Source organism: Camellia sinensis, chromosome 2 (genome assembly GCF_055761805.1).
Source record: "Camellia sinensis isolate YWXY chromosome 2, ASM5576180v1, whole genome shotgun sequence".
Lineage (NCBI taxonomy): Eukaryota > Viridiplantae > Streptophyta > Magnoliopsida > Ericales > Theaceae > Camellia > Camellia sinensis.
Window position 1 is genome coordinate 52379106 of NC_138962.1, and position 72089 is coordinate 52451194.

At 34.7% G+C, this 72089-nt stretch overlaps 1 protein-coding gene across 1 annotated transcript; it reads left to right on the forward strand.

Annotated features, from left to right (window-relative positions):
- The first annotated feature begins 7645 nt into the window (after nucleotides 1–7645).
- Nucleotides 7646–25332, forward strand: LOC114312013 (uncharacterized). The gene is made up of 7 exons (XM_082914415.1): nucleotides 7646–7777; nucleotides 8597–8682; nucleotides 8769–8878; nucleotides 9814–9876; nucleotides 22456–23344; nucleotides 24557–24594; nucleotides 24955–25332. Exons 1-5 carry the CDS (start codon nucleotides 7752–7754, stop codon nucleotides 22510–22512), a joined length of 342 nt encoding a protein of 113 aa, XP_082770541.1. The 5' UTR covers nucleotides 7646–7751; the 3' UTR covers nucleotides 22513–23344; nucleotides 24557–24594; nucleotides 24955–25332.
- The last annotated feature ends 46757 nt before the right edge of the window (nucleotides 25333–72089 follow it).

The following is a 72089-nucleotide window of genomic DNA, read 5'->3' on the forward strand; positions in this document are numbered from 1 at the left end:
ATAAAGTCGTCTTGGATGGACTTAAGAAAAGACTAGAAAAGGCAAAAGGCAAATGGGCGGACGAACTTCCTCATGTTTTATGGGCTTACCGCACCACACCTCGACGATCAACAGGAGAGACACCATTCTCCTTAGCCTATGGAATGGAAGCAGTAATCCCACTGGAAGTTGGCCTCCCCACAATTCGAAGCAAAAATTTTGATCCAGACTTAAATGGAGAAACCATAACATTGGAACTTGACCTTACGGAAGAAAGAAGAGAAAGAGCACTGGTTCACATCGCCTCATACCAACGAGAGTTAATTAGAAAATACAACAAAAAGGTGCATCCAAGACAATTCAAGATTGGGGATTGGGTACTGCGCAAAGTAATGGGGAACACCTTCACACCAGGAGACGGCAAGTTAGGGCCAAACTGGGAAGGTCCTTACAAGGTGGTTGGGTTAGCAGGCAAAGGGGCATACCACCTAGCGGACAAGGATGGCAAGGCAATCCCTAGGCCATGGAACACGGCCAATCTCAAGATATTTTACTTTTAGCTTTTCTTTTTCAAACATATGTAATTTTTTCTTTCTTCAATAAAACAAGCAATTCTTTTCAGCACAAGTTGTTCTTTGTCAAGATTAGCTTCAGTAAAGATTAGGTACATTGCAAGCATTTTATTCTAAGTTAGCTGGAAAAACTAACTTAGAGGTTGGCTGGAATAAACCAACACCCTTCCTAAGCCTAGGATAAGGATCCAGGCTGCAGGACATTTGGTCGAAATAACCAAATATTATTCTAAGTTAGCCGGAAAAACTAACTTAGAGGTTGGCTGGAATAAACCAACTTTTGTTACTCTTCAGCCGAAGTAAGGGTATGGCTGTAGAATGGTTGGCTGGAAAAAAATCAACTCTCTTCACTCTTCAGCCGAAGTAAGGGAATGGCTGAAGAATGGTTGGCTGGAAAAAACCAACTCTCTTCATTCTTCAGCCGAAGTAAGTGAATGGCTGAAGAATGGTTGGCTGGAAAAAACCTTCTTTACTCTTCAGCCGAAGTAAGGGAATGACTGAAGAATGGTTGGCTGGAAAAAACCAACTCTCTTTACTCTTCAGCCGAAGTAAGGGAATGGCTGAAGAGTGGTTGGCTGGAATGAACCAACTCTTGTTACTCTTCAGCCGAAGTAAGGGCATGGCTGAAGAAACGGTTGGCTGGATAAACCAACTCCGTATACTCCTCAGCCGAAGTGATTATATCGGCTAAGGAGTGGTTGGCTAGTGAGCATAGGTTGACCACCTAAAACCGAAATAGCAGTTGAAATAATAGAGGGCATTACAAATACAAGCATACGAATCAAAACCGGAATAACAGTTCAAGCAAAATTTTTCATTCATTGAAAAGCCATTATAAAGAAGGGGTACAGTTCAGTTACAAGGATAAAAAAGCAACAGAAAAAGAAAAAGTACATAATCAAGAAAAAAGTTCTTCAATATCGGCATCAAAAGTTGCATCAGCATCAACATGAAGACCGGCTTCAGAAGGGAGCTCACTCACGGTTGGAAGAGTGGTTTCGGCTGGAACCACGGTTTCACCTGGAAGATCAATAGTCAGGTCTTCCACCGGGGGCTCCAACCGAACTGTCTGGTCCACACTAACAACCGGAGTATCCTCAGAAGAGGAATCTTCATCAGAATCTGAGCCTTCAAGGAACTGCTGCTGCATAGCATCCGCATACTCCGAAAGGGAATTCGGTATGAAGTAGGCTGGAGGGTTGAAGACCTCGGTCTGTTGATCATGACCGAGTTTCTCAATAGCCGCCCTCCAGCCACACTTGAAGAACAGCTCCTTAGCAGCATTACATTGCTTGGCATAAGCATCTTCTGCCTTCTTGAAGCCTTTTTTGCCGGCTTCCTTTGCGCTCTTCTTTATTTCGGCATCTTTCTTTCTTTCAAGCTTCACCAGCTCGCGCAGGTATTTGTCTTTCAGAGCTATGGCAGTCTTCTACCTTTCTGCCTCTGCCGAACTAACTAGTCCGGTCAGCCTGCTGTTCTCAGCTTGCAGCTCGGCCATTTGCTTCTTGATGTCTTCTACCTCGGCCGACTTCATTTCGGCTTCTACCATAGCGTCCCTTGTAGTTTTTCTGAGTTCCAGCACTTTCTTGTGAGTGTTGTAGTTTTTTTGAATTGCCTGGCAAAACAAGGACTTCAAATGAGCCGAAGTAAAAGTTTAAAAAACTAGACAGAAAAACGGACAGAGCTACTTACCAGGATCATGGACTTCGTTGCAGACCGAATGGACTTTAATTCGATGTTTAGCTGCTTTTGGTGGTGCTCCATATCCTTGGGGAGGCACACACTCTTGGCCAGACTAAAGGCCAACTGGTGATCTTTTTCGGCAACAACCGAATCAGCATCTAGGACATCTCGATTGTTGAATGTAAGTTTTGGTGCCCAACTGGTGGTAGTTCGGTTGTTGGGCTCCGGGTGGGGGCTCGGTGGCAGGATCGGTGGAACAGCAGTCTCATCTTCATCAACCAAACTTGGTTCTGACTCGGTGGTTCGTGCGCGCTTGGTTCGGCGCGATGAAGACGGCTGTTGAGAGGGGAGGGCCACAACGGCAGGCTGTGTTTGGCTGGGTGACGGTACTTCGGGCCTGCTTGTCTCGGTCAGAAGCGCCCTTAGTCTGTTCTTCTTGGCCATTTCCTCTTCAGCAGTTAAAGGAATTAATCTTATTTGCGGCAAGTTTGGATCCGGCTCTGGGGCGTCTTTGAGAAGAAAGTCAGTTACTCTTGCTTTTCGGCAACCGCTGTACCTGTAGGTCGGCTCAAAGTTTAGAAGCTTAGCCCAACTCCTTTCTTTAAACCGAAGTGCGGCTCGCAAAATCGCAAGGTTGGGATAGCTGTATAAGGAATGGAGGTGGGCGAAATCTGTGAAAGAAGAACTGTTAGTTCGGTTGATAGACTAAAAAACCGAAATAAAAATACAAGGAAGAAGACCGAAGTCAAATTACCAGGTTCTCCCTTTTTCCAATTTATAGGTCGGCCAGGAATTTGGGCTTGAAAATCCTTAAAGTTCCCAGAGACCCAGAAAAAATAGTCGTCATTAAGGTCTTTGTCCGGTGTGTATTTAACTATCTTCTCTCGGCGGCGGCGAATCCTAAGGTAATAGACCCACCCATCCTCTTTTGAGCCGATGGAGTATTGATGGAAGATTTCGGCCAGGCCAAGGTTTAGTCCGGTTTGGTGGTTCAGTGCGGCTATCCCCATAATGATGCGGTATGAATTGGTGGACAGTTGGGTAGGGCATAATCTAGTCTGCCTAAGAAATTCACAGATCAATGGTTGGACCGGAAACCGTAGTCTGGTTTCTATAATGGATAAAAGGGTGAAGGGGACAAAGCCTTCATTATCCCATGGGATGACATCTTTTTTGGCTAAAGTCAAGTGGACATCATCAGGTATGCTATAGTCCTTCCTGAATTCGGCCATGCCACCAGGGGTCTCTACTAGGTACCTATACTTACCCATTTGTTGTATAAATTACGAATAAGTTATATCGGTGCAAAAATTGTGCTCAGTAGCTCGGTTGAGCGCGCGCAGGAGTGCCTGGGTAACCTAAGTCTGCAAAGTAGAAAACAAAGGGGTTAAGCACAGATCATTGGACCGTGCTACAAATTAAAAGCAAGGTATATGAGCCCTACTTCGGCTTTGTGGGCAGGTTCTGTCTCGGTTCGGCAAAATATTTGGTAGTTCGGTTTGAACTTAGGGTACGCAAGATCGGATTTTCTTTTAAGGTTTGTTATCTCAGTTTGAACAGTGGATTTTTTACTTCGGTTAAGCTACTAGGGGGAGCTTTCTGAGTTTGGTTTAGAAACTAAGAAAGCTGGCTTAGCCATAAAGGCTTAGCTCGGTTGATGATCGTGGTTCCTTGTCTAAAATGTTCAAACTTCGTTTGGTGATCTTATTTCGGTTAAGGTGAATCAGAAGGTTATTTGTTGAAGCTGCTACCATCCCTACAAGTTCCAGTTCGGTTATTGACTAAAGTGATCTACCTATGTAGGACAAACAGTACCCTAGTTCGGTCGCTACATTATTTTGGATCTAAGACTAGTTTTCTACAGAAGTTCAATACGTACATGAGTTTTGCTATTGTTTTTTCATGAAAGTACAGAAGCAAAGCAGAAAGGGAAGAACATGTTTTGCAAAAATGCAGTAAACCAGATGTATAGAGCAGATACGAAAGCAAAAACAGGGAAGGAAAGTAGATTTGCTTACCAAGATTGAAAGAAAAGAGGACTGAAGATGGAGGCAGTGGCAGTAATGAAGGGCACGAACACAGCGAGCTCAAACTCAGGGCTCAGGAATAAGAGAGAGAAGAAGAAAGGAGTAGAGTAAATGATTGAAAAAATGAAAGGGTGGTTTTGTGTAAAAGGAGAGAGAAAAAGCGGCAAAAAAGGGGCGGGACTGTTCAAAAATTTCGTGGTACGAGGGCGGCGTGATAACAGCTCACAGTCTATCGGGACCTACCACGTGTCATTGGAAAGTGAAGCGTTACAGTCAGTGATTGAAGAGACGTTTTGACCGAACAAAGCAGAGCCGGAGTAAAATAAGCTCGGCTGGAACGACTAAAACGATGTTTTAGTTCGGCTGGAAAAGGCTTGAAAACGTCTAGCTCGGTTGGACACTTGGTAATCCTAATCATACTGTGCAGATGGGATTAAGGGGCAATTGAGAGGGTAATTTTGAGTGAAAATTGGGCCGAGCTATGAGACGGACTTTATGGCCCAAAGTATGACGGACTGAGTAAAAAGGGCCGAAAAGTTAGTCAGGCTCAAGGGAGATAGAGTTATTCCGGTCAAAAGAGATGAAGTTACTTCGGCTCGTGAATTGTTGAGCTACTTCGGTCCGAGAGCAACTTGAAGTTAGATCGGTCTTGAAGGTACATCGTTCTTGAATTTATACCGGCTTTAGAGGTATACCGGTTTGGAGTTATACCGGTCGAAGAGTCGTTGGTTCGGTCCAAGCACACCATGAGTTGAACAAATGAGAACCGAGATAAGGAAATATAAGCGGAAAGGGCCGAACTAAGGATAGTTCGGCTTACTTTGTGGCTCAGCATAGCCAAGTTTATCTCGGTCGGATGATAGTTCGGCCATGGTGAAGACCATCCCACTTGGTTTAAGCAGTGGGGGGGGGTGTAAAAAGATAAGCATTATCTTTTAGGAGCATGAATCCTAGGAGGACTCTGCATGGAGAAATAAAAGTCCTACTAGGATTGGGCCACTCGAAACCTATAAAAGCTCACAAGCATTACCTTGGAAGGGGGTAACATAACACAACATACAATTTTGCTTCCTGAATACATTAAGCTTTGTCTATTTGTCAAGTTTTCTGACTTAGGCATCGGAGAGGTTTCCGGCACACACCCGCCGGCTAGCTCACGTTTGTGTTTTCAAGTGACAAAGCGACGTCGTACGGAGGAGCGTGGACTTGGTCAACAGGATTATACGAGGAGAATTATTTCTTCCTCGTACTAAATTAAATTTTATTATGTGTTTCGATGATGATTATGTAATGGGTAGCTGTTTTTATTTTCATTAAATTAGTTTTTATTTTTTTAAAAATCAAATATGGCAACAACTTTGATATCATTATTAAACTAATCTATTAAATCAAAAAAAAAACAAAAATGCTAGAGGTCCCAAAAATTCTACCAAAAGTTTTACCAAATGTCTCACATGGGTGTGGGACCCACACATGTGAGACATTTGGTAAAACTTTTGGTAGAATATTTGGGGTCTCTAGCATTACTCAAAAAAAAAATCCAAAACTAAAAATATCTCATATATTAAATATATCGATTACACATTAAAATTTCAATATCCACCCATTACATGATTATCATCCAAAATACATAATAAAAAAATGTTGGTAATAAATAAATAAATAAATGTCTAGAAGATTGTCTAGAAGATTTATTAATTTTACATATTTTTTTTAGTGGGTAGAAATAATTTTTAAAAATTTAAAAATATTTTTTTGACATTTATTTTTGTCAAATTAATTTATATTTTATCAAATTGACGATTTTATCCTTAAAATTAAACAATGATATCTTCAATTGTCCTTATTTAAAACAAAATTTAAAATTCAGAGTTAAATCTGTCACAATTAAAAAGTTAGGAATCAAAGTGATACGAATTCTAAATTATAGAGACTGTTAGTATAATTCGCTCAATATCAAATCACCATATGAGACCCATCTAGTAGGGGTGGGCAACGGTTTATCCGAACCGCTCAAATCGCCAAATCCGCCCAACCCGCATATAAATGGGTGGTTTCGCAAACATAATGCGGGCGGATGCGGTTTGAAATATGACAAATTTGCGGGTTGCGGGCGGGTCGCGGTTTAAACCCGCAATCCGCAAAAATCGCCCGCACTTTAATTATTATTATTATTATTATTATTTTATATATCAACTTTGTAACTTTTACAAGAGTACCATTATATTCTCTATGACACTAGGATCCTTATTTTTAAGTATTTCTCAACTTTCCTAATGCCGTAGAATTATCAAGTCTTAAACTTGGTTTCTTATATGATTTTCATTGGTGATTCATCCACTTTTTCCTAATAAAATTTTCCTTCTAATGTCGATGGAACTTATATAGTTTGATTATTGATTACTGAACTGGCAATTCTAATTGAGTACAACCTTTAATGCATTGATATACATTTTTTTCATGGCAAAAATGCTAGGTACGTCTCTTTGTTTTGGGTACTTTCATTTAATACATTGATATTCAATTTTTATTTGTAAACTCATCAAAAAATTGTTATCACAAATATATAAAATGAATCTGATGCCTAAATTCGCTGGGAAAAAAAAACTCGAAAATTAATTTTTAAAGAAAAAAGTGTAAACCGCAAACCGCCCGCAACCGCTCGCACATTTGCAAATCCTATCCGCACAAATCGCAAACCGCACTACGAATGGTTGCGGATTGACTTTTTCTCAAACCGCATAGATGCGGACAGATTAAAACCAAACCGCAAACCGCACAAAATCAATCCGCGAACCCCCGACCATCTAGAGATGACAATACACACTCAGCCCGACAAAAGTCCGAACCATTCTACCCCAATAAATAAGATTTTCCTCGAATATTGCTCCCATAAAATCGGGACCGATATTAAAAAACACATCTCAATAATTTTCAGGCAGAGACGAGAATAAATTGTCGGCCCCGGCCCCAAAATTTCCCCGCCAATATGTTTAGATTGGTATTATATAAATAAATATATATCTCTCTCTCACTCAGTAATATATATCTCTCTCTCACTCAGTTTTTTTTTCTTTTTTTGGAACCGCTCTCTCACTCAGTTTAATTGTATTATATAAATAAAATATCTCTCTCTTTTTGACTTTTATCTTCTCTCTCCCAATCAATCTCTCTTTTTGACTCTTATCTTCTCCCTCCCAATCAACTCTCTCGTTCTTTTGAGTTCTTTTTGACTCAAGGGTCTCTCTCTCTCTCTCTCTCTCTCTTTCTTTGCAGGCAACTCTCTCGCACTCACTCTGCAATCGGCGACAGCTCTCTCACTCACTCTTCTCTCCACAGTGGCGACGGCGTCGTCTCCTCCTCCGCGGCAGTACGCACACCCCCGCCTCCTCCTCCTCCTCCTCCGTCACCTCCTCCTCTGCGCCACCGCCGAGCCTTCATACTCCGGCTTCGGTTTCCGCCATGGCAGATCTGGGCAGATCTGTGTTACATGTATGTCTGTGTGTATGTATACATGTATGTCTGTGTTACATGTATGTCTGTATCAGTCTCAATTTCTTTTTTTTTTTTTTTGGGTTGCCGTTGATGATGTTGTTGTTGATGAAAATGATATTGGTGATTTATTATTATTATTGTTGAGAAAGAAAGCTAAATACAGAGAGAGAGAGCTGCGGGGATTTTTCGGGGTCGGGGAAACTCGATCCCCGTTAGGGGCGGGGTGGGGTGATGGGTTCCCCGCCGGGGATCGGGGACGGGGAGGGCGATCCTCGGCCCCGCCCCGCCCGTTGCCATTCCTATTTTAGAGATCTATTAAGACTCAAATATTATTTATTATTTTTTTTCTACCGTCAACTGTATAGAACTCTATACGTACACCTCCCTATTACTGCTGTATGGAAGCGCAAAGTGCATGTGAGTACACCAGCACCATATCAGAGCCTCCTCAGGTCTCTTTAATCAAAATAAATACCAACCTCATTCTCTCTCTCTCTCTGCCTATCTCGCTCAAGGCGTTAAGATCTAGAGTTCCTAGAGTGATCAGCTAGAGTGATCTTGGCTGAGATTAAGTTTTGGTGAGTTAATTTCAAAAGAAAAAAAGAAAAAAAAAGTCAGATTGAAGCTCAGTCAGTCTGATAACACATACATACACACCGAGAGAGAGAGAGAGAGAGAGAGAGAGAGAGAGAGAGTCTCAGATTGAAGCTCTGGCTGAGATTGAGAAACCACATTGCATTATCATCAAGTAGAAGAATCATATACACAGATTCAAATGGATATTCGATTTCGATTCGGAAGCTTTTTGACACCTCACAATTTATGGTCTACTTTTTCAAGGATTCAAAAACCTCTCATCAAACCCTGTTGTTCTTCATGGAGGGACTCCCAACAAAATGACGACGACGACAACAACAACAACAGAGGTGGGTCTTCTTCACCCTCATCAATTTTGTAATCTAGTCATTTTTTATATGTTTTTGGAGTAGTTTTGATTTTTGAATCTGTATAGATTTTGAAGAAAACCCAGATGGGTTGTGGCTGAAATTCCAACAGAACCACAATGTCTTGACAAAGGAAAGCAAACATTGCATTCAAAGTGATAGAGAAAATGTTCCGAGGGTAGAGATTATGAACTCACCAGCTTCACCAAGATTTTCTTGATCGATTCAGACGTCTCTCTCTCTCCTTCTCTCTTGCTTGATCGATTCAGATCTGCTTTTTTTTTTTTTTTTTTTAAATTGTCAAATTACTCACCAAAATGAAGTCTTAGGATTTACACTAACGCTCATTGAAGTATTCCCGACTGACTCTCTCTCTCTCTCTCCCCAACACCACACATATATTCATTGTGGGGTTTTTTTTCTCATTGCCTATCACTTTCTCTTTGGTGCTGCCTTCATTGTGACTCTCGCTCTCCTCCTTGAAAGGTCTTACATCTATATATAAAAGCTTCTGGGTTTTGATCAAAGTTTTTTTTTTTTTATATTTATTTTAATAATGGGTTTTGATCATTTGAGTATATACATATTTGTTTTTCTTTTTATTTTAGAAAATATGAAAACCTCTTTAGCTTTGTTCCTTTACTATTGGGTTGTATTATTTCATGAATCCGCAAGGGAAATGGAAAACAAAAAAACAAAGTGAATTTAACTAAGGGTTGTTTTGGGAAGTTGATAAAAAGTTGATTTTTGACTTTTTATCAAGCTTTTTGACTTTTTTGGAAGTGATTTGGGAAGTTGGTAAAAAGCTAACTTTTTGCTTTTTAGTTTAATATTTATTTATGGTGTCAAATCAAATTAAAATAACCAAAATACCCTTACTCAACATAAGAGATTTATTTTTTTATTTTTTTTTCATAGGCCCTAATTTGTAATTTTACGGCTGCGTTTTTGACACTTGCCAAATGACTTTTCTGGCATTTTTGGCAGCCACATTTTTGGACATTTTGTCCAAAAACGTGACTTTTTACTATGTTCCCAAAATGGCACTTATATGTATTTTTGTGTTTGTTGTAATATTGCCTTGTTGAGATGTGAGTTGATTTGTGATTACAGGAAAAGCAGACTAAAGTTAACATGGAAAGTGACGTGCCAAGCTTTTCTTTGTGGGTTACTTGGGTAAGCTCAATTCAATATATATGTGTTTTATTGTGATATATTGTAAAAAAAAAAAAAAAAAAAAAAAAAAAAAAAAATTAAGAAAAATTGCAAATCAGTAGCGAGACAAAAACATTTTTTTTTTGGTAAAGTTATGAAAAGTTTATCACTTTAATTATTAAAGTTGGTAAACTTTACCACTGAAATGCAATTTATTTTTTATCATACACTGAAATGCAATTTGTCCAAATTTTTATAGTATTACTAAAATATTATGATAGGGATCATATTATTTTTAAAGAGTATTATCTTTTAAAATGAAAAGTTCAAATACAACCATTATTTATTATGTATCTATATATATATTTTATAGCATTACTCATCTATATATATAAAATAATAGTACACTTTACCCCTTTTTTTTTCTTTATCAAATAAATATGTATATTTTAAAACAAAATCCTAAAACTCTTTCTCATCATGTTAAGTTTATAAATTATAGTGAAAATTGATAAGAAATAGAACTTTCTTATTTTATCTATTTCATTTCTACTAAAAATCTAACTAAAAATGATGGGATTTAATAAAAGGAAAAATTAGTAATATGTCCCTAAATACAAATGTATGTAATTATAAATCCTACTTAAAAGTGTTTGATAGTTGAGGTTCCTAAATTTTTAAATGTTAGAAGTTTCAGTTGCTTTCCTTTTATTAGAAGTTTCACAGCGTTTCCCCTCTAACATGAATTATATTCTACTATAAAGTCTCCTCCCTAATGATAATCTTAACTGCTCTGATCTAATGTTTTTCAAAATACTCGGTGATCAACCCTTAAAGATGAAGATCGATGTGGGTAAACTACTAATAAGTCCTAATAGTTAGACTTAATTCTTATCAAGTCCTATTGAAAATAAGTCTTGATAAAATTATTGCTACAAATATTTTTTTTTGTGACAATTTTTTACATGTAGCTAAAAATTGACAATTAGTGACTTTTTTTGTCATGATTTTTATAAATTGTCGCTAAAATTTACAATTAGTGACATTTTTTTATGATAAATTTTTTTCATAGGACCTATTAGACAATAAGTACACTTATTAGGACCTACATGTAAGTACCCCTTCTATAATACAGATTGAAAAAAAAGGGTGTCCATATACCCAATATTCTTTTGTTAACTAATTGTGGTATACTTACCCAAAAAAAAAAAAAAACTAATTGTGGTATTGGTTATAAATTTATTATGATTGATTGTAGTGTTAAATTATGATTTATTTATGACGGTTGTTATTCTGGTCATTATCCAAAAGGTCTTTAGTTATGTCTCAAATGATATTTGGAGTATTTAGTTATGAGTCATTTTCATGTTGGTTATGACTTATTATGGTGTTTGTTATGACTTTGTCATATTGTTATTTTGGTCATGACCGAAGAGGTATTTAGATATATCTCGAGTTCTATTTAGTTATGATCTATTGCGATCCCTTTAATTATGACCAAAAGTAATTTGGTTATGACACTTTGTATTATCAATATCACAATACGTCATGACTTACATATAATATGTACATTTTTAAAAGTGCGTATTGTAAAATGACCTAAATCTTAATTGCTCTTATTTGTTTATTTATTCAGGGTTGGTTTGGGATGTCCTAAAAAAGTGTACTTTTTGACTTATTGGTGGATTTGGGTTGAGTTTGGGTTGGGTTTGATGTGATGTGTTAGAGAGGTGATGTGATTTAAATAAGATAGTGACTTTTTGACTTTTTGGCTTATTTAGTACATGCCAAACTAGCCCTCAGTATGTAATCACACAAGAATATAAATATTTATTATTCCTTTGAAAAACTAGTTGTTTTGTGTAAACATTGTCCAAAATTCAGTTTACTTCTGAACACTCAAAGAAAAATGTTACATATAATCATATATATATATTTAATTTTTCACTTCTATATACAAGTGGGTGGCTCCAACACGTACAATTACAGCAATGATATGACCCTACCTACATGTAGGATGGGTATCCCAGCCTCATCTCTATAGGTCTGATTTACACTTGTATATATAAGACCCATAATACACTATGTAGCTAACTCACTACCACCAACATGAATTAGTCTTCACCACCAAACATCATTAATTTCAACACTGGATGGTGGATATGATTTACATAGGGACACCATTAAACACGATATGACGCACAATCTTTACTACGGCCAGTACCAGCTAGCCGCCGTATGTTGCCCCTACTGAGCACCACCTTTGCGGCCAACATGAATCACCCATGAAACCTAATCCCACCTAGCCTAGCTCGGCTTGCGCCCATCTTCTCTTCTTCCCTCTATTTCGTATTCAAACTCTCTCTGTAAATCGACAACCCACCATCACTACCTCCTTGATCCACTAGTAGCTACTCCATCCTATTGTCTTTGCATCATGAAGACCCAAACACATCACCAATTAACCGACACCCACGTAGAGTGGGTTAGATATGATGGGTACAGGATGGAGAGGCTGAGATTGCGTACATTGACAGACAAGGCGAAAGTCGCTGGGACATTGATGTACATAGGTGGGGCCATGTTGCTCACTTTCTACAAAGGGACATAGCTCAACATGTAAGTTAATCAACGTTGACATTTTGCATCGCAAGGGTGGACATGTGGCAACACCAGACACTCACATGATCGTAATCACTTTTTAGGAGCTTTATTGGTTGTGTCTTGTTGTTTATCTATTGCAATGAGATTGATTGTTCAAGTGCTCTTGCAATAACAACAACCAACAAATTAAATAAAAAAAAATTTAAAATGATAAATAAGAAATTTATTTAAATGACCTTGACTAATGTCATTTATTCCGAATGTGTCCTACTTGTTGGGCCAGGCTAAGATGATCTGGAACTATACCCTTGTGTGTACTCTAGCCCTGTTCTGATGATCATAATGAGAGTAATCCAGGCCATTGGATTTGCACTTTGCACGGCTAGAGACTGGAGTAAGTGGAAGTTAGGATGGAACATCAGACTACTATCTCTTATTTGATATGTATTCTTGTACTAGAATCACACATTTAGTACACATGCATGTTGAGAAATGAAAGACGGTTGTAATCGTTATTTAGCAAAAAAAAATTAACTATACTTGAAAATAATTATAAAAAAAATGATTATACTATAAGATTAATATAAGTTGGCTTAAGTTAACTTAAGCCAACTTATATTAATCTTATAGTATCAAAATTTATTTGTGAAGTAATCATTTTTTTTCTTTCCAAGTATAGTCAAATTTTTTGTTGCTAAATGACAATTATAATTGTCTTTTATTTCTGCACATGCATGTGTACTAAATGTGTGCTTCTAGTACAAGGATACATACGAGTAAGAAATAGCTAGTAGTCTTAGATTCCGTCCCAACTTTCACTCACTTCAGTTTTTATCAATGTAGAGTGCAAATCCAACGGCCTATATTGCTCCCATCGTGATCATCAGAGCAGTGGTAGAGTACACACAATGATAGTCTCGGATCATCTTATTTGGCTCAACAGGCAGGACACATTCGGAATAAATGACATAAGTAAAGGTCATTTAAGTAAATTTTTTTTTTATTTAATTTGTTGGTGCAAGATCATCTAAACAATCAATCTCATTGCACTAAGGAAACAACAGGACACAACCAATAAAACTGCAAACACGTGATTACGATCATGTAGGTGTAGTTTTTCCACGTGTCCACCCCTGTGATGCAAAAGGTCAACGTTGGTTGACCTAGATGTTGAGCTCTGCCTTTTGTAGAAAGTGAGCAACATGGTCCCACCTATGCACATCAATGTCCTAGCCACCTTCGCTTTGCTTGTCATTGTACCCAATCCCAACCTTTTAATCTTGTATCCATCAGACGGCTATCATGCAGTGCTATTTGTGGGCTATTTATCCAAAAAGAATATATATACATATATATTAGCATGATACCCGTGCATGCACGGATTAAAACAAATAATTAAAAATTATTTTTGTAATTAAACTATAACAAAAACTTTGTTTATAATATAAAAGAAAATTGATTTAACATTAATTAGTTCCCATACAATAATTATATTTACAATAAAATATAAATACATTTTGTCTTAATGAATTTCGTAATTTTAGTTTTTTAATTAACTAATTATCTCGTAGCTATTATGTAAAATCAATTACTATGTCCATTTTTTAAAATTCAATCAATCAATTATCTCTAGAATAGTCCCATTAAATATTTGTTAATTATATTGAGTGACTCAAGCCTATGGAAAGCCTATTTTGTCAATTCATATAAAAAAATTTATTCGTATCTTGGCCCTCTGCAAATGAATTTTTGGTTGTCCCTGGAAATAATACAACCCAATAGTAAAGGAATAAAACTAAACAAATTTCCATATTTTCTAAAATAAAAAGAAAAAAAAAACATGTATATATATATAGTCAAATAATCAAAACTCGTTATCAAAAAATAAATAAATAAATAAAACGGATCAAAATCCAGAAGCGCATATATATGTATAGATAGAAGACCTTTCAAGGAGTAAAGCGAGAGGGACAATGAAGGTAGCAACAAAGACAAAGCGATAGGCAATCAAGACCCTCATGCTCATTTCAATACTCGAAGCGAGTTTGTAGAATACATTGTTTCCTGCCAATGCAGCCTGAACCACCACCATCATCATTGTTGGCTTCAACCCATGCTAAGAAGCACGGACACTTCTAGGAAGGTGACGTATCCGTGTCAGGTACGTGTCGGACACCGACACTCTTTGGACACTCTCAGGACACGTGTCCGACACTCTTCAAAACGTGTCCTATTGTTTAAAGATTTGGACACTCTTTGGACACTTGAAGGACACACGTGTCAATCGTTTAAACACACGTGTCTAACGATTAGACATACGTAAAACTAATTATAAGTTTGAACAAAATAACTTAAGATATAATAATAAAATAAAAGCCATATAAATTTATAAGAATTAGTGTCATATTGCATTTTTTATTATTTTTGAATGATATATTCATATATATAACATATAATAAATATATAAAATTATGTATTTCATGCGTGTCCTCCTCGTGTCGTGTCCTGCATTTTTTGAAAATTAACGTGTCGGCGTGTCCGTGTCGTACTCGTGTCGTGTCACGTGTCCGTGTCCATGCTTCTTAGAACCCATGTATAGTGTTCGCTATCTTCCCCATCTCCCTCCACCCACAATGCCAAATATCTCCCTCTCTCTCTATATATATATGTATAGTTCTTGAGAGAGCAAGAACAAGCAAGAAGATCAAGAACCAGCTTCGTCTTCTCGCTTGCTTGTCTAGAATTCTATTGAAAATGAAAAACAACCACACACAATGAATATATATATGTGTGTGTGTGTGTGTGTGTGTATGGGTAAAGAGAGAGAGTGGGAGTGAGTCAAAGCTATTGAATGTTCACTGCAAATCGAGAGAACAAGATCCGGTCACTCCAATTGTTTAATAGTGACTAATCTGCTGCATCTCATAGCTCATCGGAGCGGATTGCGCAATGTACTTGGCGGAGTATGTCAACAGCGACGAGATCTCTTTCGGCCCAAGTACAGATCCCGTCGCTGTTGACATACTCCGCCAAGTACATTGCGCAATCGGCTCTGATGAACTGTGAGATGCAGCAGATTAGTCACTACTGAACAATTGAAGTGATTGGATCTTGTTCTCTTGATTTGCAGTGAACATTCAATAGCTTTGACTCACTCTCACTTGCTCTCTCTTTACCCACATACACACATACACACACACACACATATATATATATATTCATTGTGTGGTTGTTTTTCATTTTCAATAGAATTCTAGACAAGCAAGCGAGAAGACAAAGCTGGTTCTCGATCTTCTTGCTTGTTCTTGCTCTCTCAAGAACTATACATATATATGTAGCGAATACTATACATGGGTTGAAGCCAACAATGATGATGGTGGTGGTTTAGGCTGCATTGGCAGGAAACAGTGTATTCTACAAACTCGCTTCGAGTATTGAAATGAGCATGAGGGTCTTGATTGCCTATCGCTTTGTCTTTGTTGCTACCTTCATTGTCCCTCTCGCTTTACTCCTTGAAAGGTCTTCTATCTATACATATATATGCGCTTCTGGGTTTTGATTCGTTTTATTTATTTATTTATTTTTTGATAACGAGTTTTGATCATTTGAATATATATACATGTTTTTTTTTTCTTTTTATTTTAGAAAATATGGAAATTTGTTTAGTTTTGTTCCTTTACTATTGGGTTGTATTATTTCCAGGGACAAAACTAGAAATTAATTTGCAGGGGCCAAGATACGAATAAATTTTTTTATATGAATTGACAAAATAGGCTTTTCATAGGCTTGAGTCACTCAATATAATTAACAAATATTTAATGGGACTATTCTAGAGGTAATTGATTGATTGAATTTTACAAAATGGACATAGTAATTGATTTTACATAATAGCTACGAGATAATTAGTTAATTAAAAAACTAAAATTACGAAATTCATTAAGACAAAATGTATTTATATTTTATTGTAAATATAATTATTGTATGGGAACTAATTAATGTTAAATCAATTTTCTTTTATATTATAAACAAAGTTTTTGTTATAGTTTAATTACAAAAATAATTTTTAATTATTTGTTTTAATCTGTGCATGCACGGGTATCATGCTAATATATATGTATATATATTCTTTTTGGATAAATAGCCCACAAATAGCACTGCATGATAGCCATCTGATGGATACAAGATTAAAAGGTTGGGATTGGGTACAATGACAAGCGAAGCGAAGGTGGCTAGGACATTGATGTGCATAGGTGGGACCATGTTGCTCACTTTCTACAAAAGGCAGAGCTCAACATCTAGGTCAACCAACGTTGACCTTTTGCATCACAGGGGTGGACACGTGGAAAAACTACACCTACATGATTGTAATCACATGTTTGGAGTTTTATTGGTTGTGTCTTGTTGTTTCCTTAGTGCAATGAGATTGATTGTTTAGATGATCTTGCACCAACAAATTAAATAAAAAAGAAATTTACTTAAATGACCTTTACTAATGTCATTTATTCCGAATGTGTACTGCTTGTTGAGCCAAATAAGATTATCCGAGACTACCATTGTGTGTACTCTACCACTACTCTGATGATCACGATGGGAGCAATATAGGTCGTTGGATTTGCACTCCACATTGATAAAGACTGGAGTGAGTGAAAGTTGGGACGGAATCTTAGACTACTAGCTATTTCTTACTCGTATGTATCCTTGTACTAGAAGTACACATGCATGTGCAGAAATAAAAGACGATTATAATTGTCATTTAGCAACAAAAAATTTGACTATACTTGGAAAGAAAAAAAAATGATTACTTCACAAATAAATTGTGTTACTAACTTAAGCCAACTTATATTATTCTTATGGTATAATCATTTTTTTTATAATTATTTTCAAGTATAGTCAATTTTTTTTTGCTAAATGACGATTACAACCGTCTTTCATTTCTCGACATGCATGTGTAATAAATGTGTGATTCTAGTACAAGGATACATATCGAATAAGAGACAACTAGTAGTCTGAGGTTCCATCCCAATTTCCACTTACTCCAGTCTCTAGCCGTGCAGAGTGCAAATCCAATGGCCTGGATTACTCTCATTGTGATCATCAGAACAGGGCTAGAGTACACACAAGGGTATAGTTCCAGATCATCTTAGCCTGGCCCAACAAGTAGGACACATTTGGAATAAATGACATTAGTCAAGGTCATTTAAGTAAATTTCTTATTTGTCATTTTAATTTTTTTTTATTTAATTTGTTGGTGGTTGTTATTGCAATAGCACGTGAACAATCAATCTCATTGTAATAGAGAAACAACAAGACACAACCAGGCTAAATGTGGTGTTGCCACATGTCCACCCTTGCGATGCAAAATGTCAACGTTGATTAACTTAGATGTTGAGCTATGTCCCTTTGTAGAAAGTGAGCAACATGGCCCCACCCATGTACATCAATGTCCCAGCGACTTTCACCTTGTCTGTCATTGTACGCAATCTCAGCCTCTCCATCCTGTACCCATCATACCTAACCCACTCTACGTGGGTGTCGGTTAATTGGTGATGTGTTTGGGTCGTCATGATGCAAAGACAATTGGATGAAGGTAGCTACTAGTGGATCAAGGAGGTGGTGATGGTGGGTTGTCAATTTACACAGAGAGTATGAATACGAAATAGAGGGAAAAAGAGGAGATGGGTGCAAGTCGAGCTAGGCTAGGTGGGATTAGGTTTCATGGGTGATTCATGTTGACCGCAAAGGTGGTGCTCGGTAGGGGCAACATACGGCGGCTAGCTGGTAGTGTTCGTAGTAGAGATTGTGCGCCATATGCGTGTTTAATGGTGTCCCTATGTAAATCATATCCACCATCCAGTGTTGAAATTAATGATGTTTGGTGGTGAAGACTAGTTCCTGTTGGTGGTAGTGAGTTAGCTACATATACAAGTGTATTATGGGTTCTATATATACAAGTGTAAATCAGACCTATAGAGATGAGGCTGGGATTGTACATATGCATATAGAGAGAGATTTGGCATTGTGGTGGAGGGAGATAGGGAAGATAGAGAACACTATGCATGGGTTGAAGTCAGCAATGATGGTGGTGGTGGTTCAGGCTGCATTGGCAGGAAACAGTGTACTTTACAAACTGGCTTCGAGTATTGAAATGAGCATGAGGGTCTTGATTGCCTATCACTTTGTCTTTGCTGCTGCCTTCATTGTCCCTTTCACTCTACTCCTTGAAAGGTCCTCTAGCTATACATATATATGTGTTTTTGGGTTTTGATCTTTTTTATTTTATTTATTTATTTTTATATAACGGGTTTTGATCATTTGAATATATATATACATTTTTTTTTTCTTTTTATTCTAGGAAATATGGAAATTTGTTTATTTTTGTTCCTTTACTATTGGGTTGTATTATTTCTAGGGCCAGAACTAAAACTTCATTTGCAGGGGCCAAGATACGAATAATTTTTTTTATATGAATTGATATAAACTATTTTTTTTTTTTTTGAATTCAAAAAATAAACTAAAATTTAATATTAAATTAGTACATAAAAAATAAAACAACCATATATATAATGAATTTAATATATGAATAAAAGTAAAGTCAAGTATTAAGTAATTATTTATAGAAATCAACTCAATCATCTATTAAAGTAGAATTCAACGTTCTTAATATCTCGAAATTGTTCAATGATTGACTCCGTAATAAAATTTAAAATTTTCAACAATTTTCTTTTCAATATATATAATTAAAGAGTCTATAAAAAATTCATCTTTCATTTTATTGTGAAGTCTAATTTTCATGACTAAAAATGATTGTTACATAATTGTAGAAGAAAAAGAAGGGATCCTTCTTCATTTTTTTTTTTTTTTTTACTTAAGCCATCTAATGGCTAGATGGAGCTGATACTACTTGACAATGACAAAAGCAAAAGCAGGGTTATCTTTTCTAAACAATTATATATTATGAATATTAGGTTCAAAAGTTATGTATATTAATAATTTTTTTTTTTTTTAATTTCAGCCGGGGCCGTGCCGGGGCCCCTGTTGGTCTATGTGTGGTCCGTCCCTAATTATTTCATGAATCTACAAGAGAAATGAAATGAAGAAAATAAAAATAAAAATAAGAATAAAAAACAAAACAAAACTTATACACATACATATATATATTGTTGTATTTGTTGTAACATTTGTGTTTTTTGTTAGAAAAATAATAGATTTTTTGGTGACTTAGTGGGTGTCAATCTTCAATTGAGGTGGATTAAAGTGGATTTAGATTTCTTGTAATGCAATCTTAACACCATAAAAAGAATGATCAAAAAATCATTAAGTGTTGAATGAGAAATTGACTCATTAAGTTGGCCTCATGAAAGAGGTGTTGGGAAAGGAGTAAAATCTCATTTTTTGCCTTAGGGTGTGAGCCTTTTGGGACATCCAAATTTTCTAAAAAAAGGGAGTTATGGATGTTTCAAGGATGGACTTGGGCCAAGACTATGGTCCAAGTTGGTTATGCAAAAGCTGGTCCAACTATCGTATCCTAGAAGACAGACATCGAACAACCTCTAACACCCAACCGGTGAGGCGACGAATCTGTTTTAAGGACACTGTCTAGTGCAGGTTTCGGTTTGCTTCCTTTTGCTAGGTTTATTTTATTATGAATTTTTATAAATTCCATCGTGTTCTTGTTCTAAAATTCCAATTGTTTGTTTATTATGAATCTATTTGTTTTATGTTATCACACAATTTATACAACAAACTTGAAACAGATTATATGTTTATCATAGTATTACCAAATAGATTCATCTTTAACATTACAAGAAAAGTGGGATTTAACAGCGTTTATTTAATGATGTTTAAAAAAAATGCCTCTATTTCTAATATTTAACGGTATTTTTATAAACATCGCATTTCTTGTTTACTAATCCGGCATCGTTTTTAATTTCAAAAGTCGTTAAACACCTTCAAATGTTTTTTTTTTCTTTTTAATTTATGAGAACATAAATAGTGTATTCACTCTCTCTCTCTCTCTCTCTCTCTCTCTTAACCCTTGATTTCACTCTCTCGTTTCAAACCCCTTCATTTCACAGACAACCCTTCATATTTGTAGAGCCACAGCTGAACCCCTTCGTATTTGCAGATTGATTCAAGTATTCACTTCAAGCCTCATCTCTAGTTCGTGTTCGAGTTCGCAGCTCTTTCTTCATAGTAAGTGTTGATCAGTCTCATCTCTATCTTCTTATTGACGGAATCATTCGATTCAAGTATGCTAGGTTTCATCTACTTTATCATTCTTAGATCAGATTGAAGACCTATTGATTCAATTCAAGTAATGCTAGGTTTCGATTGAAGATCTATTGATCGATTGAAGATCATAATGTGTATTGTAGATGTTAAAATTGAACACAAAATAAATACATACATACATATATATGAATAGATTGACAATTTTTTTTAAAATAGATCTCAATAAGAAATTCTGTAACCTTTTATATATTCATATGGATTATATGTTGAATTATGTATCAAATGAGTACGGCCAAGTCCAAAAACTGGCTATGTTTGCTTAAAACAACGGATTGGAATTCACTGAAGTGATGGTTTCATTTAATAGTTTATTAAATTTGATTATTTCAGCTGTTTGAATTTTTATTAGAGTGCTTGTCCAAGCTCTCTCCAACTAATAGATTTGTTTGATGATGAGAAATTTGTAGCAATTTGTGACGTTGCATCATAGCCCTTTTAAGACTTCATTCATGAAGAAAAATAGAAGATATTTTGAACCATTTGAGTGAGTTTCTTTTATCTTTTATGCATAATAAGTTGTTGGAAACTTTAGACTTTATCATCCTAATAATATGAAGGTGTAGACACCCCATTAAATATGCATACCCTGTATATAAACAAGTTTTGTTCTGCCTGGTCATTAATATGCCAAGAATTCAAGCAATGAAGATTCCAAGAATGTATATTCATCTAAGCTTCTCTATATGCATACACCCTGTATTTTTTTTTTTTTGTAGTGTAGTCGAAGTAAAAAAAGAAGATGGCCAGTTATTTTTATTTTTGTATGTGCAGTTACGCTATTTAGCTCTAATTTGTTCGAACATTTTTAGGTGAAAGGTTCTCTGAAATTATTGGAAGCCCATATTACATGGCACCAGAGGTGCATAAGCAGAATTGTGGACCAGAAATAGATATATGTAGTGCAGGAGTAGTACTTTACATATTATTGTGTGGGGTTCCTCCATTTTGGGCTGGTAAATATATTCCTACAGACTTCTCTTCTGTCTGTGTGTGTCTCTGTTTCTGTGAGTGTGTGTGTGTGTGTGTCATCCGTTTGATTTTTTGAACCATGCCTTCTTTTTATAGTGATAAAAACACTGAATGGTTCTTTTTTTAAAAAAAATAATTTTTTTTTGAATTTTAATTTAATAATTTAACTTTTAGATGCAAAAGCTATGCCATTTAATATTATATTGGTAACTGTTGTTGATTACGGCTGCGTTCCCTTCTCCATGTCTCCCTTATTGCTTGGTATAGTGAAGTGTTTCCATATAAATCAACAGATGGTATAAAATTTGATCTGTTTGCAGAGTATCAAATAAGATACGAGACCTGCCTGTAGCATAGGTTGCAGAGTATTTGCAAATAAGATCCAAGACCATCTGATGCTTCTTCTGGATAAGGTGGCTGCTTATTAGGGTCATAACAATAGTCTACTTATGGTGACTGGATCATCGATTCATCACACTTTTGTCATTTGCCACTAGGCCACTTAATTGAGGGGAGTAAGGTGGCTATCCTTTCTATAAACATAATAATTTCTAAATGCAATATAGTATCCATGCTTCTATTTATATACATTTAGTACCTCACCAATTTTGTCATCCAAATTCTATTAGAGGTATTTACATGCTTTGTCTTATTTTTGGGTCCTCATACATGGCAGACTTGAGCTGGCATTCCCTCTGCTTTCTTCATTAACTAAAATTATTCATGTTTTACTAGATTTTTGTGGATGGTGAGAATTGGAGGTGGAGTTTTTTCTGTCATCAAGGAACCTGATTACCTTGTCAATGGCGAGTATCGTGTCGACAAAGGGGCAGCTCCAAAGATGTTGAACTGTCTAATGTAAGTTGCTGTAAACTACTGAGCAAGTTGCATGTATGTTGTATCAAGCATGCACATATTAACTATATTTTTTTGTGGTATGATTTTGCTTTTATCACTGTGTTCCAATAATTGTGAGCTAGACTTAGGAGAATCGCGTATGATCCTGTCATCTTGCAGAATAATTTGCCAAAATATAGCATGGGGTATATAATTTTAATATTTCAAGTGTCATTTAGTCATGTTGTATTTAATGGACCTTATTTCTTCTCAATCCTAGTTTTTCCAGAATGGCACTTGTTGCATTGAAAAATGCATGTCTTGCATTCTTCACGTATGGCACACACTGCAGGCATGTATAACATGTTTTAAAAAGAACCACATACATTCAGGCATGTATAACATGTTTTAATACATCTTTGATTTAAATCCTATTTTTTATACTTATATATTTTATATTTTTCTATTTAATTTTTTTTTCTTTATAAGTTTTTATCTTTTTCTATATTTATAATTATTCTAATATATTTTTTTAATTTCTTTATTTATTTTTTTACCTTTATAAATATTAATGTTGTGGTTTTTATATATATATATATAGAGAGAGAGAGAGAGAGAGAGAGAGAGAGAATTAATGTTAGCTTTTATTCATTTTGAATGTTTGGTAACATAATCTCATACATTTTCAATTGTGGTGGTTCTCTTTGATGGCATTGAAACGGCTTTTGAGTGTTAAGGAGGATGATGATGGCTCTTGGGAATCCAAACGAAGATTTACGTTTGCAACGTGAGTGGTTTTAGCTTTATGGTGGTTATTTTGTGCTTTGTTAAAATGTCTTGGTTGGTTTTTGATGTGTGTTTGTGATATTTGTCTCTCTCTCTCTTAAGCTCTTCCTTCCCGTCTCGCTCGATTTGGTTATTGAAATTGTAAGCAAGAAACTAAAAGTTTAATCAAGATTTGAACTTGTTATGATTTTTTATTTTATTTTATGACTCTTTTTGGGTGAGTTCTCTGTAAAGATGAGCTTTAGGCTTTTCTTGATTCCATTTAGTTAATTTGTTGTTACATGTTTTAAGTTAGGCATGCAATCATTCAGAAGTTGTCTGATCTATTGCTTATTTGTGTTGTGTGTGTGTGTATACATGTATAGAGAGGATCTAGCTACTTTTTTCTAAGTAATCTTGTTCTAGCCATCAATTTCGGAGGATAAAATTAGTTTTCATTTTGCCATTTCTGATGAGAATGTGAACATGTGGAATTCTAGATGGCTTTTTTAGCATGTACTAGCTACAAGGTAATCCTGCTGTTTCCGCAGTAAGTTTCCTGAACATTCTTTAGGATTATTGGTCTTTTTTTATTCTCCATGATTGAAATCCAGAAAATTGAATAATCACTGTGGCATTTAAATTGAACATATTACAAGGACAAATGACCATGTCGGACTTTTGTACCCAACCAAAATAGCAGGGACTAAAATGTTGTGAAGTTAAATGAACAACACTCTGTATTTTGAGTTTTTTCTTCTTCCAAATCCCTTTAATGGCTCATCCTCAAATCTTGTGCATGTAGAAACAGAGAATCCACAATGGCATGGATCACACTCTAGCCTAATGACACTCAAATTTCTAGTAAGCTAGATCAATTTGTTTATTTTGCCTGCCCACCCACCCACCCCCTCTTTATGTATATACATATACATATATGCATATGTACACAAAATCAGTTCCGCACTCAAGTTAGAGAACATTATCAAGGGCTCTACTTCTATTTGAAAAGAAATAGGAAAATGCTCACTCTATATCTTTAATTTTATGTGAAAAGAATTAGCTTGTGAGGTGTATTATGTTAATGCTGAACTGATTTATATATGTGTCTTTATGTAATGTCAATCAATATATATATAAGCCTTGTTTGTCACAAAACTTCATTCTATAAATCATTTTCACAAAACTCCTTTTCTCTTTCCATTATTGCACCATTTTGGTTGTTCTGTTTCAGTTCAAGACATGAGTAAAGAAGAGTTCTTGAAGATCCAGGTACTCTTTTATAAATGATATATATATACTTATATACATATATGTATATATATAGGCATTCCCACACTATTATGTTGTTTTCTTGAAATGCATTGCTTGTTTTGAACTAAAGATTTGAAATACTCTTTACCTGTCATGTTTCTTTCTCTTATTTTCTTTCTTTCTTTACAATACATTTGCAATTGGTTTTGTTTGTATACAGATTTTCCCTTGATAAGCTAGGAGATTTTCTTTTCCTTTCCCATTTTCTTATTTGAATGAAATTTTTCTTTACTCTGTTTGGATTCCCTGATTTCATTTTTATTTCTGTTCTTTTATTGGCTTTGTTTTTTTTATTATTATGTTTTATGATTGGCAAAGACCGAGAGGATTGAAGGCCATGGAAAGCAGCATCGATAGCGATTCAGAATGACAATGAAGGATGTGGATAAGGGCTTTCCTTTGGATTCTTATTTCCCTTCTTTTTTCTTTTTCTCCTCTAATCTGATTGGGGAGTGTTTTGGTTCACTTTCTTCTTATTTTTTGTGTTACATGAGAGAGAGAGAGAGAGAGAGAGAGAGAGAGGGTAATATTATTTTGTGACTTCGAATACAAATTAGTAATTTTTTTTGTTGAGAATTGTGAATTTAATTTTTGGATATGTTATTTTGTGGGTAATGGTGATTGTATATTAAATTGAATGGGAAAGCGAATTAATGCTGCATTTGCTATTTGAATGAGAGTTATTATTTTATATTAGTGTTATTCAGTTTTATTATAGGTATTTCTTTAGTTTAATCACTTAAAATTTGCACAATTTCAAAAAAAAAAAAAAGAGGGATATCACGGCCTTACTCAAAATGTTTACTTAAATCCTAAATACTAACGGTCAGGTTTTTAAAAAAAAAAAGGTATGATAGCGTTACAAAAATGTCGTTAAATATTAGTGAGTCATAATATTGTTAAATAGAACATTTTTATGAACGCTGCCGGTATTAATCTAATGACGTCTTTAAAACGTCATGAATTATAGCAGCGGTTGCGATTTAACGTTTGGTATTAAACATTACCAAAAAAAAAAAATTAGCGATGTTTTTTTCACCTATAGTTGTATTTTTTTTGAATAATGTTTGAGAGCCACAATTTGTGTGGCTCAAATGGCTCAAAACTGTCAAAACGACGTCCTTTTGGCATGTTTTGTGCTCAAAACGACGTCGTTTTGACAGTTTTGAACCATTTGAGCCACAAAAATTGTGACCCTCTACCATTGCCCATTTTTTTTAAACGCTGCTAAATGTTGCTTTTGCAGCAGTGTAAGTACGCTGCTTTACCTGCTACGTTGACTGGGAAAAAAACAAACAAACAAACTGTTAACACCATAAATCTGCAATTTTTATTATTATTTATTATTTATATAATTGCAGGACACGTGGCATCCTCTTATTCATTTGGAAGTTAAAAGAAGTTATAGAGATAATGGAGAATATGAAGGACAAAGTGGATCAGTGGGAGGACAAAGTGGATGAGTGGAATGACACATGGCAAGACAAGAATGAAGATGGAAGAAATGGGTAGTTACTAAGTAGTTGTTGTTGTATTTTTTCTTCTATAAATAGCCATTAATGGCTACATTGTAAAGGATCCAGAACATAAATCAAAGACAATTGATTTCAATATTTCTTGTCATTTTCCTTATCTTAGGAGTAGTTTAACATAGATTTATATTTCGAAGCATTTTATGCACTTTCTTTTCGAAGCATAGGAGTAGAGGTAAGTAATTATTACTTTGATTGTTCACTCAATCATCTTTCTCCATCCCTTTTTCTTCTTTTACTTTTTCTTTTCGCTACACTTGGCAAATTTGAAGTCCTCTTTGTTGAGGCAAAAGAACCGTCAACACATTCGCTTGATAATTGGCTTGAATTTAATCTGTAAGGATTTTTCAATCCTTGCTGGCACGCTCGCATTTATGATATTTTCGTTCGTAGGAAAAATAAGCCAACACAGACAAAATTGGATTTGCATGCGCCTAGCACTGTTTGCATAGGAACACTGATTCAGTGGCCTTATTTGCTTAATAGATGTCTCTTATAAAATTTGGGTAATACATTATGATTATTTCTGGGAAAATAGTCCACCAGTTTTCCATGATTGTAAATTAGTAAATGCTATGTTCTAATTGTTTAATTTCATTAGAATACTTTTATTTCTAGATCTCTAGTAAAAATTGCATATTGATTGTTTTAGTATAATTTTATTCTATTAGCATGGTTCATGATTTTCTATCTTGTTTTGTATGTCTTTTTATTTTATAAATTTATAATATACTTTGCATGTTGATAAATGTTTAATTTTTTGTTAAAACAGACATGCTAATTGGGTTTTCCGTTTCGAGTATGATATACATGTGACTTATCTAAATCTCATTGTTTTTTTAGTGTAAGTTGCATGACATGTAGTATATAAGCTTTGTTTAATAACATGCTCATAATTTATAATGTTATAATACAATTTGCATGTTCAAAATTGTCTAGATTTTAATTGGTTTTGTTACATGCTTGTTATGTCTAGAATTGTTTACATACTAATTGTTTTATAATTTTTAGAAATATTTATGTACATGTTTAATGTGTAATAAGTTTATATATAACTCTTGCCAATTTAAAGTTTTCATTTAATTGTGAAGTTACAAATTTTATTTTAAAATTTTAATTTAATTGCGGAGTTACAAACTTTATTTTAAAGTTTTAATTTAATTGTGAAGTTACAATTTTTTATTTTTTTTACCTCATCTAGCATTTTAATTCATTGGTTAATTTTATTGTTCACTAGTTGGCTAGATGGTTTCAATTAATTTATTATTTTTCATTTTGTTTAGATTATTTGGTTTTATTTTCTTGTGGTTTTCTGCTAACTTTCTTTACAAGATTACCTATGAGAAAGAGATTGGAAAAACAAATACAAAATCAAATGAATAGTATTTGGATGTTAAAAACAAAAATGTTTGGACTACTAACCTTTGTCTGAACAGGAACACCTAAGCGTGGCAATAATTTTTTGGATTAATCGGCTCCTGTCTTTATCATTTAAGCAATTTTTTGCTTGAGATTTAGTAGTGGTTACTTGCCAATTTTTTAAGCAAAGTTGGCATATTATAAGCATTTTATTTGCTTGTCATTGTTGTAGCAATTTTTTATATTGCTTGTAATTGTTAACAATTTTATTTTAATTGCTTGTAAGTTTGGAATTTGTTTGTTTTAACCTAGTTTATCCCTTGGAAAATTTAATTCTAAAAATTGTTTCTCACGGATTAGGAGTCAACATGCTCTTGAAAGTTTTGCCAAAAGATTAACTGGGTTTTAAATGGGACCGATGTGACCCCTCCAGTCTTCCTGGAAATATTCTTGACCATGTTCAATTCTAGGTTAAGTGGTGAGACTAGTTTTGAATTGTAACAAGCCTGCGGGGGACCTCGCTACAGCTCGGACTCGACTTGTAGTCACGGTTCTTAATCTGAACCAAAGAGTCCAAATCTGACAAATCGTTTTGAGAAAACAGATTTTTGAAAGAAGTGCCAAACATGGACTGCTTTGCCAGATACAGAGTCGCCACCTAAATATTTTATTTTGGGAAATTTAGGAAACCCTGACTCGGTGCCAAAAGGCCACGTGTCCGTCATTACCAAAGTTGCCTCGGCTCGGGAACTTGGGTACGATTGGGGAAGGTCACTTCGTGAGCACCCCCGCTCGCCCGATCAAAGATCGGCCTCTACTAACCATGATATCTATTTTTGAAAACATTGTGTGTTCTTATTCCGGTTATTAGCCTAGGTTACTATGTGATGCGCGCAGCAAACAAGTATAGACCGGGTTGCCTGAATTGGAACAAAACATTTCATGTTTGTTTATTTGAAAGTGGTTTGATGGTGCTACCCGCAAGTAGGCTAAGACGTAGATTTGCCACCCTCGGGTGGGCTTAGAAAACATGATTTTGCCACTATCTAGTGGGCTTAAAACACACATTTGATGAATTATTCCAATTCAAATAACCCAACCTTCACCCACAGGCACTCAGGCAGTTATATCACATAAGCAATTAGCCTCATGGTAAGCATGCTATTCATGGCAGTCACTCACACGCATGCAAGGATGCTAAAGCATAGAACTTACCGAGTACTCCAAGCCAAAATAGAAACTACATTAGAAATCATGCATGATCCTAAGTATACAGAAATGCCTAATGCAACACATGCAAAATGCAAATATAGTAGGCTCGGCTATTCTAAGATGGCATATGAAATGCTACGATTATCATGTATTCAATTTGAAATTGAAAGTACAATGCAGTTAGTATGATGCGCCGAGCCCGGTGCATGCAATACAGATGAATGAATGCAAACATGCTGTCATACTGTATGCTAATTGAAACATGCCCTAATCTAACCATCATAAGCGGATAAATAAAAGGGAAGAAAGACGTGTGGTTGGAAGACATGCATCACACTCACGCACACTTATTACAGTTGTGCCCTCGCGCAGAGGGTCCGAATAAATATACAGTCCCAAATGAAAGAATATTACAGTCCAAATAATGTACAAATTCCTAATTAATTAACAAATTAACTAAGAAAGTAAATAAAACTGGCATGCAAGCCAGGGACTGCCTTGCTTCTGATGGATGATGCATGTCCGGGTTGTCTTGCGCGGAAATCCACCGGGATGCCCCAATTAGCCTCTGTTTAGCAGTTTATTCTTGGAAAGCGTGCTAGACTCCGAAAAGTTGCTGATTCTTCATTTTGCTGTAACAGAGAGCAGGAAAGGGGCATAGCAATGTATTTCACAAATATATGCATGCCTCGATCCTCGTGCCACCAATCACGCATACCGAGGCATGATGGCCGAGGAGTCGAATTGCACAACTCAATATAGAATGAATGCACGTGTAAACCCAATAAAACTTAACTCCATCATGGATAATCCGGAGTGTCGGTGACTGGGGAATTGAGATACATTCCGTCACTCGGAGTACGAAATGCACCTCGTTTCCCGTGTCCAGGCTAACTCCTATCCCGAACACGATGCAATATGCATGACATGCATGAAATGCGACTAAGATACAGTCCTAACATACACAATGCTATGAAAATGAGATGCCTCGAAATGCGTGCACACGGGCACGCAAACCGAGAAAATGACAGAATGCGATCTAAGATACAACCTAGTATGCACTATGTTGTAAAAAAGAGATGCCTCGAAATACGTGCACACGGGCACGCAAACCGAGAAAATGACAGAATGCGATCTAAGATACAACCTAGTATACACTATGTTGTAAAAAAGAGATGCCTCAAAATGCGTGCACACGGGCACGCAAACCGAGAAAATGACAGAATGCAATCTAAGATACAACCTAGTATGCACTATGTTGTAAAAATGAGATGCCTCGAAATGCGTGCACACGGGCACGCAAACCGAGGCGGTGGTATATGCAATGCAAGTGACATGGAAATATGATATGGGCTTACACTGACATGAGTGAGCCTCAGCCACACTCACATAGGATGCCGATGGATGAAAATGAAGTGCCTTGAAATGCGTGCACACGGGCACGCAAATTGAGGCAATGGCATACGCAATGCAATGACATGAAAATATGATATGGGCTTATACCAACATGAGAGAGCCACAACCACACTCACATAGGATGCCGATGGATGAAAATGAAATGCCTCGAAATGCGTGCACACGGGCACGCAAACCGAGGCAATGGCATACGCAATGCAATGACATGAAAATATGATATGGGCAGTATGCACTATGTTGTAAAAATGAGATGCCTCGAAATGCGTGCACACGGGCACGCAAACCGAGAAAATGACAGAATGCGATCTAAGATACAACCTAGTATGCACTATGTTGTAAAAAAGAGATGCCTCGAAATGCGTACACACGGGCACGCAAATCGAGAAAATGACAGAATGCGATCTAAGATACAACCTAGTATGCACTATGTTGTAAAAATGAGATGCCTCGAAATGCATGCACACGGACACGCAAACCGAGGCGATGGTATATGCAATGCAAGTGACATGGAAATATGATATGGGCTTACACTAACATGAGTGAGCCTCAGCCACACTCACATAGGATGCCGATGGATGAAAATGAAGTGCCTCGAAATGCGTGCATACGGGCACGCAAACCGAGGCAATGGCATACGCAATGCAATGACATGAAAATATGATATGGGCTTATACCAACATGAGAGAGTCTCAGCCACACTCACATAGGATGCCGATGGATGAAAATAAAGTGCCTCGAAATGCGTGCACACGGGCACGCAAACCGAGGCAATGGCATACGCAATGCAATGACATGAAAATATGATATGGGCTTATACCAACATGAGAGAGCCTCAGCCACACTCACATAGGATGCCGATGGATGAAAATGAAGTGCCTCGAAATGCGTGCACACGGGCACGCAAACCGAGGCAATGGCATACGCAATGCAATGACATGAAAATATGATATGGGCTTATACCAACATGAGAGAGCCTCAGCCACACTCACATAGGATGCCGATGGATGAAAATAAAGTGCCTCGAAATGCGTGCACACGGGCACGCAAACCGAGGCGATGATAGAATGCGATGCAATGACATGAAAATGGAAAGCAATCATTCTAATGGAATTTCAGCACTAAAATATGGGGGAAAACAGTCCCGAAATGAGGCGAAATAACACCAAATGCATGGAATAGTCCCGAAATGCGAATTTAGGCACCCGAAATGGCCTATAGCTATGCCAAACATGCACGATATGGACATGTGATGCAAAGACAGAAGCTAGGCAGTCCCAAAAAAGGCACTTTCACAGTTATAAACATGGCCAAACAGCAAGCATAGATAGGGCAAAAATGGCATGCAAGAATAGGGGCCAAGAGAGGGGTAATGAAGCAAGTGATATAAGCAAAATCCAAACTAAAAAATTTCCTTCTACAACATTGAAGAGGGACCAAAAATATGAATTTTTACAGTATATGGCAAGCCTCAAATCAATATACAAACATGCTAAAAAAAACGGCACAAGATTGAGGCTCAAAAGGTGCTATAACATGAAGTATACAAAATAATCACCAAACAGAAAAAAAATGTTAATGAAACATGAAGTATAGGCCAAAATAAGGCCACTTTCAGTTCTGTGAAAAAGCCAAAAACAGAAGCAAGGGGGGCTGCCAATTTATGCAAAAATGGGGGCCAAATAAAGGATATAACTACAAGTGGCATGGAGGCATCAAATGGTGAGGGGTCCTTCAACAATGTTGAAGAAGGGCCCAAAATAAGCACATTCACAGATTACATCATGCTCAAAAACAGATTACTCATGGGCCAAAAATAGCATGCAAGATTATGACATATAAGAGGATCAATGAAGCAAGTGCATCATGGAGGGCTCAAACAGGGTTGAGTCCTTAATGAAAAGTGAAAATGAGCTCAAAAGAAGGCCACTTTCAGTTAGGGCCGGAGCTTGAAACAATGAGCATATAGGGCTTACAAATGGATCAAGAAAAAGGGTCAAAAGAGGAGAAATGTCACTCACCCTTGAAGACCAAAGTTTTTGTTGCTTTTTGGACCAATTTGCAGCTCCTTTAGCCTTTGAGAAGCCCTCCTTGTTGCTGGAAATGAAGTGGTAATGGTAGAGCTTGGTGGTGATGAAGAAAACAAGGTGTAGGACTTAGGGATTTTTAGGAAAATGAGAGGGATGGAAGAAGATTTGTGTCTTGAGGCTTGAAGAATAAATTTTCTAACCCCTAAATGTGATATGGCTTGCTGGTTATAAGGACAAAAAAGGGGGTGTAAAGGTGGGGGAAAAGGAGGCCAACTTTCCCCCACAAAATATCCCCCGGATATTGATATTTTCTGGGGGATAAAGCTATACAGCTGTAAAGTGAACAGTGTGAGGGTCTCGGCCGGCCAGTTATTTTGGTTGCAGGTGGCCGGCCGGCCACACTCCCTAGCCGGCCGGCTTGGGGTCAAAAGGGTCAAGCAGATTTAGTGGCCGGCCACTACATGATGGTGTCCTCCCATGTGTGTACATCACAAATATATGGTTCAAAGTTCAAGAATGTGACCCCAAGGTGTTCAACATTAGCCCGGAAGGAGGGGTTCAAAAGGGTCAGGTGGAATTACTGGCCGGCCACCAACTTTTAGGGTCCTCCCAAGTGTGTACATCACAAATATGTGGTTGAGAGTTCAAGAAAGTGGCCCCAAGGTGTTCAACATTAGCCCGGAAGGAGGGGTTCAAAAGGGTCAAATGGAATTATTGGCCGGCCACCAACTTTTAGGGTCCTCCCAAGTGTGTACATCACAAATATGTGGTTGAAAGTTCAAGAATGTGGCCCCAAGGTGTTCAACATTAGCCCAGAAGTGTGAAAAACGGGCGCCGGAGGGCGTCGGAGGATGTATAACTGGTTGCTGCAACAATTACTGGCCTCCCACCCTTCAGTGACCTCCCTGGTGATAAAACAGAGGTACCTGCCAAAAATGAACGAAAACCGTTGCAAAACGAATGTTCGGGGGCCAAAACGCGCAGTTCGAGGTCCCGAAAATGGGCTGTTGAGCACCGAAAGTGACATTCGGCCACGAAGTGGGTTTCTCAGACCCCAGTGTCCCTCAAAAGGGAGTAAAAAGGAAGTATGCCAAAAAACAGAACAAACGGAGATGGTCAGGCGGTCCCGAACCGAGGCACATGGCCAACGATCCCGAAAATCGAGAACCGGACTCCGAAATGGGCAAAATGGCCTGCGGCCACAAAATGTAGCCTACGGACATTGAGAGATGGTCTACGGGACCTCTCCCTTCCCTCAGGAAAAGAAACCGAGAAAACCGAGTCTGGTTCGCAAACCGAGGCAAGGTACAAAAGAGGGTTCGGAAGTCCGGAGGCAGGGCTTACGGCCGCAACTCTGAAACTTCTGAACGAGCACATTATGCAACATCACCAAGCGCTCAATCAGTGACGTCTGAGTCTTAAGGTCGGTCAAAAATGGGGTGTCTACATGAATTAAATTTTCAACTATAGAATTTTCTAGTGTTAAGTTTAATTTCTCAAAACACAGAAAGTGAAATTCTGTTGTATTTTTTAGAAATGACAACTGTCGCTGATGTTGCTGCTACTGCTAATGTTGGTGGGGATCTAAACCCTGGGGCAACTGGCTTGCCAACCCCTACTGCTGTGACCTCTGTAGTCAACCCGATTGTTGTGACCTCTGTAATCAATCCTGTTGTTACTCCTATTGTTCCAGGAGGCCTGCTCAACCATCACGAGCGTCCAAAGAAGTTCACAAGAGTGAATTTCCAGAGGTGGCAGCAGAAGATGTTGTTCTACTTGACTACTCTAAACCTTGCGAGGTATTTGAGTGAGGATCCACCAGCCATGGAGGAGAATGAGCAAGACAAACAGAAGTTCATGGCTTTAGATGCTTGGAAGCAGTCAGACTTCTTTTGCCGAAACTATGTTTTAAATAGCTTGGCAGATTCACTGCTCAATGTGTTTTATGACAAGCTGAAGCTCATTGCTATTGGACGAGAAGCTACACTTGGGAAGGTATACATGTACATATGATATGATATTATTAACAACATTAACTAACTAATACTATTAAAATCAAATTAATAATATTAATGGATGGGTGTTATCTCCTTTGTCACATAAATAATTTTTTGCTTGATATATATGGACATACTTTGCTTCATTTGACCTAATTTTTTTTATTTGTATATACTAATAGCGTACTAGGAGTTAGGGTAATAGTGTGTGCATTATATATAGTTTTGAGGGGAAAAGGTAAAGAGTTAAATAGAGTTACACAACTGATGCCATCAAAGAGCTTCAAAGAATCAGAACATATTGATATCATAGTCACTTCTTTGACAGAAAACAACAATGGAAGTGGTGACAACATCATAGCGGTGGAAGAAGAAGAAGGGGAAGAGATAACTTCAGAGGTAGAAGGGGTTTTCAATCTGGATCAAATGAGTTCACACAAGATAGTAGCAATCTGAATCTGTATTTGATTTACATTCGATTAGATTAATTTCGTTTGAATGACTGAAGAAATATGTTGATAAAATTGATTAGAATATGCTTATTGTGCCACCATTTGGTTCTTATAAGGCAATTATTTGCTTCTTAGAGCAATTTCTGTTCAAGATTATGTTGAAAAAATAATGAATTTTTGGTGATTTTAATGCAATATTAAAGTGGGTGTCAATTCTCAATTGAGGTGGAGTAAAGTGGATTTAGATTGTTTGTGGTAAGATCTTTACACCACAAAAAGAATGACCAAAAACTATTAGGGTTTGAATGAGAAATTGACTCATTAAGTTGGCCTCATGAAAGAGGTGTTGGGAAATGTGTAAAACCTTGTATCCCACATTGATTGTAGAGAAGAGCATTGATGGGTATTTAAATCCCATTTTTCGCATAAGGGTGTAAGCCCTTTGGGGCATCCAAATTTTCCGAAGGAAGGGAGTTATGGATGCTTCAAGGATGGAGTTGGGCCAAGACTATGGTCCAAGTTAATTATGCTAAAATTGCCACACACGCGCGTGCTGCTCGCCCGCCCGAACCGGGCCGGGTCCGTGGATCTTGGGCTTGGGCTTGGGCTTGCTAGAATGGATTGAGTGTGGGGGTTGGGCTTGTTCCACCCGTCTTAATCTTTTTGGACCAAGCCAAATTTGTGGGCTGCAGATGTATAAACACAAAACTTATGTGTATAGCTGGTAACTCCTCTATTGATGATGGACTTAAATGCAGGTTTAATACAGAATTCATTTCTGCATTTATCATGGGCCTTGATGGCAGGAGTTTTTTCCTCTATCCCTCCATGTGTATAAAAGGAGGCTCTCTCATTCCTTTTTATGATATAGAATATTTGTTCTTCTTGTCTTCAAAAGTTTTCCTCTAGTTTGTATATTACATTCTTCCTGTGAGAGAGTGCTGTAAAGTTCTGTTCGTCGAAATGTGAGAGAGTGCTGTAAAGTTCTGTTCGTCGAAACTACTCAGTCAGTGCATTGCTATACCTGGTCTAACCATCGTATCCTGGGAGACAGATGTCGAACAAGCTCTAACACCCAACCAGTGAGGCGATGAATCTGTTTTAAGGACACTGTCTAGTGCAGGCTTTGGTTTGCTTTCCTTTGTTATTTTATTTTATTATGTTTTGTAACTTTCATTATGGTTTGTTTGTTCTGAAATTTTAATTGTCTATGATGAATCTATTTGTTTTATGTTGTCACACAATTTATACAACAAACTTAAAACAGATTAATGTGTTTATCATGAAATTAGATAGTTAGATTCATATGAAATTGAACAATTAGATTCATCAAGTATGTATAAGATTAATTGATTTTGGTTTCTATGGCTAAATAACATGTTGTGTCTAGATCATTGTTTCAATATGATACGGAAATTTAATATATATCACTGCTTGTATCTATTAATTATATGTTATTGTATTGGTTATCTGTCGTGGCAATTTTCTACAAGATGAATGGCTGTTGTTTGAATTCTTGATTTGATTGCATGCCTCCTGTATACATTCCTACCATTATGTTTTTAGTATCTTTGAATAATAATTGCTGACTGTTTCGTGATAACTGCTATTGCATGCTTTGAATTACAATAAAAATAAAAATAAATAAACAAATAAACATATATACATGCTAGTTAGATACATGCTTGGTTTGCTCACTGTTGTGTACTGGTTCATTGCCCATTGTTTTTTTTAAGAGAACTTTTTTGATAAATTCTCTTTCTAAGAGTTTTATTTCATCCGGCTCATATTCTTTTTGACTATTCTATTATATCCTATTTGATTTAAGAAGATCAAAACATCCTTAATCTCTCTTGCCCCCTATTAATGTTAATATTTAATGTTGATTGTTATTATGTTTTGGTAGTTCCAATGTATCAGGATGTTAACTGTCATTATATTCATATTAATTTGAAATGAATTTTCGTCATTGTGTATTCAATTACATGATGTAAATATTTACATCATTATATTCACATTAATTTGAAATGAATTTTTGTCATTGTGTTATCAATTACATGATGTGAATATTCATACTAAAACATACAAATGTGAACGTTCACATCACTACATTAGATGAGAGAGAATGCTCATATGTTGTGAACGTTCACATCACTATATGTTGTGAATAAGAATGTGTTGTCAATTAAAAATATAATGAACGTTATTTTTAATGTGTTGCCAATTAAAAATAAGAAAGTTCACATATTGTGAACATTCATATCATTACATTAGATGAGAGAGGATTTTTAAGAAAGGTGTTGCGAATGTTCACATCAGATGAGAGAGAATGTTTACATTATTTTTAATGTGTTGTCAATTAAAAATATATTCACATCAGATAAAAGAGAATGTTTACATTATTTTTAATATGTTGTCAATTAAAAATATATTCACATTATATAATAATATAAAATAATAATATTAATGTTATTTAATTTGTGTATGAAATTTCCTATGTCCTGGACCTATCCCTTCTCTCTCCTCCCCCAACATTAAATATCAATATTAAATATAGGGAGTTTTTTTTGATAAATCTTCTTTTTAAAAGTTTTATTCAATTCAACTCATATTTTTTTTAACTATCACAATAGATTCTATTTGAGGTAAAAAGACCAAAACACCCTCAATCTCTCTTACTTCCTATTAATGTTGATATTTAATGTTGATTGTTATTATATTTTGGTAGTTCTCATGCATCAAGATGTTGACTGTCATTATATTCATATTAATTTGAAATGAATTTTTGTCATTGTGTTGTCAATTACATGATGTGAATATTCATATCATGTAATTGAAATAAATATTCACGTCATTATATTCACATTAATTTGAAATGAATTTTTGTCATTGTGTTATCAATTACATAATGTGAATATTCATACTAAAACATATGAATGTGAACGTTCACATCATTACATTAGATGAGAGAGAATGTTCACATGTTGTAAACGTTCACATCACTACATGTTGTGAATAAGAATGTGTTGTCAATTAAAAATAAGAAGGTTCACATGTTGTGGACGTTCACATCATTACATTAGATGAGAGAATTTTTCAGAAAGGTGTTGTGAACGTTCACATTATTTTTAATGTGTTGTCAATTAAAAATATATTCACATCAGATGAGAGAGAATGTTCATATTATTTTTAATGTGTTGTCAATTAAAAATATATTCACATTATATAATAATATAAAATAATAACATCAATGCTATTTAATTTGTGTATGAAATTTCTAATTCCTTGGTCCTTTCCCTTCTCTCTCCTTCTCCAACATTAAATATCAATATTAAATATAAAGACATAAGAGTCTAAGAAAATAGTGTAAATCAAGAAAGAGGACTTTATGAAATAAAAGTATAAATATATGGGATTAAGTGGGTTAAAAAATTACTTCATTAACTTTTTGGATTAGAACACTTTTAAATGAGAGTTATCAATAAAAATCCTTTTTTTTAATTGTAAATTATGCAATGATATGTTTGATGGTTCAGTTGAGTAGAATAATATATTTCTAGATCTAATAATATAATTTTCATAATTATGCAATTTTTGGCATGTAAATGTTTTTTTCCCCTAGATTTTAGTTTTCTTACCCGATTTAATTTCTAGAATTATTTGCATATTAATTGCTAAATGGTTATTGTTTTGTAACAAGTATATAAAACTTTTGCCTATTAAAATTTTTAGTTTAATACATTTAGAGTTAAAAAAAAAGTTTTTCACTTGTTTATATTTATGTACATGGTTAATGTATAAATTAAATTATCAATTTAATTTTTGGAGTTTTAGTTTTATATGTAACTCTTGCATATTAATTTAATTTATTTATAATTGTGAATTAAATTGTTATGTAACTCTTGGGTAAAATTCTAATTATTTAGGTGGTATAAGGTTTTGTAACCTGTGTCATAATTCTTGACTGTTATCTTTTAATTTAATTTATTTTTGTAACTCATTTAGCATGATTATTGATTAGTTAATTTTATTATTAATTAGTTTGCTAGATGGTTTCAATTAATTTATTATATATTTACTTTTTGTCTAGATTATTTTGTTTTTTTTTTGATTTTCTGGTAACTTTCTCTACAGGAATATGCGAAAGAGATTGGAAAACAAATACCAAACCAAATAAATAGATTTGGGTTGTACAAACAAATTTTTGGACTACTAACCTTTGTGTTGAACATAAATACCTAAGCGAGGAGAGGAGTTTAGAAAATTGATAATCCTATTTGGATTCGTTTACATTTGTTTTGTGAAGTAATTTTTTGCTTGGGTTTAGTTGGTTTTTACCGATTGTGTAAATATAAATTTTATTTGCTTGTATTGTTAGAAGTATTTTATTTGCTTAATCATTGTTGTAGCAATCTTTTACATTATGTGTAATTTGGTTAGCAATTTTTAAATTGCTTGTAAGTTTGGAACTTGGTTTGGTTTTCTATAATAGAATCCAAAGTGTTTAGCCTTGGCTAAAGAGTAGCTCTTATTTGTTTAGAAATGATAACTAAGACGGATTTGGTCTCAAACCTTTGGGGTTTGAAGAAGTCTTTGGGTTTAATCATTTTATTCCCAAAGTGTTGGAAAACTAGGTTTGGAGAAAGTCTTTTATTATAATCTGATTATTTCCAAAGTGTTTTGATTTATAATCTGATTATTTCTAAAGTGTTGTGTTTTTGAGAAAAGAAACCAAAGTTTAACATTAGCTAAAATATTTCTGATTTTTATTTTAAAATAATGGGCTTAGTTCTGAGACTATCTGTTAACTTTTATGAGTGGTGTAATTCTGGTAACAAATTTTATTTACTTGGGAATTGGTTTGTTTTAACCTGATTTATCCCCTGGAAAACTTAATTCTAAAATTGTTTCCCATGAACTAGGAGTCAACATACTCTTAAAAGTTTTGTCAAAATGTTAGTTGGGTTTTAAGTGGGATTGATGTGACCCCTCCAGTCTTCCTGGGAACAATCATGACCATGTTCGATTCTAAGTTAAGTGGTGAGACTAGTTTTAAATTAAATTTCCAACTGTGAGATTTTTTAGTGTTAAGGTTAATTTCTGGAAATACAAAAAGTGAAATTTTGTTGTGATATTTCAAAAATGGCTTCAAGAGGTGACAACAGAAATGTTGTTCCACCTGACAACCTTAAGCCTTGTAAGATTCTTAAAGGAAGATATAAAGAGATCAAGTGTGATTACAGGAAATCATAAGATTGCATGAAAATATCTTTGAATTAATCAAAAGCAATTAGTATGGTATCCTTGTATCATTTATAGCATATATGATTGCTATGTGACTTTGCTTGAAAGCAAAGATAAGACAACCCGTTAGGGTGGGTGAATATATTTTTGATTTTTTTTTTTAAATTCCAAATATATTCTTAAATTGGTGGCTCCTAGTGAGTACAAGATCATTGATCACAGAGACAGAAAATTGGTGGTTCCTAGGAGGTGTTAGACCATTGGCTACACAGTTATGAGATTGTGGTTCCTAGTAATGAACAGATTACTGATCACATGTCTAGACATGATGGTTCCTAGTAGTGGAGAGGTTACTGATCATATGTCAAGACATGATGATTCCAAGTAATGAAAGAGCCTATTGATCCTATGTCAGGACGTTGTGATTCCTAGTAGTAAAGTGACTACTGATCATAGATTAAGACATAGTGATTCCTAGTAGTAGAAAGTCTACTGACCACATGTTGAGAAATTAGTAATTCCTAATGATAAGACTATTGGCCGTGTTATGAAGTTCCGAATAGTAGACTATTGAACATTGGATTTGTGTTTACTAATAGTAAGACTATTGGTTTCAGAGTGATAGGTTGGACCAAATATGTTTGAGTGCCTAATTCGGTAGATGACATTCTGGGAATGTATTTACTGTGATATGATTTTGAGAGTTTCATAATCATTGTGACACAAGAAATTGTTTAAAGGCCCTGTATGAATTTTTTGAAAAGGCTAAGAACCTTTGTATAAATTCTACAAATGTGGGAGTGTTATGTAAAAGGTGGTGATACCTAAACCCAAGAGGGTTAGGATAAGCCTAAAAATCCGTTGACTTTGTATTCAACGGTTATGCACATAATAACAGTGCATATCGATTTCTTGGGTATACTTGTGTATAGGTCTGTTATTCCAGATATACACAAGAATACTATCATGGAATCAAGAAATGCATCTTTCTTTGAAAATGTATTTTCGTGTCGTCTCCAAGAAGGGATTTAGAGTTCCATGAAAGAGGTTGAAGGTGACAATGATCACATAGCTGATCAAACAGATGATCACTTAGATAATCAAGCTGAGGATATAGATGAGCCAAGAAGGAGTAAGAGGGCTAGGACTACAAAGTCTTTTGGTCCGAACTTCTTGACTTATATGTTAGAGGGAGAACCTCGAACTTTCCATGAAGCTATGACTTTCCCTGAAAGTCCTTTGTGGAAAGAAGCAATTAAGAGTGAGATTGACTCCATCTTATAGAACCATACTTTGGAGTTGGTTGATCTATCCCCAGGCAGTGAGGCTTTAGGGAGTAAGTGGATCTTTAGAAGAAAGATGAAAGTTGATGGGTCAATTGATAAAGTATAAAGTTAGGCTAGTTATCAAAGGATACATGCAGCGAGAATGCCTGGATAACTTTGATACGTATTTACCTGTGACAAGGATTATATCCATTCGCGAAGTGATTGCGATAGCAGCTTTACGTGATCTAGAGATACATCAGATGGATGTAAAGACAACTTCCTTAAATGAAAATTTGAATGAAGAAATATACATGGAGCAACTTGAGGGGTTTTAAACTCTAGGACAAAATAAGAAAGTCTGTAAGCTTGTCAAATCATTGTATGGTTTGAAGCAAGCTCCTAAGCAATGGCATGAAAAGTTTGACAACGTTATGTTGTCAAATGGATTTAGAATCAATGAGTGTGACAAGTGCATATATGTTAAAGACACTGACAGAGGTTATGTCATTTTGTGTCTTTGTGTTGATGACATACTCATTGTTGGTAGTAATGACAAGATAATTAGAACTGGGCCTTACAGATGTAATTCTGGTTATTAAGATTACCAAAACATCTAATGATATTGTACTTTCTCAATCTCACTTTGTTGAAAAGATACTTGAAAAATTAAGTAAATTAGATACAAGTGTGTCTAAGACACCGGCAGATGTAAGTCTACAAATAGTGAGAGTGTCTCTCAGCTAGAATATTCTCGGGTCATTAGAAGTTTGATGTATCTGATGAGTTGTACAAGGCCGGATATAGCCTACTTTGTTAGCAGGCTTAATAGATACACGAGTAATCTGAATGCCACTCATTAGAGAGGCATCATGCAGTTGTTAGGTTATGTACGCTACACTAGGGATTATGGGCTGCATTATAGCAGAAACCCAACGGTACTAGAAGGATATAGTGACGCTAATTCAATATCTGATATAAATGACTCCAAATCCACTAGTGGTTATGTGTTTATCCTCGGAAGGGTAGTTGTGTCTTGGAAATCTTTCAAGCAAAATGTATATATCGAGATCAATGATGGAATCTGGATTTATTGCTTTGGATAAAGCAACTGAAGATGTTGAATGGTTTTGCCAGTTCGTTGAGAATATTCCACGTTGATCAAAACATGTGCCAGCCATTTGTATTCATTGTGACAACCAATTGACTATTGGACAGGCACAGAGTAATACGTATAATGGAAAGTCTAGACATATTCGTTCTAGACATAATTCCATACGAGAACTACTCTCGAACGGAGTTGTCACTTTAGAATATGTAAAGTCTAAGGACAATATTGCGGATCCGCTAACCAAAGGGTTAAATCGAGTGTTAGTCGAGAAGTTGTCAGAATGAATGAGGTTAAGGCCTGTAGTGTAAGGTGTTACCAAAATGGAAACCTAACCTAGTTGACTGGAGATCCCAAGATCTAGGTTCTATGGGACAACCTAATTGCGTGTAACGGTGGTATGTCATTGAGGAAGTTAAACCTTCAGCCATTCCTTTTATCAGTGATACCTTGCAAGTGTAGAGGTTAAGCTAAGCTTTTAATGACTCTAGTGTGTTGAGCTGTTGAGCTGAGTATAGCAGGATACTCAAGTAGAGTCACCTAGGTGAGTGTGAAGTGGGGCCGTTTCTATAAGAATTGATAGGGCCTAATTCTTTAAACCACTCACTGAACCAAGCTAGTATTCCAGGGCCAAACCAGACACAACAGTGAGAACAGAACGATGGTTGGAGTAATTCCTATGTGAGGTCTGTTGTCTTGGTTTACATAAACGGCAGAATAGTTCAAGACTCCGTGTTCACTGGGCAACCAGTAAATCCGATAGACTTCACTAGGAGGGGTTCAAAACCAAAAGCCACCATTTCTGATGCCGGGGTTATTCTATTGCACTCTCTCCGAGTCTTTGTTGTTAAGTGTTATCCGTTTGTTATTATCTGGTTAATTTTTATTCATGTGAGGGATTGTTGGAAAAATAATAGATTTTTGGTGACTTTAATGCAATATTAAAGTGGGTGCTAATCCTCAATTGAGGTGGAGTAAAGTGAATTTAGATTATTTGTAGTGAGATCTTTACATCACAAAAAAAATGACCAAAATCCATTAAGGTTCGAATGAGAAATTGACTCATTAGGTTGGCCTCATGGAAAAGGTGTTGGGAAAGGCGTAAAACCTTGTATCCCACATTGATTGTAGAGGAGAGCATTGATGGGTATTTAAATCCCATTTTTTGCATAAGGGTGTAAGCCCTTTGGAGCATCCAAATTTTTCGAAGGAATGGAGTTATGGATACTTCAATGATGGACTTGGGCCAAGACTATGGTCCAAGTTGATTATGCAAAAATTGCCACACGAGCGCGCGCCGTTTGCCTGCCCGAACCGGGCCGGGTCCGTGGTTTGTGGTTCGTGATCCGTGGATCTTGGGCTTGGGTTTGTTGGAATGGATTGAGTATGGGGGTTATCTTTATCTTTTTGGACCAAGCCAGATTTGTGGGTTGTAGATGCATATACACAAAACTTATGTGTATAGCTGGTAACTCCTCTATTGATGATGGACTTAAATGCATGTTTAATACAGAATTCATTTCTGCATTTATCATGGGCCTTAATGACAGGAGTTTTTTTTCCTCTCTCCCTCCATATGTATAAAAAGAGGCTCTCTCATTCATTTTCATGATATAGAATATTTCTTCTTCTTGTCTTCAAAAGTTTTCCTCTAATTTGTATATTACATTCTTCCTATGAGAGTGTTGCAAAGTTCTGTTTGTCGAAACTACTCAGTCGGTACATTGTTGTAGCTGGTCTAACTGTTATATCCTGAGAGACAAATGTTGAACAACCTCCAGCACCCAACCGGTGAGGCGGCGAATCTGTTTTAAAGACACTGTCTAGTGCAGGTTTTGGTTTGCTTTCCTTTGCTATTTTATTTTATTATGTATTGTAATTTTCAGCATGATTTGTTTATTCTGAAATTTCACTAGTTTATGATGAATCTATTTATTTTATGTTATCACACAATTTATACAACAGATTATTCACCAACATTGTTAGATATTTGCCTATCATTAGAATCTGCAATCTTAGTCATTTGTTGTACTTGAAGGTGCCTGATTCAAAGTTTGCTTCTTTTTTCTTTTTCTTTTTATTTTTTTATTTGTTTTGGCAGAGAACTGAGAAATATTGTCGCATGAAAATAAGAGAACTATTGACCTGCAAATTTGACAATATTACATGTGCTCACTTGTCTGCTTTTTGTTATGGATATAAGATATTACATTGGAAAGCTTTCAAGGAGCTACGTTGCTTTTGTAATTTTTAACATGTTCATACCACAAAGAGAATTATACATTCTTAATTGTTTACATTAGTGGAAGAATGTAATCTATTTTTGTGCTCCTATAGGAAGAACCATAACCAATTTATTGGCATAATATTACACTACCACTAGATAGACAATTTCCAGGCTTTGAATGTATTTGGAGGTTCACTCATACATTATCTAGTGAGAGTTCATGAAATTAAGAAAGTTGTAACTTGGAAATGAGGGGGTTCTTGGAAAGTTTGCTGGGGAAAATTTTCATATGATGAGATTTTTTCTTCCTTTCCATTGCATTTTTTTTTTAGAATTAGGGAAATTATTTTAGATCTTACCAAAATATTTGGGAAAGAAATTTTTTGGTTTTTTTCATTAAAAGACAAATTGGTTACAAAACTAAAAAAAACAAATCCAAACAAAATATCACATCAAACCCCAAAATTATTTATTTTTTCTCTTACAAACATCACATCAAACCACAAAAAAATCTAACTATCTTTCCAAACACCAAAAAAAAAAAAAAAAAATTCCAATAATATCCTACAATTAAAAAAACTTACAAAAAAAACTCACTTCCCAAACACCCAATATATATTTGCTGTAAGAAATGTAATAGATAACATAATGGGTCACTCTTAATTTATTTGAGTCTATTTGTATTGTCCCTGTTTTTTTTATCAGTTGGTGCTGAATCCAAATGCTAAGGAATAATTTTAGCCATAAGACTGGCCATTTTGGTTGCTTCTCAGGTGTGTCACCATCCTTATCATGGGTTATTTCTGTTATTTCCTTTGGAATTTGATGTTGTCTTGTTAGAAATGTGGCATTTGATGGGATTTGTTGTTTCCAAGTACATATTCTTTGCAATCATTAGGAATGAATTTATAATTTTATAGTTACGAAATTCACTTCAGATATTTTTTACTTTAATCTAATAATGTATGTTTCAGAGGAAACCCTAAAGAGTAGATAGTACTTAAGCCAATAACGAATGACATCCACATATGAGCAAGTACTGAAAATGTAACTATTTGTTATTTTTTATGCTTTTTAATACAGAACAGCATTAGTTACTTACAAGTGGTTGAAACCCAAAGCAAGAGCCATTTTGACCACAAGTAAATGTTTCTTTATTTTGAAATTTGTAAGTTTGTTAGGAGTCAAGTAATTGTAGTTTGTTTGCCTTTTCGTAGTCAAGCTGTGCAAATACAAATGTGTCTCATAGATCTCATAAAGTTTTTGTTCTCTAACTTTGGCATTATTGAAATCTCTACCACATTTTTTTTTTTTGCCTTCATATGGCTTTGTTTGATTGCTAGAAAACCTAGTCAATGCAAAACTGGAATGTAGAAGAACAACCTCAATAGTGAAAAAAATAAAATAAATTGCAGTGATTTTCCTTTCGAAACCTTTTGTTATATGTATTTATATATTCAAGAATTACCATTTTTTTTTTCAAAGTAGTAGGCTTTTAGCATGAGGTGTGTTGTGAGTTCTTATAACAAAAATGCCTAAGACCCCTAGTGGGGTTCACTGGGGGTCATGTACGGAGGCTTCCCATTGGTCAAAAAAAAAAATTGATTTTTTTTTTTTTGTGATTTAGACGAATGGCACGCTGCCACCTCACTGGGGGTCTGTAGCAAAGTCCGTTCTTATAATTTGAAAGAGTGATGTCCTTGGTTGGTTTGCATCTTAAATCACCTATTCAAACAAGTACTACTCATCCTTAATAAATTTAGTTACTGTAATTTCATTCATACCTTTTATTTTTTATGTACAAGAAGTGTAGGGAGTATTTGGAAAAACGACAAGAATATCATACATATTTCTTTTGGAGGACACAGCTAGCTTAGCAAAATCTTGATAAAATATTCTCAAAGGTTCACTTTCAATGGCATTTTTCCATATTTACAGTATCAATGATTAAAGGATTGTTTGGGATGACCTAAATAAGTATATTTTTTGTCTTTTTGTAAAAAGATGTGTAAAAAAGTAGAGAGGTGATGTGATGAAAAAAAGATAAAAAGATAGATTATTTTAATATTGTCAAACTTGGCCTTAATGTGTTGTTTTAGATTTAGGAATTCTCTTTGTTTTTTCCTTAAAAGGTAACTGGTCCGTGCTAAAGGTACAACAGCCACTGTTATGCCTTAATTTGAGATGCATTATGAGTTTATTTTTATGATTTAAACTGTCATTTTGTAAGGTTTGTTGAGTACTTCATGTCTACCAAAAATCATATTAATCGGATATCAATAACTATATGATCGAATTGCATATTTTTTCTGCTAATTCTGAAAAGAAAAACTTATTGTTTATTTTTTTGATTATCGATCATATAATTATTGATATACGATTAATATGATTTTTGATAGGCATAAAGTACTCAACAAACTCTACAAAATAAATGATTTAAATTATAAAATTAAACCCATAACACACCTCAAATTAAGGCACAACAAACACAACAGTAATCCCAATTCCGGCATGGTTTCAACTCAACCGTCTGAAATTGATCTTGATTAATACACTACGGTCATGTTTGTTTGGGTGGACATGAGCTTGGGATTGGACTAATAGTTCAATAAAATTATTAATCCGATGTTTGGTTAAATAATTGAAGTACGGACTAATTATTTTAAACTTGATTATTAGTTTAGATAGGATACATAATCCAACGGATTCGTAATCCTAGGACTATTAGTCATGGGAATGCTAATCCAATCCGCCCAAACAAACATGGCCTACAGTCAAAGAGTTGATGTAAGTGGGATATGAGAGATGTAAGGTGACCAATATGATATTAAAATCTGTGAAGATATTTATTAATTTGTATATAATTTCAAGACTTTTTCATTCGACAGATTCTTATTGGGGATTTTTTTTTTTTTTTTTTTCTGAACAAATTACTGGAGAATTTAAGTATACTTAATCATATGCTCGAAAGCAACTTCTAACATGGAAAATAGCTGCTTTTATTTTTTATTTTAGGACAAATTACAAAAAAAATCCTAAAATTTCACTTATTTTTCAAGTTAAACCCTAATATTTCAATTGCATCAATTTAAACTTTAAATTTTAAACTGTAACACAATTTGAATCCTCTATCTATATTAGTTAAATCATTCTATATAATCTTTTTATATAATACACATAGCAGGTTCTTACTTGATGCTTTAAATTAATATTATTTTTAATTTTAAGTTTGACCAAATTATGTGAAAATTTTACTTTATCAACATATCAGAACCATCCATTTTCAATATTACCATAGTGTGAAACACCAGATCAATTCTCTTTATCTTTTCATCATTTCATAGCTCACCATTTCCATGGACGACCAACAATTCTGCAGCCACTCTTCAACATCGCCCATCTTCGTCACATCAATTTTACAGAGCCGACTAGCCCAATCCCCATCCCAAGTCCTCTCTCCATCTCCAACACTGCCCATCTCTGTCTCTCCCTTCCCCAGCGTCACCACCCATCCCCTTTGCCCCCTCTCCCAACGCTACCCATTATCTTCATCTCCCTCTCGTACCGCCCTCAATATATGATCTTTTGTTAATTCACGTTTATAGCAGCTTACACTCTTCTTCTCTCTCTCTCTCTCTTCACTTTACTATAGTTGGGAGTGGGTTCTCCATTGTCAGGGCTAGAGGTAGTGGATCTGAAATAGGGGTAGCAGATTTAAGATAGAAGTGGCTGAAAAGAGCTGGCGATAGCAAATTTGAAGGATGACAAATGTGATGAAGGAGTTGGTGGTGAAGGGTTGGCAGTGGATCTAAGGGAGGCGGTGGCGAAAGAGGGCTAGTGATGGTGGATTTGATGGAGATTGTAGCATGGAGTGATGGATCTAAAAGATTGGCAGTAGACAATGGGGGATCTGAGAGAAGTAGATGGCGGTGAGCCAACCATGGCCTCATCTTTCTCTCTGTATAGGTGAGCCAGCCATGGCCTCATCTTTATCTCTCACTCTCTCCCAAGCCATTCTCTCTCGCTCCACCACTCACCCCCATGGATCTTCTAACCCTTCCGACCATCATCTCTCTCTTCTTATCTTCTGAGGCGATGGAGGGAGGTAATGAATCTAAGAGAGGTACAAAGGGGGATGGCAAATCTAAGGAAATAGAGATGAGTGAGTGATGATTCCAAAGGAGGTCGTGAAGGCAACAACAAATTTGAGGGCGGAGGCCAATGGATTTGAGTGAAACGGTGACGTATGAGGGTGAACCATAATGGATCTAAGAGAAGTGGTGGCAGGAGAGGTGGGGGATAGTGGACTTGAGGGCTAGTGGTTGCAAAAGAGGACTGTCGATGGTGTGGGCAGCGGCAATTTGTTGGTGACGATGGACAGCAGTATGGGCGTTCGGATCCTCTAGGGTGATCCTCTAAAGTGATCATCTAGAGTGATTCATTATGGTGCGACACGTGTCCCATTAACAGAATCAATGGCTGAGATGATTCCTCTCCAAAACGACGTCGTTTTGGTAACCAAAAAAAAAAAAAAAAAAAATCAGCAAAATTTGCAGATCGAGAGGGAGGAGTGAGAGAGAGCTGAGGAAAAAAAATTTCTGGAAATTTTTTGTAGAGTTTGATCCACAATACTTGTCCATGAGTTTCTCGAATGTGTGTTCTCTGGATCTGGAGGCTACATACTGGGATGAGGTGGTTTTGAATCGGAGAGTGGTGGACATTGAAGGAACATTGGAGGTGGGTTTGAATTTGAATTTCTGGAAGATGTGGGTTGCCATTGATGCACAGTGAAGTTTGGGCTCTGTGAATGGAAGAGATGGGCTTATTGTGCACACTGCTCACTGATGCACTACAAATTTTTGCCGAAGTTCATTTACCCAACAAAGCAAAAAAACGAAGAACAATGAAGAAAAAGAAATTGAAAAACTTATTCACCCAAAAAAAATAAAAATAAAAAAACAAATTGAAAAATGAAATAGGATTGAACTTTGAAATCCATGTACAATTAATGCAAATCAACACTCATCTACAACTCTCTCCTACTGCAAATCAACACTCTGTTTCACCAGTAAAACTTCCTTCTTCTTCCTCAGCTCTCTCCTCCTCCGCCCGTCTGCAAACTCTGTACAAAAAAAAAAAAAAAAAAAAAAAAAAATTCGCTCACCAAAACGACGCCGTTTTGGAGAGGGATCATCTCAGCCTTTGATTTCATTAATTTGACACGCGTCGCACCATGAAGGATCACTCTAGAGGATCACTTCAGAGGATCACTCTAGAGGATCCGGACGCGCAGTGCGGGGGAGGAGATGATAGGATTCACTTATTTATTTATTTATTTATTAAAAAGGTGAAAAGAGATGGTGGATGATGGAGGAAAGAGAAAAGAGATGATAGTGTGGGTAAGAAGAAGGGAAAGACAAATAAGCGAATGATAATATGCCATGTGTGCATTAATTTTTTTTTCGGGTCAAACAAGTTAACTGTGATCGACGGATAGTTAACATTGAAACGAAATAAGAATTTCAGAGTTTAAATTGATGCAATTGAAATCTTCGGATTAATTTGAAAGACACGTGTAACTTTGAGTTTTTTTTTTTATAATTTACCTTTTATTTTATTATGTTTTTTTTTTTTGATTTCCCAACTTAATCAAACATAATTTACAATTCGAATTCTATTAATTTTTTCTCCCTTTATTTGTATTGGTCTTGCTGACATAAGAAAAAGACAAAAGAAATACCGATCCTGATCTATGTATTAATAAATTCAATATACTTTTATAAATTCAATACACTTTATAATTTTTTTACACTTTTTTAATATTAACAAGTGCCTATTACCCATTTCTATTTGTCTTTCCTTTTCTATTTTTCTCATTAAATCTTTTAATCAAAATCAAATACAGTCTAAAGGGTAAGATTTTTTCAGAAATTAATAGATTTAAATAAAAATGAGAGATTTCGAAATTATCTTAGGATGAGGGAAAGCCGTCGAGTGAGACAAAGACAAGGAGCGGTCGAGCTGAGATCTAATTTTGAAAATAGTGGTTTGTTATGTGTTAATCTGCAAAAAATTCCCCATTCGTTAAAATTGTCTAATATGTATTGATTTATATTTCATTTGTAAAATCGTTCTGCTGTGATATAATTAATATTTTTTTATTTTAAATAAAATATCAAAGTAAAAATTAGTATGAAAAATATTTAAGATATAAAATTTATTACAAATAAGTGTTATATATATGAAAATTGAATAATACTATATGCACCAATTAGTGTACCAATTGATAATGTGGCATAATTTAATAGATTTTTAGTATATGTAATATGAATAATGAGTGGGGTCAATAATAATGTTACAACTAGTATTGGTATACTATTAGTATACTAATTGATGCATATAGCACCACCGGTGAAAAATATTATATAAATACTTAATAATTGTGTAAGATTATTTTTCAATCAACTAACAAGTTAAAACCGCCAATTAATAATTTAGTTATTTGTCAATTTGTTATTCACTGTTTGATTCATAATTTTATTTTCAAAACTGCACAGAATCACACTACACCCCCTCCTAACCATAAGTAGAATTTTAAAAAGGGAAAATTACACAAATCTCCCCTAAGATTTATGACAATTACAGATATCTCCACTCAGATTTTTAAAATGATAATTGCCTCCTCTAAGTTGTCCTATGTTAAGATGGTTTTAGTTTTCCTATGTTAATATGGTGTTAGTTTTTTAGTTGGTTTTTCCATTTTGCCCTTAGTTGATTTGTTAAATGATTAAACCAACATTTTAATTAACAAATGAATTAATGAACTCTAAGATAATTATAGTATCAAATCTTGCAAAGGATACCTTTAGCTGGTTTACTATGTGATTCATGTATTAAATTCTGAAAAATAGTTTTACGAAGAAAATAAACCTGTTACTTTTTCTTTTTTTTTAAAAAGAAAAAATTATGTTTGTAAAATACACAATGAATTTTTGTTGTGGTTATAAAACAAAATAATAATAAAAAAAAGAAGAAGAAGTAGTGTAGTTTGGTTTTCTTAAAAAATATTAACGTCGCCAATTTTGGAATGTAATTAAGAGAACTTTTAAAATTGTAGAGTTGGTATCTATTTATTAGAATGAATGAAGGGTAAATTGGGAATTTTAAAATTCAATCATCAATTCCAATTCTTCTGTTGATAGAAAAGTAGGAGAGGGGAGATAACTGAAATACTATTGCAAAGCAAAGGGGAGGTAATTGTTATTTCAAAAACCTAAGGAAATATATCTGCAATCATCATGAACCGTAAATTACAGGGAGTTCAGTGTAATTTATCCTTTTAAAAACAAATTATTTCCTTTCGTCTTTTTCCTTCAACTATCCCAAGCCCAAGTCAAAAGTGCATTAATGGTATGGTGTGGTTCAAATATGGGGTAAAAGGCCCACCACCACCAGCCCCAAATGCCATTCCTCCAAAAATCAAATTCGGCGGGCGTACGTATGGATAAGTTTTGGACAGCTATTGCCCGTGAATGGCGGTGATATTGGTATCCTTTAGACCTTGTTTAGAGAATTTTTTTAACAAAAAAAAAATTAAAAAATTATTATAAATTATCATATTATTTATTTTATTTTTTTATATATTTATTTTTTATAAAAAGTAAAGAATTATTAAAATAGTTTATTCTCAAACGAGACTTTAATAGTATTTATTTATTTATTTTAATTTATTATAAAATTTGTTATCAAGTGTTGAGTGTAAAAATGATCCGCGGTCTATAGACGGCTCAAAATCCGCCCGCGGCCTAGGGTAGGGCCGGTTATTTGGGCTCAGGTCCGAGCCCAACCCGAGACCCTGGACTTAACAGGCTTAGGCCATCATTTTAAAGCCTGACCTATGAACCGGTCCATCAGCTTGCTTAAAGCCCACTCAAGACCCGATCCGCCCCAAGGCCCAAATACCCATTGGGCCTAATTTTCTAGCAGGAATTCACGAGGCCTGACATGGGTCAGGCTAGGCTAAATGTACACCCCTATCTAAAGGCACTTTGTTAAGGACGTGTTAAATTCATTTAATCTCATCCATTAACTAATTATAAATATATTTTGTTAAAGACTGAAATGTTATTTACTCAAATTGCTTCTATTTTAACATTATATAATTAACAGTAAAGAAGGCAAGAGAGGGAGAGAGTAGAGCCTCTCTCTTTATATGATTTCCGACGACATTCCAACTATCCATTTTACACTTTTAAAATGTAGATCTGCATTCTTAGAATATATATCTATAGTTTTTGAGTAGAGATCTAACCTTTTTATATCTAAAATAAGAGTTTTGAGAGTTTTTCCTTCGATTTCGATATGAATTTTTAGATTTTTGACACCCATATTGGTTTCTTCCTCTCTCTAACCTTCTCTCATGCCATTGTGGATATACTACCTTCTAGGGGTGCAACTTGGGCGGGCTCAACCCGAGCAACCCGAACCCACCCTGAATTTTTTTAGGACTTGGACAATATATTTTCAAATTCAGTACTGGCTTGGGCAAAAAATTCAGAAGCCCGGATTATATTTTCAAATTCAGTACTGGCTTGGGTAAAGATATCAAACAACCCGAGCAACTCGAAACCCAAATTATACGTATATAGATATATGAAAATATTAAATATATATATATATATATATATATAAATTATTAGCCATTACATGATATTAAAGTAATTTAAATTATTGAATATATATTATATATACAAATAACATAAAATCTGACTTTTTTTTTTATTTTCACTCATAAATTGTAAAGATTACTATAGCGGCATCTCTTTTACATTATAAAAATTATTTGTTTTGATAATATTAATAATTATCTATATGTAAAAAAAATGTAAATAGAGTCAAATTTTAATAATTTAATAATATAGTTGCAAAAAAAAAATTACAATTCGGGTAATTCGGGCAATTCGGGTTTAACTCGGGTCGGGCTTGGGCAGGCAACCTTGGGTTGTAATTCAGGCTTGGATGGGCCTGGGCAAATCTCAGTACAACTAGGGCTGGGCTTGGACAACCTCCCAACCCGACTGAACCCGCCCAAGTTGCACCCATACTTCCTTCTCAACTATAGCTTCTAGCAATGTTCGATATCCGGTGGCAATAGTGGCGAAGTTGGATAGCAACGACGGGGACGATGTCGACGGGGACGGCGAACTTTCAAATAGATTTTGCATTTCAGACCACATCTTTGAGAAGATCAGTGATTTTCCTTGACTCGTAACTGTTTTTTTGACGAATTTATTTTATTTTTTGTTATTTGTTTTTTATTTTATTGTTTTGTTGAGATGGCCCTTTGGAGTCTTACTTATATAATATTATTGTTTATTAATATAATGTTTCTTATGTTCTCGAAAAACATTATATACTTTTCATTAAATCTATAAAAAAATATACATATATAATAGCTTTCATGATGGAGTTTTTTTTTTATCATAAAAACAAATGCCTTTATTTAAATGACATTTGTGACTTATTTTTTTATTTGTAAATGCCCTTCTTTTTCAATCATAATTAAATTATATGGTGTAGGAAAAATAAATTTAAAAATTTTAAAAACAAAGGACATATAATTTATATAGTGTAATGAAAATGAATTTAAAAATTATAAAAATAAGGGCATATAATTTTTATATTTGTTAGAGAAATAAAGAGCATTTAATTTTTTTTTTAAAAAAAAATCATGAAATGTTATTTAAAAATAAAGCATTTTTTTTTAAAAAAAAAAAAAACAAAAACTAAGGCCTCGTTTGGGAACAAGTTAATTTAGTAACTTTTTGACTATTTGGTTAAAATATGAACTAAAAAAAACTAGTATGTTTGGGATGACTTTTTGACTTTTTACGAAAAGATGTGCAAAAAGTAGAGAGGAAAAAAAATCTTTGACTTTTTGGTATGGTTGTTGACTTTTTGGTTTTTTTAGTAACTTTTTGACCAAATCGGCATGTTGCCAAACGAGGCCTAAGTATATAATGTTAGAGAGAATTTTAAAAAAGGGCATTTCAGTCTCTAAAAAAAATACATTTATAACTAATCATTTTTTCTTTTTTTTTATGATACGGTGATGTACATGTACCAATTGGTAAGTGAGTTGATTTTTTGGCTTTTTAATTTTTTTTACTTTTGTGGGAGAAAAAATAAAATAATTATGATTTGAATGTGATATTTTATCTTATTGACTTTTTAGTTTATTTTGTGACTATTTTAGCATGTTAGCCCAAGCCAAACGAGGGCAATATATGCTAAGATATTGTTATTTCAAAACGGTGACATCTCCCATTATACAAATTACAAATATTTATAACATCTAAAATTATGTCATATTATCTGTTAGTATACTAATTATTATATCAATTAATACATATAGTATTATTCTTTGTCATAATGAAAGTGGTTAAAAACATTACAAAACCTTCTCAAAATACTAAAAATTCAGACTTATAATATTAGACCTTATATGATGAATCTTATATCATGAATATGTAACAAATTAAAAATTAACCGTCCATGTTAAATGGGAAAGACTATGAATCTATGATCATATGCATGTTATAACTACATAAAAAAATAACATAATTTAATATTTTTTGAATCATAATTAAAAAATAAAAATAACCAAACACAAAAAGTCATAATTAAAATCTCAAAATAATATCATAATTAAAGAAGAAATTTGTTTATAATTAAAAAAATGACGTAACTATATCTATATATATATATGAGATGTGTATAATAAAATTATCTATTTTGAGAATTTCAATAAAGAAATAATTTTTAATAATTTTAAAATAATATTATATATATCAATTAATATATTAATTAATATATCAACAATGTGATATAATTTTAAAAAATTTAAATATTTATAATTTACCTAATAGATTGAGTCAATACTAATAACTTGCACATGCAACCCAACAGATAATATGTCATGACTTGTCGGTAATTTCATCATAAACAAAGGACTGTTCCCAATACCAAAATAGGCCTATATATATAGAAAAAAGAAGAAGAAACCCATTGAAGAAAGTGGATCTATTTCTGCGCAACGAACAAATACACGGAGAGAAAATACAGAAGAAAAAGGGGAAGAAGAAGAAGATGATGATGATGGCGGAGAAGAAGAAGATGATGGTATTATGTTTAGTAGTATTCTTGATATCGTCGTCGTTCATGGATGGCGTCGAATCTCAGGTCGATTGTTATGATGCTTGTTCTACTGGCTGCGTCCAAAGGGATTGTAAGTGTATTTTCATCTTTTTTTTTTTTTTTTTTTTTTTTTTTTTTTTTACGACCAAGTACACCTCCCTCAACTAATCTCAAGACTCACACAAAAACACCCCTTCACATAGATCGGACAAATCCTAAACAGAACCTGCAAATGTATTTTCATCCCTATATGTATTTTTCTTCTTAATTCAATCATCATGAAATTCGTAAAATAAAATGTTATACGTGATCTATTTCTCACCATTTTCTGTGTCGGACTGAGGGAAAGAGATAAAATTAAAATTATGAGTAATGATTTATAAACTCAAATTTTTGTTAGTTTTTTTTTTTTTTCTCAATCCAACTATGTTTTGTATGAGATCTGTTTGGTGTAATTTATTATATGTTAAAAATTTGTAATTAAAAAATAAAAACTTAAAGTATTATCCTCCCAGCTCTCAGATAATTATTTTTTAAAATTTATTTAAGTTGTTTTTGTTAAAAAACTGTAAATAAAGTTGTAGCAAACAGTAGTGTAAACTGTCAAATTAAAATAAATTATAATAAGTTTATTTAAATCTGCTATATAATGAGCTGTACCAAACTATATTGTTTTATGGGAAATTTACAATCCAGTATTCTTTGACCCAAAAAAAAAAATTACACATAGCTAAGAAGTTTATAATTTTAATTAATAATATTTATAAAATTTGTCATTGATTTATAATTATTTTTAAAAAATTATATTGAATTATAATTTTTTCCTTGTTTTATTTACATTGACAGGGGGGAGGGTGCATTGAATTTCCTTTTTTTTTGTCACATTGGTATCACATTCTCACTTCCTTTAATTTTAATTTTTCTCAGCAAGGCTTATGGCTCGTTGTGACCGCAAGTGCCAAATAAAATGCGCTCCAGGTCATTCCTTCAACTCAACTCGTTAGAGAAGTTTTTAAATAAGTTTAGTAATCGAATATAGTAATCCATTAGTTAATATGTTGTGTTTACAAGGTTTCTCATTAAAAAGATCTTTTTTATCATATAATATATAGATTAGAATAATATTATATGTATTAATTAGTATACTAACTGATAATGTGATATAATTTTAGAAGTTTTGGGTATTTGTAATTTGTATAATAGGTGAGATCAATAATAATAACATAATACTAGTTTGTATACTAATATGTACATTAATTGGTGCATGTAGTACGACCGATATTATTAGGGTAATGTTAGTGATATCAAATTTTCTACTAAATAAATAACTAAATGTCTCACATAGGTGTGTGGTTCACAACATTCATATAAGATATTTGGTCATTCATTTAGTAAAAAATTTAGAGTCTATAATATTTTCCTTCTTATCAAGCAATTAGTACTAGCAACACGAGACCTGTATTGCTCACTCACAATCATGTTTTCACGGTTTAGGTTCTTCCCATTTCGCTTGGTGCTATTATGAGAATCACTTGCGTTTTCTTTTCCTCTAACTACTGAGATGTTTCACTTATATGTTTGTGTGTGATTGATCTGTGTATATTCATACAGGTCTTCAAGCTGAGGGACTTCTAAGTTCAACTACTCCATGAAGGAAAGCATTAAGCAACAAAATAAAAGGTGTAGTTTTTAATTCTACTGAATCATTATCAAATAAAAAGGGAGGAATATCACTAGGTTTGACCAATTGTGCCCTTTATATTTTGTATTCATAATCCTTGTAAGACATTGTTATACTTCTTTTGTCACCAATGTTTTCGGTTGCTAATTAAAATTAATTTGTGTGGAATTCTGATTTTTCTTTCTTTTTATAAATTTTCTTCAAGTGTGAAGGCATTAGAAAAATGTTATACTTATGGGATCATTTTGATTTATAGATGATCTAAGGTCTCGTTTGACAACATCACATTTTTAGTCTAAAAGTTAAAAAGTCATTAAAAAGTTAAAAATCTAACAAACTATACAAAAAAAAATCAAAGATTCTCTCCTCTTTAACTTTGTTTTTACCTTATATTTTAATCAAAAAATAAAAAAGTTATTAAAATAGAATGTTTCCCAACAAGGTCTAAATCTAGAAGTTTAAAAGATGTATGACTCGGATTATCAAAATTGAATCCACTAGTTAGGGCTTACTAGCCCAATTGAAAAGAACTGGACTTCTTTGGAAAGAACTCACTACTGGGCTTACGATTTAAGTTGTTAAAGGTTCTTGTTTAACAACATCCAGAAGGGGATATTTCAAACTAAACACAAATGGAGCTTCGAAAGGAAATTTGGGCTAAACCTTCGCCGGTGGACTAATTCGTGATTGTTTGGGTAGATGGGTATGTGGTTTTACTAGAAACATTGGTGTTTTCTCTAGAATCTCGGCTGAATTCTGGGCCGTGGGAGACTTACTCAAGTTTGCATTTGACAACAACATTAGGAACTTAGAAGTGGAAACCGATGCAGTTCTCTTAAAACATCTCATATTTGGGACCAACCAAGAAAATCATCACCACACAAATTTTATGACTGATTGCAGGTACCTGTTGAAGAGGTTGGGTGTGGTGATCTTTAATCATATTTACAGAGAAGTTAATAGATGTGCGGATCTTCTAGCCAATCAAGGAGTGTTTTTTGCTGAAGGCTTTCATAGTTTTTCTTCTCCCACTCCTTGTATTACTTACTATTCAGCTAGCTGATGATGCTAGAGGGGTTAGCTACCCTAGAATGTTGTAGTAATCTTTAATATTTTTATTTTACCGCTCTAGTTTCTACCCCTAAAAAAATGGCTTATGATTAACCATCTGAAAAAAAAAAAAAAAAAGGGCTTATGATTTTTGAAGATTGATGTTAACATTATATATTTCTCTTGCAGCCCCGCTGCATACCCCCAGTGGGGGTCGCGCCCCCAGTGACGTGGCGCGTCCCCACTGGCCGAAGACTCAAAAAAAAAAAAAAAAAAAAAAAACAATTTGTTTTTTGGGCCAATCCCCCAGTGACACCTCACTGGGGGTCGACCCCCAGTGGGGGTAGGAAGCATTAATCATTTCTCTTGTTTTGGTTGGTAGGCTGGCAAATAGACATCCAAAAAAACACAATTTGCTTATTAAATGCTTGTTTGGGATATTCTATAAAAGATAAGAAGTCAAAAAATTATTAAAAAAATCAAAAAGTTATCACTATTCACAAAAATCAAAGGCGGGAGCATGCACAACACGAGGCAGAGAGAAAAAGACCGAATGACCCTTCTTTGTATTGAAAAAAAAAAGAGTACAAACCAAATTTGTATTGAAGTGAAAGTACAAGCTGAATTGAAAGCAGGAAACATATTCACAAAAAAAATAATAAATAAATAAATTATATATATATATATATATATATATCTTTTGAAGTATGCTACCCACCACATAACTTCAAAGCAATTTGTACTAGCTTCCTTCAATCGTCACTGTCAGTACGCATAGGGGCATAGAGGTGAAAAGGTAATTTTGTTATTTTATATAATATTTTAATACACATTTTTTCGTAAAAATTCAAAAAAATATCTGAAACAATCATCTTTTTTTCCTCTACTTTTTTATCTAAAAAATCAAAAAGTACACTTACATAGTTCATCTCAAACAACCTCTAAATACACAATAATAATTAAGTATCTTTTACAATAATAAAGTTTCCAAAACAATGAGTGTGTTTTGTTTGAAAATGTTTATTATATGAGTAAGTTACAAATACTGTTGAGTTTGCTTAAAATATATGTTAGGTTTTATTCTTGATAACACCGTTTGACAAAACTCCTTTCAGTTGTATTTGTTTTCGCACCTTTTATTTCAATGAGGCTATGAGTTTATTAGATGCGAATCCAACCCGAATCGTGCCTTTGTCAATTTCCATGGATCAAAACCGAGGTTGTAAGAGGATCAAGTTTCCTAGATTTTCCAATTTTGGTCGTCCCGCTCGAGCGGGGATTGCAAGCTCACAGCATCTCTGTTTCGCCTGAAAAAGTACTGGATGGTGTGATTCGACGCTCCAGCGTGGAAACTTCCGCTCGAGCGTGAAGCTTATAAGAATCACACAATTTTAAAGCCTCCGCTCGAGCAGGAATTCCAACGCTCGAGCGGACCGCGCGAACACAGATTCTATAAATTCGCGTGTTGGGTCAAATCTAAGATTACTTTGGATTTCAATAAAGAATTGGTTTTCTTCCAAAACTAGGATTACTTTGGATTTCTATAAGGAATTGATTTTCTTCCAAAACTAGGATTACTGGATTACTTTGGATTTCTATAAGTAGTTGGTTTTCTCCCAAAACTTAAACAAGTCCTCCAGATCTTCTTTTTGGATTCTAAGGTTTATATTTGGGGATATTTTGCTAGTTTTCTTTGATGTTTTAATTGAGTATTCAACTCATGGTTTAAAGAGTATAAATAAAAGGATTATTTGTTTGTTCTACACAAAAGAGAGAGTTGTTCTTCAGTGGATTCTGAAGAATTCGAGCCTGAAGCTTTGGTGGATTCTGGAGTGGCTCATCGTCAAGACAATTCCGAGGTGAGGACGAGGTTGGAAGAGACACATAGAGGTTGGTTCAATTCAGGCGTGGATTCGCTAGGTAATTGAGAGTATACCTGTGTAATTCATTTATATCTTTTTAGTGGATTGTTTTGTGGCTGTTGCCCGCGATTTTTTATCACAATTGGAGGTGTCCAATTGTGGTTTTTCCACGTTAAAATCGTTGTGTTGATTTGTCTTTATTGTTTGATTGGGATTGTTTTATTGCTTAAAATTGATACATAATCACAAATCAACATCTAGAGGATTTCTAGATTTTTCAATTGGTATTAGAGCAGGTCGCTCTATTTTTTTAAAAGAACTTTTAGAGTGAGATCTTATTTGATTTGTGATAATGGATTCAATTCATGAGGGAAATTCTATGGTTCGACCACCCCTACTTGACGGATCCAATTATTTTTTTTGGAAAGCTCGGATGAGATCGTTTTGGAATCTATAGAAGAAAAAGTTTGGCAATCTGTCATGAATGGGTGGACCGAACCAACAATTACCATTGATGGAGTAACTTTCCCCAAACCAATTGAAAAGTGGGACACAATTGATTACCAAAATAGTAGCTGGAATAGTAAAACTATCAATTCTCTCTTTTGCGCTGTCACACCTGAAGAGTTTAGTCGAATTTGCAATTGTAAAGTCGCAAAAGAGGCTTGGGATATCTTACAAACTATTCACGAGGGCACTCCTTCTGTTAAACACTCAAAACTTCAAAGACTCACGTCTAGTTTGGAAAACCTTTCAATGAAAGATAATGAGACCTTTGATGAATTTTATGCGAAGTTGAGTGACATTGTAAATTCCAGCTTCAATTTAGGTGAAAAAATACCAGAATCCAAAGTTGTGGAAAAATTTTTGAGATCCTTGCCTGATCGGTTCCAACCAAAAGTTACGGCTATTGAGGAGGCTCAAGATGTTGACAACCTTAAGCTGGATCAGTTGGTTGGAAATTTCCAAACTTATGAGGCACATAGGAATTTCAAAAGGAAACAAAAAGATATTACTTTTAGTAGTGCTCATAGAGTTGGAGAGGATTCTGATGAGGATTATGAGATAGATTCCAAGATTACGGCTGTTTTTGTTAAACAATTTAAAAAATATTTTTTGAAAAAGAATCATAGTCTTTTGGAATCTACTCATACTCATAAATCTAAAGGCAAAGACAAACTCAAAATTAATTCTATATCCAAGAATGAGAAAGAAAAGATACAAGGGAACTCTGAAAGAGTCCAATGCTATGAATGCCAAGGATATGGCCACTTTGCTTCAGAATGCCCCACTCGTTTGAGAAAGAAGAAAGCCCTCGCTATCACTTGGGATGATAAATCAGAATCTGATAAAGATGAAAGTGACAATGAAGATCAAAGTGAAGATGGACATAAATAATTCCTTACTTTCATGGCAGCTTCTGAAACTGAAGGACGAACAGAGTATCCAAAGAGGCCGGTTGAGAATATCACTGATGATGAATCCTCAGGTAGTGATGATGAAGAGCTTGAGCAAGCTTATGAAAAGTTGTATAAGGAATCTCTTAACTTATCCAAATTGAATGACAAACTCACTATGAAACTCAAAGCATGTGAATGTGAGAATGTCAAATTAAAGAAAGAGATTTTCGAGGCTAGGAATAATGCCCTTAAGGTAGCTAATGATCGACAAGCTCTTTGTGCAAAACTCTTGACTTGTGAGACAGAGAGGAATGAGCTACAGCAAATCTATGCAACATATGAAGAAAAAATTGAAACTCTCGAGATGTCTCAAGTTGCTTTGGAAGAACTAATGATCAAAAAAGAGGAAGAGCTCAAGTGTGCTATGGCAACCATTGGACTTTGGAACAAAGGATCAAAGACTTTGGACAATATCATTGGTTCTCAACAAATTTGTTCTGACAAGAGTGGCATTGGCTTTGGTGGTAAGAAAGAGCAAAAACAGAGTGCATCTACATCTCATGATACAAGAACTCAAGGAAAGGGAGAACAAAAAATTCAACATAAGGATGGACTTCTCAATCTTCCTAGAGTTGGTAAGGTAAAAGAAAAGAAGGTACACCCTGTACACCCTGTTTTTATTTGTCATCATTGTGGTATGCATGGTCATATTCGTCCTTATTGTTATAAGTTGCATGGGAGAGTGTATTTGCCTAGACCTAAAAATAGGATGTTGGAAGCCAAGTCGAGACGGGTTCCCATTGTAGGGGAAATGAACCACAACGTCAAGACACCACCCAAGAACTGCAATTCTCACAACTTTGTTCATACTAAAGCAGTTTGGGTGAGAAAACTTGACTTGTGTTAATTTGTTTTGTCATTTTAGTTTTTGGGTTTCTGTGTATTTTTTTTTTGTTTGTCATTACATGTGTGCTCGTTCGTTTTTTGTCTTGCTTTGGTTAAGAAAAAAAAAAATTCAAAAAAAATTCAAAAAGATTTTCTTAATATGGTTTTGCAAGCTTGAAATTTTTGAGTGGTCCTTGGTGCATATTGGAATTGATGAGAATATCCATTACATATTAATATATGTGTGATTTCTGTGGTCATTATTCGTTTTGGAGTGTGTGTTTTTTGATTAATATGTCTCATTTTGTACACACTCTTGGATTAGCAAATTTTGGAGTCTTCCGCCTTAGTGATTATTTTTTCTCTATGGACTTCTGTCATTGATCTGTTACTTTTCTAGAGGAATTGACCTATACTAGCATATCATGGGTGATGTTGAGTCTCTTAACCATCTTCCATGCAACTAGGCCATCATTATTATATCCATACTTCTTTGGTTCGGTTTCCATACTCTTGAGCATGTCAGCCACCAATGAGTGTGCAAAAGAAAAAGAAAAAGAAAAAAATATGCAAAAGAAAGAAAAAATGTGCATAAGAAAGAAAAGAAAAAGATGTGAAAAAAACAGAAAAAATAAAGGATTCATTGATTGAGGGGGAGCCTCCGCTTTTACTCACCAAATACCCTTTGTTTCCTAGTGGTTTGACTTTCCTTAGTTGTGCTTAGATTCTCTTGTCAGAGGTCTAACTTTCAGATCATTACTAGGATTGAATCTAGTGTTTGTCAAACTCCAAGAGTCACACACACACTTTTCTCATGAGATCTATGCTTTTCACATAATGCATCACTTTCTTTCATGAGGAATTTTCTACAGACTGTGCACATTGTGTTTTCTTGTAATGGTGCTTCTTGGATAATCTTATGTGTTTCAAGGTACAAATCAGAAATTCCTTACTTGCTCCACCATATTATTTTTGTCACTTTCTTCTTGTTCACTGTTTTCAGTGTTTGTGGTTGCTTTTAGTGAGGGGGAGTTTGGTTCATCTTGATTTGGGTTGGTAAGGGAGTTTGGTTTTTCATTACAAGAGTTTTTTAGCATGAACACTTTGTTTTGTTTGGTAAGGGAGATTGGCTATAGTCGTTTTGCATGTTTCTATACACTGTTTGCTAATTATTTCATTCTTGCATGTTCTCGGTATTTACATCGTCATATCATTGCTTGTGTGGTTTATGATCTTGCTTTTGTTGTTCGAGAGTTGTTTTTCATGAGTCTTAGTTTTCATCTATTCATGTTTTCCATCTCATGTTTTAAGATAATCATGTCATATGTCTATTGCTTTTTCATATACTCTTTTGGGACTAATAGTTGTTTTGGAGATTGTGGCACTAATAGCTGTTTTGCAGATCATGATTTTGATAAAGAAGTTTGCGTTTGTTGGCTGTAATGGGTTGGGGTGTTTAGGATTTTATTTGTTAGGTGTGTTTTGTCACGGCATTGCCAAATGGGGAGATTGTTAGGTTTTATTCTTGGTAACACCGTTTGACAAAACTTCTTTCAGTTGTATTTGTTTTCGCACCTTTTATTTCAGTGAGGCTATGAGTTTATTAGATGCGAATCCAACCTAAATCGTGCCTTTGTCAATTTCCATGGATCAAAACCGAGGTTGTAAGAGGATCAAGTTTTCTAGATTTTCCAATTTTGGTTGTCTCGCTCGAGCGGGGAAAGTGACGCTCGAGCGGGGATTGCAAGCTCACAGCATCTCTGTTTCACCTGAAAAAGTACTGAATGGTGTGATTCAACGCTCGAGCGTGAAGCCTATAAGAATCACACAATTTTGAAGCCTCCGCATGAGCGAGAATTCCCATGCTCGAGCGGATCGCGCGAACACAGATTCTATAAATTCGCGTGTTGGGTCAAATCTAAGATTACTTTGGATTTCAATAAAGAATTGGTTTTCTTCCAAAACTAGGATTACTTTGGATTTCTATAAGGAATTGGTTTTCTTCCAAAACTAAGATTATTGGATTACTTTGGATTTCTATAAGTAGGTTTTCTCCCAAAACTTAAACAAGTCCTCCAGATCTTTTTTTTAGATTCTAAGGTTTATATCTGGGGATATTTTGCTAGTTTTCTTTGATGTTTTAATTGAGTATTCAACTCATGGTTTAAAGAGTATAAATCAAAGGATTATTTGTTTGTTCTACACAAAAGAGAGAGTTGTTCTTCGGTGGATTCTGAAGAATTCAAGCCTGAAGCTTTGGTGGATTCCATAATGGCTCATCGTCAAGACAATTCCGAGGTGAAGACGGGGTTGGAAGAGACACATAGAGGTTGGTTCAATTCGGGCGTGGATTCGCTAGGTAATTGAGAGTATACCTATGTAATTCATTTATATCTTCTTAGTGGATTGTTTTGTGGCTGTTGCCCATGGTTTTTTTATCACAATTGGAGGTGTCCAATTGTGGTTTTTACACGTTAAAATCGTTGTGTCGATTTGTCTTGATTGTTTGATTGAGATTGTTTTATTGCTTAAAATTGATACATAATCACAAATCAACATCTAGAGGATTTCTAGTTTTTTCAATATAGATTGTTCCCTATGATTTAGAAAATTATAAATACATTTTTATCAAAAAAAAATTATTTAATAGAATTAACTGAAAAATTAAAATTTCTAACTGCACTCCTCTACAATGATAAAATTACTTAAATTATTAATTGAAATAAATTTCTAGCATTATTAAAAACTGTTAATTGACTTAATAATTTTATTATTATGAAATTATGAATTTCAAGGGGCCACGGGATGTAATTTTTAGAATTATATGGGACAAATTATATTTTAAACAAATCTCAATTTTTTGATTTCAAATAATTGATTTTTTGATTCATCATTTATTTGGAGTTGATTAACTTTATCTTTCAATTTTTGTTTATCTTTACACTTATTAGAATAATGAGCCTTTTTCCAGCAATTAAAACAGGTAATGTCTTTAGTAGATTTTGACTTTGGATTAGATTTCTTATAATATGTCTTGTTACGTTTAGTGTAAAATTTATCAGTTAATTTAGAGGGTGAATACTTCTTCCTATATTTATGGGAGTGTTTGTAAGAAGATTTCTTTTTGCCATGTTTGCGTCTAGAGGGTGCAACTGGGGATAAGCCATATTGTTCACAGAAATTTCTTAATTCATATTTAGTTTTATGTTTATCCTTAGTAGCTTTTTGACTAAGTTTTAAGTCAATACACATTTTTAAGCCTTCTTTTTGAATAATACTAATGATATCACCATAAGTTAAATTATCATATTCAATGACACCAGTAGGTTGACTAAGAACATCTCTAATTTTGTGAGCAAAAAGACTGGGTAGACCATTAATAAATTTTTCTTTCCAAAATAATTTAATACAATATTCTCGTAGCATTACTCTGGATGTAAAAACATCTTTATACTAGCGGAAATCACTTAATGTTGGACAAGTAAGGTTACTAAGTTGATCATGTATTCTAGAATATATATGAGTAGGTGTGCCAAGAAAATGTCTAACTCTAGTATAAATTAGAGTATTGATACCACCAGGTTTATAATAGCCAATTGTTTCGTCAAATATGGGTAAATCATTTTCATCTTTTTGACTTGCATGCAAAATAGATTCTCTTTGATCTTCAGTGAGATATTTTTCCCACCAAGATTTTAACATACCAGTAAAACCAGAGGTTATTAATGAAACAATTTCAAGTTAAGTATAATCTGGGTAGTTACTAAGATAACTATTGGCAACAATGGATAAATGTTTTAATTTTTGAAGGATTTGATCTTCACTAAGACCATCTATGTTCCATTCATATAGCTTTTTAGCAGAAACAAAAAATTGATTATTAAGATTGGTTTCTTCATATTAGAGATCAGGGGGAGTAGGTCTAGAGTACCAATTTTTTGTAAGAGATGTAGGATTTACTTTAGGATAAGTAATTCTATTAAGATTAGAAGATTGAAATTGCTGAGCTAAAAGATTTATTTCATTGTCAGATGTGTCAGTTTCTGATTGGTGAGAAATAATATCTAAAGTAGGTTGTTGGTTTAATATAGTAAGACCTTTTTCAGTTGAAGGAGAAGCGGCTTTTTCATTGGAATGAGAGGCTAACTTAGTGAATAATTGTTCTATGATTTTAACAGTAGAACTATCTTGAGTAACTAAACTATCTCTTTTGGAACGTTGACTAGGTAAATTAATTAAAGGCTTGTCTAAAGTTTGTTTGGAGGAAGAACTAGGTGTATAGTCATCTAAATTAGTTTCTATTTTATCTAATTGCTTACCAATTGTTTTTAAACATTGATTAGTATAATTGTTTTGTTCAATGACTTTCTTTAATTCGGTATCATTTCCAGGTAACTTAAATGGAGAAGCATTAATAACAACACCTTGGTGTTCGATGATAATAGTGGCAAGAGGAGGATGACTAGAATTAACAGTAGTATTAGGAGAAGTTTTCCATTTGGTTTTTGTAATGGTATTCACTTTTTGGTAATAATTTTCTAAGTATTCAAAGAAAGGGACTTCTATACTATGTTCAGTCATAAACTTATACCATTTGTGAGTAATTTTGGATTGTTGGTGAGAGTCATATTTAAGCCTATAAGCTTGTCGTTTGACTTTATTATTTTTAGATTTAAATTCAATATGTAATTTATCTAAGTCAGGAGCAAAAGGTTTACTAATAGTTAATAATTGAGGGTTTATTGGGGGTATGACTTCAAAGTCAGTTTGTGTAGGTGAGTCCTGAGAGATAATATCTTCTTCAGGAAGATGAGTATAACTTGAATAGACAGGTTTACTAATTTGGGAAGTTGCAGAATCATCGACTCCTTTCATTTTACTATGTGAAGTTTGACCAATATGAATTTGACTGTTTTTCCTAAATAAAGGTGTATTAAATATTTCATCTCCTGTTTCAGTATCAATAGGTATACTAGAAGCACTATGTCTAGAGGATTTAGTAGATCTATTAAATTTAATTCTAACTGAGCCATCAGTAAATTGTTGAATATCTTCGTTATCTCGACTAGTAGACTATTTTTGGTTATGTTTGTAATTTTCATTGACTGTAACCCATTGATCTGGGAGAGTAATATATTTCCATTCAATCATTTTAGGAATATTTATATTAGTATCATTATTACTACTTTGAACTAGTAAAGTTTTGTCTTTTGAACTTTTATGTAAAGCTTGGACATTTAAATTAGTTTTAATACATTTGTAGTAAACACGATAAATTAATGCAATATTATGAACTTTTTCTTTCATATTTGTAAAAGAACTGTTTAACTGAATATTCAAAGTTAAAGCATCTAACATGTGTGGATCTCTAAGACTAAGAGTAAAATCAGGAAAGCAATTAAAATGGGTGGGTCCTTTGTGGAGATCAGTCTCCATCATACCCATTAAACTATCATTATAGTCAAGAAAACAAGCATCTCTTAAACATAATAAAACATATGTATTTTTTCCTTGTTGTGTTAATGGTTTGATTCCAACTTGAATTAACCCTAAGTGAATAAAATTATGACCAGTTTTTAAATGACGTTTAATAATGTTAACATCAAGTAATTGACATGTTTCTCTAAGTTTTTCTAAAGCATAAATTTGTTCTAAGGTTTTAACATGAAGGTTTACATGGAATGTAAACTGCAGAAAAGTAGTTTTATATATTTCTTTAATCGGTAATTGTGGTATGTTCCAACTTATATCAATGTTATCATTTTGTATTTCTACATCTTCTTCATTAATTACTAAACCTTTATTAGGTATAGAGGGTAGTGTTATTGACTTGGAGTTGGCAGAAGAGTTACTTCTAAATAATCGACTTATTTTTTTCTTTTCTTAAAATGGCTTATAATGAGCTTAATACATTGTCTAAACTTATTATGTTTTCACATACGATGTGTTCACACATATCCATTCCGGAAAACCCCTATGTATCCAATACTGCCTAACCAAAGGACTTACCTAGGACCTGGGACGAAAGATGGGTGGCTAGTGACAAAATGGAAAAACACAGATAAAGTTTTGACAGATTAAGAGAACTAGAAACAATTGTAGAGTAAAGGAACAGAGTTGATTAAATAAAATAACACTTTAAGTATCAACCTCAATTGTAGTGCTATTTATTGTCAAATTATAGCAATGGTGCTCCAATATGGTCAAATGCAATTTTGACAAATCTCACCTAACGTTTTTTCAAAATTTGTAAACGTTGTTTGAATATAGGTTTTTTAGTGATTTTTTTATTACTTATTTTTTTGTCACTTGTGACCTTTTTCAAACTTTTTCTAAAAAAATTAAATATTTACATTCAAACACAAATCCGAACATAAAAACTGTGCATCTAGTCGTCTAGTCAGACAATTGCCTAGACAACTAACCAGAGTTTTTCGGTTGTTTGGGTAGTCATCCGACCAGCCATCTAGTGGAACAATTTCTGTGTTTTATTTTGAAAGAATTTGGTTTTGAAAGAATTTAATTGTTTTGTTGGGAAGGAAACAGTTGGTTATGGCTGAGTTTGCACATATGGCAGCTGCCAAAACTTGACTCAAGTTTTGACGTTTGCCAAATTTTAAAGCTGTTATATTTAACTATTGAAGCACCACTTTTCATAACCAGTTGTTATATTATAACAAAAGCAACTCCAATGACAAACTATTGGATATGCTCTTATATCGAAAAATTCTATTGTTACGACCCAAACCCGCCCTATAGGTTTAGCATCGTAACCGGCCAGTAATCCTAAGATTACCTACAGCCTCTAAAACAGAATCACAAAATAAGGGGGTTAGCGGAAGCAAATACATAAATATGATTGTCCAATTAGTTGTGTTGACTTATATGAAACAGAATATTTAAAACTTTATATACATATCCAAAAGTCATTCTTGCATTATACCCACACACAATATGGCATCTTAAGTATAGCTATCAAAAACAAACAAGTCTCATATACAGAAACAACCAGAAGTTATGACACGTGACACTTCTGGAGCCTCCACGTCAGGCACAATATTTGGCTGACAACATAACACAGATTCAGACAAAAGTCTTCAGGCCTGATATCCAAAACGCTCACCTATACATATATATACACACAGTAAGCTAAAGTCCAGTGAATAACATTAAGGTAAAGGGGTTAGTGAACGAATTCCAAACATTTCATAATCATAAATCAGATCATAACATAATCATGCTTATGCTCATATTTGAACATAATAATGGTACATCCCATAGAACACATCACATTGTAGACGTCCCCGAACGCCCCGGGAGGGTGAGCCCCCGTTCCGTTCATTTGGGGTCACTACAGCTCAGGACTCTCAAATTGTCACGGTTCTAAATCTGAACCAAAGAGTCCAAATCCGGCAAATCGTTTTGAGAAAACAGATTTTTGAAAGAAGTGTCAAACATGGACTGCTTTGCCAGATACAGAATCGCCACCTAAATATTTTATTTTGGGAAATTTAGGAAACCCTGACTCGTTGCCTAAGGCCACGTGTCCGTCATCACCAAAGTTGCCTCGGCTCGGGAACTTGGGTACGATTGGGGAAGGTCACTTCGTGAGCACCCCCGCTCGCCCGATCAAAGATCGGCCTCTACTAACCATGATATCTATTTTTGAAAACATTACGTGTTCTTATTCCGGTTATTAGCCTAGATTACTATGTGATGCGCACAGCATACAAGTATAGACTGGATCGCCTGAATTGGAACAAAACATTTCATGTTTGTTTATTTGAAAATGGTTTGATGGTGCTACCCGCAAGTAGGCTAAGACGTGGATTTGCCACCCTCGGGTGGGCTTAGAAAAACATGATTTTTCCACTATCTAGTGGGCTTAAAACACACATTTGATGAATTGTTCTAATTCAAATAACCCAACTTTCACCCACAGGCATTCAGGCAGTTTATATCACATAAGCACATAGCCTCATGGTAAGCATGCTTTTTATGGCAGTCACTCACACGCATGCAAGGATGCTAAAGCATAAAACTTACCGAGTACTCCAAGCCAAAACAGAAACTAATTAGAAATCCATGCATGATCCTAACTATATAGAAATGCCTAATGCAACACATGCAAAATGCAACTAAGATAGGCTCGGCTATTCTAAACATGGCATATGAGATGCAACAGCTAACAAGTATTCAACTTTGAAATTGAAATACAAATGCAGTTAGTATGATGCGCCGAGCCCGGTGCATGCAAAACAGATGAATGATGCAAGCATGCTAGCATACTGTATGCTAATTGAAATATGCCCTAATCTAACCATCATAAGCGGGTAAATAAAAGGGAGAAAGACGTGGGGTTGGAAGACATACATCTCACTCACGCACACTTATTACAATTATGCCCTCGCACAGAGGGTCCAAAAGAATAATACAGTCCCGAATAAATATTACAGTCCAAATAATTACAAAATCCTAATTAAATTACAAATTTAACTAAGAAAATAATAAAACTGGCATGCAAGCCAGGGACTGCCTCGACTCTGATGAATGATGTATGTTTGGGCTGCCTTGCGCGGAAATCCACTGGGATGCCCCGATTAGCCTCTGTTTTGCAATTATTCTTGGAAAGCGTGCCAAGCTTTGGAAGACTGCTGATTCTTGATTTGCTGCAATAGAGAGCAGGAAAGGGGCATAGCAATGTATTTTCACAAATGTATGCATGCCTCGATCCTCGTGCCACCAATCACGCATATCGATGCATGATGGCCGAGGAGTCGGTTTGCATGACTCAATATGGAATGAATGCACATGAAAACCCAAATAAAACCTAACTCCATCATGGATAATCCGGAGTGTCGGTGACTGGGGAATTGAGATACGTTCCGTCACTCGGAGTACGAAACGTACCTCGTTTCCCGTGCTCGGGCTAACTCCTATCCCAAGCACAATGCAATATGCATGATATGCATGAAATGCAACTAAGATACAACCTAACATGCACAATGCTATGAAATGGCATACACGATGCACGAGGTAACATGGCATACACAATGCGCTAACATACAACCTAGCATACGCAATGCTATGAAATGAAATGGCATACGCAATGCATAATGGACTTATACTAACATGAGTGGACCTCAGCCACACTCACATAAGAGGCCATCAGATGAAAATGAGACACTCGAGATGCGTGCACACGTACACGCAAACCGAGGACCGAACCTAAGGCACGAATGTCACTCTACCAAGGCATGGCAAGGCATGGAATATGATATACTAGCATGCAAATTTCAGCGCTAAAATATGACCCGAAACAGCCCTGAATCATGACAATATAGCACCCGATGCATGAAATGGTCTCGAAATGCAAGATTAAGCACATGAAATGACTTGTAGCTACATCAAGCATGCATTATTTGAACATGAAATGTAAAGAAAGGTTCAAGGCAGCCCCAAAATAAGCATGTTTCCAGTTTTAAGCAGGGCCAAACAGCAAACACAAATAGGGCTGAACTAGCATGCAAAAATGGCCCT

Coding starts and splice junctions, on each gene's coding strand:
- LOC114312013 (XM_082914415.1), top strand. CDS start 7,752: ATGTATGTCTGTGTGTATGTATACAT. Junction 8,683..8,768: donor CGACAACAACAACAACAGAG/GTGGGTCTTCTT, acceptor GAATCTGTATAG/ATTTTGAAGAAAACCCAGAT. Junction 9,877..22,455: donor TTTCTTTGTGGGTTACTTGG/GTAAGCTCAATT, acceptor ATGTTTTACTAG/ATTTTTGTGGATGGTGAGAA.